Source organism: Ovis aries, chromosome 20, assembly GCF_016772045.2.
Source record: "Ovis aries strain OAR_USU_Benz2616 breed Rambouillet chromosome 20, ARS-UI_Ramb_v3.0, whole genome shotgun sequence".
Lineage (NCBI taxonomy): Eukaryota > Metazoa > Chordata > Mammalia > Artiodactyla > Bovidae > Ovis > Ovis aries.
This window is the reverse complement of record NC_056073.1, coordinates 49319068-49389603: the sequence shown is the minus strand read 5'-3', so window position 1 is coordinate 49389603 and position 70536 is coordinate 49319068. Positions and strand designations below refer to the sequence as shown.

General features: G+C 54.0%; 1 protein-coding gene and 1 long non-coding RNA gene across 2 annotated transcripts in view; both read right to left on the bottom strand.

Moving 5' to 3' along the window:
- Positions 1-29717: 29717 nt before the first annotated feature.
- Positions 29718-54930, bottom strand: PXDC1 (PX domain containing 1). Its single transcript, XM_027958671.3, has 5 exons — positions 54250-54930; positions 35090-35181; positions 34598-34715; positions 30711-30822; positions 29718-30547 (listed from the first exon to the last, which is right to left on the bottom strand). Exons 1-5 carry the CDS (start codon positions 54503-54505, stop codon positions 30430-30432), a joined length of 696 nt encoding a protein of 231 aa, XP_027814472.3. The 5' UTR covers positions 54506-54930; the 3' UTR covers positions 29718-30429.
- A 9406-nt stretch (positions 54931-64336) lies between these two features.
- LOC132658324 (uncharacterized) overlaps positions 64337-70536 on the bottom strand; it is a 10309-nt gene continuing 4109 nt past the window's right edge. Inside the window, exon 2 of the long non-coding RNA XR_009597782.1 lies at positions 64337-67454. This is a non-coding gene — a long non-coding RNA (uncharacterized LOC132658324). The remainder of the gene's footprint in view (positions 67455-70536) is intronic.

Sequence of the window (70536 nt, the reverse complement as noted above, 5' to 3'; positions counted from 1 at the left end):
GGTGGCGAGTGAGTGTGTGACGGGGCTGGGGTGGGGTGTCCGGCCAGCCTCCCTCCATGGAGAGTGCGGATCGCAGACCTGAAGGAGGGCCCCGGTGGGATCTTCTGAAATGGGTGGGAGGGTAGACGCCCCCGAGGGTTCCCCTCTGACTCACAGGGAACAGCTCCAGCAGCAGCGCTGGGCTGAGGCTTCTTGCTCAGCAAAGCATCTACAGGTTCTCCTTCATGGCGGCCCTGCTGACGTCAGCTGCTAACGCGTGATGGGTTTAGAAACACGGCCTTCCTGAGGTGACCCACGCCCTCCTGGGACTTACGACCACGCTGCCGGGGTGATGGGGACAACACTGGCCTCCCTGAAGTCGGAGTGGGGGGACAGGAGAGGCTGCTGCAGGCTTGGTGGCTGTTCCTGCCAGGGCAGTCTCCCCAGCCACACCTCACTGCCGGCGGGACTGGGGACCAGGCCCCGATCTGCAGAGACACAGGTGGAGGAAGACCAGCGAGAAGCAGGAGGAGCCGGCAGACACGCCTGGGGGAAGGCGCCCTGGCCGCCCAATCGCCTGGAACCTCAGTGCGGCAGAGCAGGCTCCTGGGATCTGATCTATCCTGAAGATGGAGTCTGTTTCCATGAGAGGGCTCACTCTAAGCTCAATGTTGACACACACACAGGTGCTGCGGGCCTGCGTCCTGCTCGGTCAGGGGGGCGGTGCTTCATCCGCAGGAAGTCAGCCTCGGGGACAGCTGCCAGCACCGCCGTGACCTGGGGTGGGGACACAGGGGTGGGACCTTGAGGCTGGGCGCCAAGGTTCATGGAGCTCTCTCTTTCCCGTGTGGCTGGAGACTGCACCCCTTTCCATGTCCTGCTTTAGTCACGCCTCTTGGCCGGGCCCACAGATGCCTGTGTGGTCACATAAAGGAGAAGGGTGGCTTCACACGCCTGTGGCCTGGGGGTGCGCCTACCCACGGGCATGGACACCAGGCGCTATTCTGTCAAGCTCCGATCACCATGGGCCTTAATGTCATCACAGGTGGGAAAACAGATGCTTGGAGCTTGGCTCTCCGCTGGGCCTGACTTGAAAGATGTGCTTTAAGAAATTCTTGCGGTTGATGGGAAAAGGCCAGAGGGAGCCTCATGTCCTGTTAGAATCTTGTCTTTGGCTGCGTGGCACGCAAAGTTCTTAGGAAACATCACGGTGATGAATGAGACAGGAAATGCACGCGGTTCACATCAAAGAGGTTCAGAACGCAGGTTTGACAGTAATGGAAGTGCCTTCTCTTTTGATTTTCAATTCCAAGTTTAATCACTGCCTGGAGACACAGTCCTGGAAAGTTGTGAGGATATTGCATTTTTATTCATGCATTTCTTTGACATCCTTGACTTATAAAGTCAGCTCCACCATTGAGCCAGGCGAGCTGGGTCCTGCCTGTGGCGGCTGGGGCTGGCAGGGTACCCTGAGCCTGCTCTGAGACCCTGTGGGTCCCAGGCTTCGTTTCTCCCTTTGGGACATTCTCCAGTCCACTGCCCTCTGTCCTCTGCAAAGCGTTGACCTGACGCCCAAAGCTCTGGGCCTCGCGCTGAAGGGTCATCCGGGAAGGTTCGGGTTGGCACTGCCTTGTTCTGCGTCTGTGTGTACACATGTCTGCACGGGTGTTAGAACTTGTGTGCAGGTGAGGCATAGCCCCCGGAGCAGCCGGTGTTCTGGTAACCTTTTTGACACAAGGCAGCAAGCTGATTACATGCCATTTCGTTCAATGAGATGAATAACTCAAAACAAGCAATCAGTTTCATTATGCTAATTAGAAATAACTGATAAAAATTGCTCAAGGTAAGTCATGGGAAATAAAATGAACTTACGACTAGCAATGTGTCACAGGCTGAAAAATGCAATTGATAGTAAACACGAATGATGAAAAACATTGTTCTTTCATTTTTCAATACCTTCCGTCAGTAAGTTTTCTTTCTGAGAAAATGAAGTGCCTTTTTGTTATGCTTAATATTAGCTGCACTTACTATAAATGATGAAAATGAAAAGCCTTATTTTTATTGTCAGGAAATCTAGTACAACACCACCACTGAGAGCTCAGACAGCAATTTGTGAGTTTCAAAACATTTCGGCAGCAGGAGCAGGCTGAGCCTTAAATAAAATAATTGCATGTCTCTCGGAGCTCTGAAATCTCTGAGATGAACAGGGGGAGTGAGGGGAGCCAGTGGTTGGGTTTTCAGAGCTGGGACGGGCGGTTTTATTGAAACGTGGGCTTCCCCAGCTCGGATGTGTTCTCACGTCATATAATTAGTGGGGTTTAAGGAGAGGGTGTAGCTCAGTGATTAAAGACTGGAATCAAGGAAAAGGAGGCATCCCGTCTCACATGGAGAACCTGTGTGGCTCCCATGGAAATACCCTCTCACTGTGCGCTCCATGAAAAGCTAAGTCAGGAGCCCCCAGGCAGCAGGAAACTTCTGATCCCTGGGGGCCAGGGGGGCCCGGGGAACACGCATTTAAACATCTCCTGAGGTACTTCTGGAGCGTGGAGCCCCATGGCAGAGGACACTCTTGCTCAGACACGGATGGGGAGGCGGAGGGGCAGCCGGACGAGAAGGGTGGTGGCTTTGAGCAGACTCGGCGGGATCCTTCGCAGTTTCCCAGAGTGATCTGGGGCTGGCTCCTGGCTGGGTACAGTCCCTCCCACGATACCCAGTCAGCGGTTTTAAACGGTTCCCCACGGCGCATTTCTCCACTTGGAAATTAGAGTCACACACACAGGCCACACAGTCCCAGTCCGAGCCCCTCACACACGGCACAGAGTGCGGTCAGCGAGGCCTGAGTCACCGTCACAGCCCGGGCCCTTGGAAGATTTCTCAGACCCGCTCGCCAGACACCTAGGCCAGTGATCTTGGACGCACGGGCCCTGCGGAGGCTCAGGAAACTGTATTAGTAAGAAATTCTTGTTCTTTTTTTCTCTTTCTTACCAGTTCAGTTCAGTTCCGTTGCTCAGTCGTGTCCGACTCTGCAGCGCCATGGACTGCAACACGCCAGGCTTCCCTGTCCTTCACTGTCTCCTGGAGTTTGCTCAAACTCATGTCCATTGAGTCAGTGATGCCATCCAACCGTCTCATCTGCTGCTGCCCCCTTCTCCTCCTGCCTTCAATCTTTCCCAGCATCAGGGTCTTTTCCAATGAGTCAGTTCTTCGCATCAGGTGGCCAAGGTATTGGAGCTTATCTCTGTGTTATACTAACTGAGAAATTACTTAATTCAATTCAACTTGGCACCCATTAAGAGCTTAGCACTTAATTAAAACCCTCATTTATTTTATTCAGGAAACCATAGCCCATAAGGGTAATGAGAGCTGACGCTGAGGGGACACTGGCCCTGGGCTTTTGACGGTGGTGCTGACGGTCTTCACAACCCCGTGGGGAAAGGCTTGTGGCTAATTTCCTTCGCATTTTATTAGATGCCATCCTAACCTCCATCCAAAGGGGCAAAGACCTGAGGAGCTAAGTTACAAGGTCTTAAGTCTTGTGCGTCTTGACCCCGGGTCTGCAGTGCCTCTAATACAGATAAGGGGGTGGTAGCCACCGGGTCTTCTCCCAGGCTCCATCTGTAGAAACGTCTTTCCATTCAACACTTTACTTGAGAACTGACCATGTGCAAACTGTGGGACAAAGACCAGGAAACGTGGGCTAAACTGAGGGGTCTGAGTTGCTGGTGGGGCAGGGGAGGCAGGGGGGTCCAGGTGCCCCTCCCCCTGGGTGCAACCCCCGTCCCTGCAGAGACAGGAGGGTGGACAGAGCTGCCCACAAGAGACTCTGGGGCCAAAACATGCCACAGAATGACAGCTGACTCTTCCCTGAGCGGCTGGCAAAATGAGCAATTAATTCTGGAAGAGACTTCAGCAAACCTGAGGACGCTGCCCTGAAACAGTGCAGAGAGCTACCTGAATGTCTAGCTCTGGGAGCAATTAGATAGACCGCTAATCACGTGCACAGCCTGGTATTAAACTAGACAGCGATTGTGGATGATGCCGCAGCAGACGGGGACCTATCGGCCTGGAAAGACGTGCAACCCTCCAGAAGTGAGAAGCAAAGAGCTGAAAACGCCAGGTCACAGGAGGCCGGCCTTGCATCATCTGGTTTGAAAAATAACATATGCACACACAAAGGTTCACACGAGAGGTGTTCATATGCGCTTGTGTACATACTTAAAAACACATTACGTGCCTTGCTTGTGTCTGTAAAAGTCACATGTGATGCACGTGTGTGTTTGTGTACATGGGAAAGACACGCACAATGTACGTGTGTACCTGCAAGCCTGTGAAAGAACCGTCAGAGGTACGTACATGTTTGCACACGTGTGGAAGACACATGGCGCGGGTGTTTACATGCTCATGCACAAGACACAGAGCATGCACACGTCTGCAGGCACGGGCAGCACACGCAAAGCATTCGAATGTCTGTATGCATACGAGACCCCTGTGTATATGCGTAGGTGCCTGTGGACAGACGTAGGACGAACTCTCCAAGAGTTCCGCAACCTTCTCTAGATAATTTAAACTGCAGCTGTTGGACAAGGCTCATTTGCTCACCTATATTTTCTGATGTTTCTATAACGGACGTGTAACTTCTTTTGTAGAGAGAGGCAACAATCTGCAAAACTCCATTTCAGAAGCACTTGACATTCATGGGTTCAATATCTTCCTTGATTAGGGACATGTATCTGGTTTTAAGAAAGAACCAGGGACCGCATCACAGCCTGGTCATTAGCAGACGCTGTCGTCCCTGGAAGGGTGAGCCTGGAGCCAGGGGTCTTCAGAGTCCGTGGACAACTGGCACTGGCCGCTGGCCCGAGCGAGGGGAGTGCCATGCTGGTCCCCGTCCTTGGGGAGCCTCGGGGAGGCTGAGGGCCAACACCTGACTTCCACACCAGCCAGGAGCGCGGCCCACGGTGGTGGAAGGAAGCCGGTCCTCGAGCCAGCAGGAGCAACAGAGGGAGCCGACAGGGGCAGCGGGCGGGGGGAGCCCGCAGGAGGGTCACTGAGCCCTGGGGGCGGGGGCTTGGCTCAGGGCGGGGCTGGAGTCGGCACCCTGGAAGGGGGCCAGGTCAGAGCCCAGACCCCGGCGGGCTGTGGCCGCAGGAGAGGCCGAGGCCGGGGGAAGGGGAGGGGCTGCAGGGCCGCCCTGGGCCCTGAGCCGGGAGGCCGGCTCTTCTGTTCATCGGCAGGTCCCATCGCGGTGGCGTCTACACAGTCACTCACCCTGGGGCCTGGCCTCCAGGAGAGGACGGGCCAGCGCTGAGTCAGTAAGCTGTCAGTGAATCATTTCAGGATGAAAGCAGAGACACTGCCGTCAAGCACATCAGGGCGCTTATTCAGCCACTTCCAGCCGGAGACTCGCTCCGTCAGGCAGCTTCTCGCAAGCCAGGTGCTCACTCACCATGCGAGCACGTGCGCGGTCAGCAGGCTCCCAGCCCAGACGTCTTCCCTCCTGGCTGCGGCCCGCGCCTCCTTTCCGCTTTCATCTGTCCCCCCACCCCCCTGACCAGTTCCCTCACCACCCCGCATCCTCTGGAGTTAAGTCATGACAGACACACTTTTAAAAAGTACTGCGGCCTCTCCTGCTTGGAGCTTTCTGGTCCTCACTTACGGTCACCCCTGGAGCTCCTGAAATGCAGGAAACCCATCCTTAGTCTCCACGTGGGGATCCTCACACCAGGACGAGCTGCGGGGGGTGGTGGAGCAGGCACGGGCCCGGAGTAAGGAAAGAACCTCGAAGAGACCGCAGTCGGCCCCACCCTGAGCCGGCCCTGGCACCCTCTTCCTGCTAAGCAGGGAGAGGGCAGCCTCTCCCACCGCAGCTTTCGGCTTTTCTTCTTCAGTGATGCCTGTAGTGCCCTGTTTAGCCCGGTCAAAGCGTGGGGGACGAGGAGGGCGGGGCTGGCACCGCAGGCCGCATCTGCTGCTCATCCTCCAAGAGCCTGCGGGCCGAAGACCCATCAGCCTGAGAGGCCATCGCCTCACCCAAGGCGCTCTAGGCTCTGCTCCATCCCTGGGGCCGGAGAGGAAGCAGACACCAAGTAGGGGCTAGCCTCTGCGGAGGAGGAGGGCAGGGAGCGCTGGGGGCCCGCCGTTTCCTGGGTGAGGAAATTTCGGGGGGAAGAGTCCCAGGTTTTAGGGGAAGAGGGTTGAGGCCCTGTCTTGTTCTTGAAGAACCGGAGGGGAGGAGAAAGAACTTGCTGGAAGCTGCAAAGGGGAAAGGAAAGGAGATTTACACTCAGGAAACATATCTTGGAAAAAATTAAGCATAAAATATTTCCTATCCACAAAAAAGTGGATTTTTTTTGAGGGAGGGAATTAGTTTGATATAAAATTAAAATGAGGGTGAAGAGATGTTACAGGGAAATAAGAGAGAGGAGAAAGAAGGCAAAGCCGGAAGCTCCCTGAACGTTCTTGACACCTTCAGTCAGCCTGTTCACCCAGCCTGGCCCTGGACCCCAGGTCCCTCCTCGGAGCGCTGCCGGGCAGCTCCCTAGGTTCACTGGCCCCCAGTCCGGCAGCAGTGTGGCTGCGGGGCCTTGGGGGTCAGACGCAGAAGGGGCGCATTCCCAGGCCTCCTCCGGCCTTTCCTCGGGGACACCCTGAATCCCTGGTGCCCAGGCTCCAGGCTGCTCTCCTGGGATGAGCGGGTTAATCTCTCAGCTTGCAGCCAGCAGCGTCCCTCCCGGTGCAGCTGCCCGCTACTGGGCCACCGGTTAACAAAGCACAGGGATGCCCTCCCCTGCAAGGCCCCGCCCGCGGGGACCACCGTCCGTGGCGTTCCCGGTACCCAGGGGTCCTCTGCGGCCAGAACCGTGTCTTGTCTGTGATTCTCTAGCACCTAATGTGCTACCTGCAACAGCAGGAGCTCAGCGATGAGGACAAGAGGGAGAGAAAGCGAAGGACGGGATAGGCCTGTAGGCCCATTCCAAGGTGTGTAGAGGGGAAAGCCGCAGCACTGCCCGGCTTCAGGAACTAGCTCCCCAAATACCCGGACTAACCAAACGTGGGCGAAACTGTCCTACAGCAAAAGATGGGGCTATGAGGAGCCGGAGCAGAGAAACCAGCTCGACCAGCCTCAGAGCACCCGGAGGGAGGTTCTGGCCCTGGGCCCAGGGAAGGGGCTGCGTCCGGGGTACCAGCCGGAGGGGGTCACTGCTGTTGCCCCTCCCCCTGCTGTGACGTGGCCGCTGGAAGACAAGGATGTTCAGATGGCACGGTTTACAGGGAAGCTGTGGACAGGAGCTGGGCGGTGCCGTCCACAGCACTGCTGCACAGCCAGGCGTTTCCCTCACACTTGCTCCTTCTCCATTAATTTCTTGGGTTTTGCCATCCCACCGGTCAGGGTCGGAGGCGACGCCGCAGAGCACGGGGGCCTCTGTACGTCAGGACCTGCATGGGAACGGAGTCTAGAGGAGAGCGGATGTTCGTGTGTGTACGGCTGACCCGACCCGCGTTGCCATGCAGCAGAAACACACAACGCTGTAAATCAACTCTACCCCAAGTAAAAAGTTTAAAAACGAGCAAGCAGAGCCTCTGCAGAGCGGGGCCCGTGAGCACGCCGAGTGTGTGATCCCCACGCAGGCGGCGATGAGCAGAAACGCACCGATGCACGCTGCTCTCCACACGAGCAGGTCTCGAGGGAGGCGAGTTCGCAACACGAGTTTCCCCTTAGTCCCTGCTTGTTCAGGAAGAAGAAAGAGAAGAAAGGCTGCTGCTTCTCGTCTGCTTTAACAAAAGACGGAGTTTAAGCTTCTTGCCTTTAAACAACCCAAATGGAAGAGCAGATGGGAGCTCTCCTTCATTGTCAGAACGGCTTCTAGCCTGACAGCTCTCTCATCGTCACGCACAGAGGGTTGCTCTTGCCAAACCTGTCATCATGGAGGCAGGGTCTCAGCCTCGGGTCGCTGTTTGGAAGCTGTGAGTGAGCTGTGGAGAGAGACACCTGCCTGGGTGTCCCCTGACACCGGGACCCCGAGGTCTCCCTGGTCCCCATCATGTCTGAAGGAGGAAAGAACAAGACTGGCATGGGAGGGCCCTGGGAGGGACATCTTCAAGGGGCCACTCTGGGGAGACCCTAAGGCCGTGCTGTGATGGCTTCAGACTCAGAACCAAGGTCCATCCGTCCGGGAGCTTCCAGGCACCGGGACGGCCAAGGCCTCACTGGGAGACACAGGGGTCCTGCGTCAACCACCACTTTCCATGAGGACTCCTGTGCTACGGATGCTGGGCCCACTGCTGCTGAGGCAGCCACAATCCCCTGAGATTCACCCACAGTCCAGGCAAATACACACCTCCTCACCCTCTGACAGCTTCCAGGACGGGAGAACAGGCTGGCTCGGCCAGAGTTCAGGGCTTCTGGGCCTTTGGCGTCCACAGAGGCGCCCACGTTGCTTTGGAGTTGAGGGTGTGGGAGAGTTGCCCGCACATCAAGACACTCCTTGCTGCTTCCCTGGGGGCTCCCGGCTCCTCTCGAGGCCGGGCAGGGATCCTGGGCGTTCCCCAGGCTGACTCCCAGGCCCCTCTCCCCTCCCAAGGTGTGGTCCCCCCGAGTCTCTCTCCACTGACTAATTAGGGTGAGACCAGGGTGCAGGGCCAGCCCTTGACTCTGAGATCAGGCAGTCGACAGGGGCGTGAGCCAACAGTCCGAGTCAGTGAGGACTACGAAAATGACGAGATGAGAGGGCAGCACAGCCTCTCGCTTTTCACTGAAACGCGTGATTTATTTTATCATCCACACTTTAGGCAGTTTAGCTAACTCGCGAGAGCCAACGAATCGTGTGGCTTGGAAGAGGACATCTAATGAGTGCACGCAACAAATCCTTTATTTTGGACAAAAAATTATTCACATGATATTTATTTGTAAAAATTGCCTCCCCTTCTAATTAAATGTTGGATTGTCATTAAAAAAAACAGTGTCCAGGAATTTAAACGGCTCACAACCTATGAACCGGGTTTCGTGAGTCACTGGTGGGTCACAACCCACAGTCTGAAGCGACTCCAGCCTCCCGGGACCACGAGATAAAACTGAGCCTGGCCATCCCCTACAACCAGGTCTGACCACGTCTTATCTCCATTTCTAAGCGGCTGGTGGGTGTCCCCTGGGAGCCTGTCAGAGACGCAGATCCGCAGGCCCCACCAGAGACCTCTGACTCAGTATCTGGGTGCCCAGGTTCCCAGGTGACTCACACACAATTCACATTCAAGAAGCACTGGTTTAAACGGCTTCCCAGTGGAGCCCGCAGGACGTTCACAACCCCATACCAGTGAAACAGCGCTGAAATCACCCCCCAGGGAAAACCAGCCAGCCTGGGCTGCTCTCAGATCTGTTTAAGGTGCAGACGGAGCTGAGCCAGGCTGACTGCAGGCCCCCAGACTCTGGGGAGGGGCAGGGTCACTGCTGGAAGCTGTGCAAGGGGAGTGGTCCCCTTGATGAGAGGTGCAGGAAGCTTAGGGTGCTCACATAGGGTTGCCAGGCTTAGCAAACAAGAATGCAGGTGGTTCTGGGGCTGCACTCACGCTAAAATGCTTTTGCTATTTATCTAAAATTCAGAACAACCTGGGCATCCTGTGTTGTACCTGCAGCCCCACAACAGAGGCCAGCCTCCGTGCTCCCTCCCGCCCCTACCCTGCAGTCTTCCATAAAAACAGACAGAAAAGGAGGACTGGGAACCATGGTGGCCCTGGGGACACCGGAGGTCAACCCTTTCTGCCTGTCCTTCTAGTCTGGTACAAAGTCCCCCCGTACCTGGCCCTGGAGAGGGAGTGGCCCCCCGCCTCCCCGGAAAGGTAGCTGCCAGCCCAGCGGGGGAGAAAGCGGTTTCTCATGAAGAATGCCCGTCTTTCGGCCAGCCCATCACTGTGTTGGCCTAAGTGAAGGAGGGACCCTCGGGGGCTGGAGACAAGTCCTGGGAGCTGAGGGGTCCCTGGGGCCAGTCGTCAGGGAGAAACACCAGAACGCACCCGGTACACCAGATCCAGCCCATCTGAGGCTGGCTGTCAGGGAGCTGGGGTACTTCCCACCATCCGACGTGAGAGGCCACCTCTACCCCAGGGCTGCCTGGCGAGATCCTGGGCGCCCTGCTACCCGAGAAACCCCGCAAAGTGCCCGAAGGGGGTGGCTGGTGAAGATCTAGGGGATATTTTCCAAAAGAGAGGACTGGGTGGTCAGACAAGTCACTGAAAATATACAACACGATTCTGGCTACCGCAGAGTTTATAGAAATATGTTACAAAACAAAACAAAAACCCAGGCCCTTCCCTGAAGGAAGGGAGACCAAACACTTTCGTAGCTAAACCCGAAAGAGAACGTGGGCCATGGCACGACGACCCTTTGCTGGAGGTGCGGGAAGCTCTCTGCGACCTCAGACGTGGGCCTCTGATGGTCACGTCCTCCGCTGGCCATGCCGCCCATGCCTGGCCAAAGACTCCTCTCCCCTGACGTCACATCCACTTAGGCCTTTTGCTGCAAAAGCCGCTGTCCTTTTTCTTGGAACGTGGGCGTTTCCAGCGTGTACTAATGCTGGAACCCTGTGCATGTGATGTCCGGAGCCTGGAGCGTGGGTTAGATTCTATTCTGCCTGGAAATTCTGCAAAACACAAGGATGCCCTTGTTTACACGTTTGGCAAATTTAGAAACATTAAGGGGGAGCAAGCCCACCTTTCCGCCGTGCGCTCTTGGAGTGCAGTCGTTCACCCAGTAAAACGTGCAAACTGAGCTGAAGGCCAAGGGCAAGCCCCCGAGGAGCTTGGAGCAGCCCCCCAGGCCAGAAAGGAACCAGAGGAAAGCACCAGAGAAGGTGGGGTCACAGACGCCAAACCTAGAGACGGTGTTGCTGTTGTTTTTCCCAAACAGTGGAGATGCTGTCACAAGGTAAGCGTAGACGAGGGGTCTGATCCCTACCCAAGCAATCTTGCACGGTGACTTAGCTCCCATCAGTCCAGTGTCCTCGGAGGAAACAGGACCTGCCAGCCCCTATCACCCCAGAGGCTTGTTGAGAGACCTCACAAGCTGGTGGGCGTGAACCACCTGTCACCAGCGGGCCTCCCTGAGGTCTGCTCCTCCTGAAGAGGATGTTCTCACAGCCCCACATAAGCAGAGGTGACCGGACACAGTCAGCAAACCAGCACCCCACTCTACGCGTTCCCAGCCATCTCCGCGATTAGAACTCACGTTTCAGGGGGACGCAGACAAGAGCGTCAGGAATGCAGAGACCACGCCCTGTTCACAGGTAACAGCACGTGATAAAAATGTTCGCTGAAAGGGTGGCTGAGTAGAGGAATGGATAAATAGTTAATAGAAAGGGCTACTGCTGCCTAGGGGCAGAGTTTTGGGCACAAGTTGGACCCGCGCTCATGGAAATCAGAGATCCTTATTTGCTTGGCCATTTTCTAAATATTTGTCTTTTCCCAGAAGGGTTCCAGGAAGCGGGTTGCGAAGGGTAAATAGGAACACCTGTGTTCCAAGGACGGGTTTGGTCAGGGGTTAGGAAAAAAGCCACAGGAAGACGTCAGGCATTCAGAAGAAGGAAAAGAACAAGGAAAAGAACGAGGTTTGGTTTGGCGACGCCGCTGTTCTTTCAGCCCAGAAATATTTGGAGAAGGATTTTCAGCTTTGGTGCCTTTAAAGTCAATAGTGAACACAGAGCTCGGTTTATGCTGAGCGACGGTACCCACCCTCCCCTCCCCTCCAGGTTAGAATCGCAGGGAAGCATACAAGGTTCTCCTCTTTGCAAAGAGGCCAGGGCGCTGGGCCTGGGCGCTCCTGCCTTTTATTTGGAGCTTAAGTTCCTTTGTGAAAGAGGCCCATGGGCCAATAGTGCCTACAATGGGCATATTTTTTAAAAATCTTGAACGTGTCAAGTTGCGAAGGAGGCATCAAAAGTTAAGCAAGCGAGATTAGAAGCAAGATAAACGTAAGCGGGTGAGAACGTGGGGCCTGGCTGCGTGGGGAGGGCCAGCCTGTAGCCTTGGACTTTGAGCTGGAAGACTGGACAGCCAGCCTGTCCTGTTCAAGCGCTGTCAGAGTCCTCATGTTCCACCCCCAGGCCCCCCACGTCTCAATCACCAGCCTCCTCAGCAGACAGCACACACCGTCTCCCGTGGCCCCGTCTCCCGTGACCCCGTCTCCCTCCGAGGGCTCCCCGACGGTGGCATTTGCCGGAAGACGATCTGCCTAATTGCTGGCAATGTCACTTTCTTGAAACTACTTTGATGGCCGAGGACCTCAGCAAACGTGCCCTGTTGCACCAATGTCTTGTCAAGTGTGTGTTCGTGCCTGAGGAGCCCCCACCGCTATGCTAAAAAGCTCTTAAAATAGGGATGACTGCGTCCAACAAAACCTGCCCTTCTTATCCTTTGCCTTGAACATTTACTCTTCATTTCTGTCTGGGTGCCTCAGAAAAAAACATGACCTATTAGTTGTTAGATCACCGAAATGCCCCCTTATACGAGGGGAACTGCTTGGGGGGTATAAGCATCACTAGAAAGGAAGCAAGACACGTTCCAAGAATAAATTAAAACACACATAGTTTCTCTTTTAAAAATGCAAAATTCAAACGAAGAAAATACAATCAGACTATCTTAGGTGAAAGAGCAAGTGACTGACTCTTGTGACGGAGGACAGAGACGGGGTCAGCCTCAGGGACGGCTGGTTCAGGGCTCGCAGGCCCCAGGCTCTCTCTTCCCTCCTCTCTGCTTCTCTGCACATCTCCTATCTCTCCACCTGTAGACCCATGCTGTCCTGCTGCCCCCTAAGAGCAGGTCCCCAGCTCTGTGAGAAGATCCTGGAAACCGACCTTGCCCACCTAAGGTCAGGCCCCTCAGCCAGTGACTGAAACCATGGGGACAATCATCTGAGAAGACAGAGAGACGGAGAAGGGAAGACCCTCCTCAAGGGAAGAAAGCCCTGGGCAGGCAAAGCAGCAGCTGCCTCGTGTTAACTGTGTCTTTTAACCTCTATGTGACGCTTTGCTTTCTGAGACCTTGATAACCCTGGAGGGACCACCCCTCCCAGGGTCAGCGGTGCCTAGAGACAGTAAACAACCCACCTGCCAGTGAGCCTGTCACGTGCAAACCAACCAAAACGCACTCGCTGGCTGCCAAACACCTCCAGGAAGGAGCACGACCCCTCTGCCCCAATCACCCAGGCCCAGGGCCCAAACAGCCAAGGTGGGCTGGGTGGGCCTGGGCTCTGTCCGGCTCTGACACAGCCACGGCCGTGACGGGCTGCCCTGGGCAAGGAACCCTCCCTGCTCCCACCATGTGTCTCCAGGGCAGCGGGACGAGGCACCCTGGGCCTCAGAGGGCCGCTCTGTCCAGCATGGCCAGGCAGCATGCCAGGTACTGAGACGGCCCCAGAACATAGACCCTCCTTTCCACTGAGTTAGAACCTCCGATACCCGAGAGGGACGCTTGGCAGCCACACGCTGGTTCCGTGGTGCAGAGCGGGGCTCCTGGGGAAGGCAGAAAGATGCTCAATTATTCACCTTCCCTTGGGGGAAAGGAGATACGGTGGCTTGTTTTCAACCACCTGGAATTTTCCAGCTCCCAGTGAGGCTTCCATGAGGTGTTAATTATTGGTTGGTGTCTTAGGGGAGGTCAGCAGATTTGAGGTTGGAATAAAGGAAACGCATGACTGAGGGGAGGGCTGGGGAGAGGGCCGCACTCCAGCTGGGGTGCCCTGGGTTCGCCCTCAGAGACCCTGGCCCACCCAGCCCACCCACGCTCGCCCCAACTCAGCCTGTAAACGCGGGTCCGAGAGCCTCCTAAGCTCCATCTTCCCACCAGGGAAACCTCCCCACCTCACAGTCCAGCTGAAAGGTCAAACGAGTCGTGGGCTGTGAGTGTGTTTTGGCAAATACGAAAGTGAAAGTGTTAGTTGCTCAGTGTATCTGACTCTTTGCAAGCCCATGGATTGTAGCCCGCCAGGCTCCTCGGTCCGTGGGATTGTCCAGGCAAGAATACTGGAGTGGGCTGCCATTCCCTTCTCCAGGGGGATCTTCCCGTTCCAGGGATAGAGCCCAGGTCTCCTGCGTTGGCGGGCAGACTCTTCATTGTCTGAGCCACACGGAAGCCCGTGGTCGTTCATTGTCATCATTCCTATTACTGGTTCTCAGTTTTGCCCCAGGTTATTTTCCCCGCGTCCCAGGAGTCAGCTTTATCAACGCTCTTTGAGGGTTAAGATGGGGAGCATCGTAAGCATGAGGCTGAGGGCAGGGACTGAACGTGCCTCGGGCCTCCACAAGCCATGGAGGGAGCAAGTGGCCTCCCGGGCAGATTTCACAGGAGCGCACCCCCGGGCCTGTCTTGAGTCCGTGCGCCCCTTTACTACGCATTTGCTCCACCAGAGCTCCATCGATCCTTCTTAGAGGGGCATTTGAGCCTCTTCTGAGTTACCACCACACTGAGTGGTGACCGAGGCCTAAGGGGGACCACGTGCCTTGCGGTCCTCACCTGGCCTACCTTCTCCGTTGACGGCTCTGGGCCGGGTCCTTCTGAAACATAACGTTAAGAGGGCGGCAAAGTAGATCCTCGCCCCCTGTGCTCGGCGGACCCCTGGCCGGCCTCTTGGGGAGTAAAGTCTGAAATGCTCGCAGCTCCAAGTGAAGCCCAGGGTCGCAGGGCACCTCCCCACAGGGGTGGCTGGGTCCTCGCAGGCCCTTGAGGGCGGGGATCGGCAGGCGGGCGCTGGAGAAGACACCCAGGGTCTCCGGGGGCATCCTTGCCACAGGCAGGGTTTCATCTCCTCCTTCCTCACGCCCCAGGCCACCCCGGGGCCTGCACTTTTCTTTTCTGCTGAGCAGTTAATTAAATGGGTTGGCCAAGCACGCATTCCACACCTCAAAGCCATCACCTGCTGCATTCTCTGGTGGGTGTGCATTGATTTCCCATTAGTAAGATATGCACTCTTGGGAGCCTGAAGCTAGGAGAAGACGGGGGTTTAAAACCGCATACAGGGGCTTTCCTGGCAGTCCAGTGGTTAAGACGCCACGCTTCCAAGGCAGGGGTACAGGTTCAAATCCTGGTCATAAAGCTAAGATCCCACATGTCTCTAGGCCAAAAAACCAAAACATAACACAGAAGCAATATTGTGACAAATTCAATGAAGCTTTTGAAAATGGTCCAAAAACAAAAATTCTTAAAACAACAACAAAAACACCCCTGTACATTTGGTCACATCAGTGACATGTGAAAGGAACCTTGACCCTGGATCATGTTCCAAAAATAGAGGTGGATGCTTTCAAGTCAGACAATCATTGGATGCAGGGTCCTTGATACTCCATCTCTGAGCTGCGGCTCAGATGCTCAGTCGTGTCTGACTCTTTGCGACCCCATGGACTACAGCCCGCCAGGCTCCATGGGTTCCTGCATGGGTTTCCCCAGGCAAGAGTTCTGTGGAGGGTTGCCATTCCCTTCTCCAGGGGATCTTCCCTTCCCAGGGACAGAACCCACATCTCCTGTGTGTCCTGCATCTGCAAGTGGAGTCTTTACCGCTAGGACCACCTGGGAACTCCACCGCATCTCAGAGGAAGCTCACAGATTCAAAGGAGTAAGTGCGACTACAACCTAAATATCCTGAGATCTACTTCAGTTTTTAGAGTTCTATTGAACATGTTTAGCAGTTTCTTAAAGGCAACCAGATATGAGATTCAATATTTTTTGTCATTCCTTCTAGTAACTCTGTATCTCTGTATTTCCATCTTATGGGAAATGGCTCTCTGGGCCAAGAAACCACTGAAGTTGCAAAGCTCATGACTGGGCGCCTAGCTCAAGACCTTCAGGCAGTAGCCCCCGGCAGGGAAACCAACCATTTCTCTGGGCCCCGTTTTCCCCCTGGTGACACGGGGTAAGCACAGAACCCAAGTGAGAATGAAGGAAGGTGCTGGTAAGACGCTTTGCTCGTCTTGGTTGTTAGGAACGGGCGGCTGGGCTGGGGGCAGGGCACGAGGGGGGACCACGTGGCGGGCACAGGGCCCCTCACTCCTTCCCTGGGGTGCCTCTCCTCTGCCTTGTCTGAATTCACAGCAAATTGTCAGTCTGGCAGGGGCGGGGAAGTGACATTAGCTTTTCAGCATGGGCACACTGAGGTTAGCTTTAACGCCTCACACACCAGCTGTGGAGTCTCCACACAGGCAGGTCACTCCATGGACTGCCCCCCACACACACAAGCACCCTGGCATCCTGGCACCCCCTGGCCGGAGCCCAGGGGGTGCACACAGAAGCCCTTCCTCGGGTTTCTTCCCAACACAGCGCACCATCTGCGACTGCGGTCAGCCCCTTAAGACTCGCCAAGAAACAGTTGCAAAGCGTGAGGCATGTTGATCTTATCCCTTGGCAGAGAAAATCAGTTCAGTGCTTGTTGGGGAGGCCTCATCTCGTGCGAGGCCATGTGGGTGAGGGTTTCCATCCCTGCATTTTCGGGTCCTGACTCTTCTCCATCAGCACACGCACAGGGAGGCTTCCCGGGGCGCTTCCAGCTGACGTGCTGGGCCTTAAGTCCAAGGCTGCAGGGAAGGAGGGAGGGCCCGGAGAACTCCTCCTTGGAGGAAGGAAGAGCCCCGCCGTCCTCCGGGGGCATCTCTCCCTCCTTCCATGCAGGCCACCCTGTCTGCGCCTGACTAGTTTGTAGGGCAGGTGACCTGGAGGGCGCCCACTCCCGTGAGAGATCTAAGAACGCTCGCCTGTCTCCAGTAACAGAACACGTGCGGATCTTGCAGAGGTCTAAAATGCATGTGATCTTTGGGGTCAAAAACAGTTCTGTGTATTATTTAGCCCACAGCCAGAGTGACGATAGAATGACGCAGAATTCAGAAGGGTGAGACTGGGCTCCCCTGGCAGCTCAGTAGTAAAGCGTCTGCTCGCCCATGCGGGAGATGCAGACTCTGTCCCTGGATCAGGAAGATACTCTGGAGAAGGAAACGGCAACCCACTGCAGGATTCCTGCCTAGAGAATCCCACAGACAGAGGAGCCTGGCGGGCTGCAGTCCAAGGGGTTGCAGAGTCGGACACGACTTGGTGACTAAACAACAATAACATGCCTTCTGTCAGAAACCTGAATGCTGAAGATGGATCCGCCTCCAGCTCCTCCTGGAGAAGCAGCCCAGAGGGTGGACCCGAGGTTGGACCCATGACCACAGTCCAGCTGGGCAGATGCCAACTTGTAAAATGCATACAGAGGTGCTACACTCCCATCTTAACCAAGGGACGCAGGCCATTAAGCGTTTAAGCAGCTCTCATACTCCTGTCTGTTCTTGAGGCGGTTATGGCATGATCGGTGTCTCATTCAGCATTTACCAAGGCGTTGAGCACACTGAGCTAAAGATGAGACTTCCAAGCCTGTGCTCGTGAAGGGCTGGCAGCAATTCACAGAGACAGACACAGAAACGTGTGGGCCCAGGGGGGCTTCCCGGCTGTCCAGTGGTTAAGAATCTGCCTTCCAATGCAGGGGACAAGGGTTTGATCCCTGGTCAGGGAACTAGATCCCACAGTCCACGGGGCAGTTGAGTCCAAGCACAGCAACTGCTGAGCGCACGCGCCGGAACTAGAGAGACGCCTTCAGGCAGCCGGGGAGGGCCCACGCACTGCAGCTGAGGCCCAGTGCAGGCAAAGAAGCAGACGACGTTAAAAACGAGAGCAAAGCACGAGTCTGCGGGCGAGCAGGGGACACAGCAAGTGTGACCTGCGGACTCTAGTGCGAGGGTCTCTGCTTGTCCCCGGGGGCTTTCTCCCGGGCCAAAGGGAGACCTCACAACAATAAATCCCCAAACCAAGTTCAAATCAGAGTGCCGCAGCCCAGCGGGTACTCTCAGCCTTCACACACACACACACACACACACACACACACACACAAAACGCACATCTGATACAGAGTCTCATTTACACACTGTTCCTTGCGTGGAGACGGCACGATTTTTGTGAGTTTTCGCGGCCAACTTCGGTTTCCGGCCATGAGTTTAATCCATTTTAATTCATTATTTTGTGCCTCCAGATTTCATGCATTTCCTAGTGACGATCACCCTGATCCCGACTTCTCCCCTCTGCCCCTGCCCTCCTCCTGCCCCTGGGAAGGGGCCGTTCCCAGCCACACAGATGTCTAAGCTTCACAGGTGAGGCCTCAGGGGCTTTGGACATCCCGCTTTGAGTCCTCTTCTGTCCTTCATGGTGAGTGTCAAGCTTCCTACCAAGTTACACTCTTCTTAAGGCCCCCTGGACCGCCACAGAGTTACACAGTCTACCCACCTCTCAGATCTTTTTCACCAAACCTGTGCCCCTCCAACGAGTCTGAGGCAAACCCCTTTCATCTGGACTCCGTGTGTTGATACAGACCTGAGATCACAAATAACCTCAATTATTCTTCGAGTCCCCTACCTGGACCTGGGCCCCTGAAGGGACTTTAGCCACCAATTCAGCGAGGAAGCACCCAATGGCCACCAATAGTCATCTGTCAGGGGCTGAAAACATGATGTGTTTTGCTTATTAGCAACTTGCCAATGGTTTTCCCTCTCGAACTTAAATCTACCTGGGTTTTAAGGAGTTCTTCAGTACTACGTACTGGGCTTTACAGATAAATGGAGTATGAAATGGCAGCCCACAGCAGTAATCTTGCCTGGAGCACTGCATGGACAGAGGAGTCTGGTGGGACATAGTCCACGAGGTTGTAGAGTCGGACACGACCGAGAGACAAACACGTACAGATGAACACACAGCGCTCAGGGAGGCTGACTGCCCAAGGGATGCACCTCACTAGGCCAGAGCTGGGCCTTGCATCCATGCCTCGTGGCCAGAGCCCCGGGCTGCCTGCACTGGGGGGCTGAGTGGCATCCAGGACCCCACCCTTCCGCCCGTGAGACAGCCCATCGCACAGGAGCAGTATCGGGGCCCAGAGAACAGCAAGCAGAGCTTTAAGCCCGAAGCCACAGAACAGGCCACAGGCTGGATGCCCTCCTGGCGGGATGCCTGGCTCAGAGCAAACACTCAGCAGATTTCTGTGTAACGAGGGCATGACTTAACGAGTGACTGGGGAACTTTGTCCAGAGAGCAGCGAGGAGGAGGTTGTTTGGGGACAAGAGGCATTCTTGGCGTGTGATCCCCGCCTCCCCCACTTAGACTTCTTGGTGGGGATAAAGAGACTGGACGTGACCCCTTCTCTGGGTGACAGTCACCATGGGTGTGAAACCAGAGACTTGGCCCAGATCACAGGCATTTCCCGGAAGGGTTCTCTCTGGGCCTGGACCCTGCCTGGGGACGGTGGGTTTGCTGTGGTGCTAAAGCCTCACGACTCTGACTTACTGCCTGCTTCCAAGGTCCTGGAAGGGCTCCGGCAGGGTGTTCACAAACTCACATCCTCCTGTGAAATTTGCCAAGCTCGGTATTTTCTGTTTATTTTTTTCAAACGTATAATATCCTTCTTAGATATTTAGGAGGATAAAAATACAGAGTCAACCTAAGAATCAAACATGCAGTGAAAATAAAGTGCTTAATGAAAGGGAAGTGCATCAATACAAGAGAGAAATGTGGAAAGAAAGGGAAGAAAATCGGTACACTTACCTTCTCCAAGGACGTCCCTGCAACTGCAGGCAGGAAGCCCGCCTCTTCCCACTCAGCCACCCCCCACGGCCCTCTTTCTGTGGATGGCACGCCAGGGCTTTGCTAGGATTCTCTGAGGGAAGCTAAGGTGGGGATACATTTAGTCTGGACTTGGTATCATATCTGAACAAGACTGGCAGCTCCTTCCAGGTATAGTTAAGATTCTGCCAGCCACCCAACTGCAGGTTAATGGCTTCCAGAAGGAAACATAGAGTATTCCACTTAGAGCGAGATTCTAAAAGATTGGAAATCATCTTTTAAAATACAAACCGTTACCTTGAAAAGCCTAGATGACCAAGTCAATGTTAGTAACGACCAATGTTCAGCGTTTGCTCAAGGCCTTGGTTCTCCAGCCCCGCCCCGCCCCGGGGAGCTCCCCCAAGTCACTGGCTCCAGCTCCCTGGAAGAAATGTGATTTTCTCTTCTGTTTCCTCCTTTTCTGCTCTCCTAACCCCCCACCTGGCCTTTTTCAAGGTGGCAGGACTTTCTTTTTATAGCTTATTTTCTTTAAAATGTGCCTCTAAGTTTATGGGCTTAAAAAACTTGAACACTATATTTTTATTTGACAACATAGAAATGTTTGAGTTTGATCATTGTGCTAAACCTTTCTTGTGCCTCAGCTGGTAAAGAATTTGCCAGCAATGCAGGAGACCTGGGTTTGATCCCTGGGTAGGGAAGATCCTCTGGAGAAGGGATAAGGCTACCCACTCCAGTATTCTGGCCTGGAGAATTCCATGGACTGTACAGGTGCAATCCATGGGGTTGCAAAGAGTCAGACACGACCAAGTGAATTTCACTTTCATTTGTGCTCAACGCTTCTGTTCTTGTTTGCAATAAAAGCACAGTGGATCTGAAGAGCAGGCTCAGCTTAGCCGAGCAGAGAGAGTGAAGGCCGGAGACCTTTGTCTGCCTGTGTAAAGGCCCTCCAGTCTGCTCTGGAAAGAGGACTGCATGGACCAGTCTGCACTGACCAGCAGGCCATCTCACAGCACGATGTCATCTGGCTCTGCTGCTCTGCTATTTTCATCAGCAGACATCAACATGTTTCTTGTATATTTATATTTTTTGATGTATTTCCATACTTGCCCTGGCTGTCAGCAGGGGATGCTGACGCCTGTGACCTGAGCCTTCATCAGCTCCCCCTGGAGGAACTGGCTCCCTCCCCGCGGTTTCTCCCCGCAACTTCGGAGGAGAGATGCTCAGCAGGCACCAGGGCTGGTCCCCAACTCCCCACGTGGGCCCCACGTCCCCTCCGTCTCCTGCTCCTCCCCTTCTTGCCTTTGATTATCACTTCTCAGGCTGCTGAGCATGAGAGAGACGAATCTCACCCCCTTCTGTATTTTGGGCCCTTTTCCCTGACTTAGAGCTCAGTCACACCCCGCCCTGCAGTGAAGTCCTGGGTCACAGGAATCTTCCACCGCTGCCCCCAGGCTTCCAAGGACTGTGTTGCAAAGGGGCTTCATGACGCTGGACCCTGGGGACTTGACAACTTCTGGCCTGCAGTCTGGCCCCCAAGTGCCTCTCTGGCCTCGTTCCCTGCCGCTCAAGCTCTGTGTAACCATCACGTGAGCAGCTCTGGGGCCGGGGCGTCGGGCTTGGAGGACACATCTAAACAGGAGCAACCAGACCCCTGTCTGCATGGAGCTGACGGTGCAGTGGGACAGACGGACGGTAAACACGGAACTGCGTAAATCATCGCTCGCAGTCATGGGAAGCACAACACAAACAGAGAACAACGGTGAAGACTGTACAGTCTGCTCCAGAGAAGCGCAGCACGAACAGTGGCCGGCGAAGTCTGTACACAGTCTGCCCCAGGTCCTGGCAGAGTTTCCAGCTCTTTGGAATTTCCTTTATCGAGGAGAGGGTTTCTGGTATGCTAATAAGGTGGCCGGGGGGTGGGGGGGTCCCCAGGGAGCTTGGGTCGGAAGACCCACAGCGGGACCGAGGGCTGCTCTGAGCGGCCCGCGCTCCTGGCCACCGTCCTCACCGGGATGCCAGGATCTCCAGGGAGGGATGGAGCCCAGTGCCTGCTGTCAGCAGGGACTGTCCTGCCAGGAACCGCAGGGCGGCCTGCAGACCCCCGGGGGTTCGACGAGCCCCACCCAACCTGGTTCTCCTGCTGCAGGGAGAGCTCTCCTCCAGGGTCGGAATATTTTTCTGAACTAAAACAAAACAAAGCATGAGAAACCGCAAACACACACAGAAACCCTCTGATGTCCAGGTGCTGAGTGTCCACGGGAGTGTCCGTGTCTGTCCCTGCGTGTTGGGAGCATGACCGGGGGCAGAAGTCCCGTATTTGGACATGCCTCCCCCCAGCTCTCCCAGGAGACCCTGGGCGTAAACACGCCCCTGTGGGGTGCAGATGGGGGGTGACTCGATGACCCCAGGCGGGCTAACCCATCCTTTAGAGGAGGTCTCTACTTTCACCCGCATAGTTCTGAAAACACACCCCCGAGTAGCTTCCCCTTTGTGGCTCCCCTGGACCCCCGAAGGGCCAAAGCCTCAGGTAGCCAGCCACTCAGATCAACAGAGAAGCCAGTTTGGAAGCACTCAGACAAGCTTAGGTAAAAAACTCAATTTGAATCACATACAATAATCCACAGATCCCCAGCAAAGGAAAATCTGTTCCTTTAAGGAGCTTTTGAGGTCAGGATGGACCTGGCACCCACTCCCACCTGCTGTCCTTGGCCTTGTGATAGATTCTTGCCAAGATTGGAGGGACGTGGTTGATACGCCTGCTACAAGCCAGTTTGTGGGCACAGCTACCTGACTGGGGCTGAGCTCAGACACTGGGATCTGGTGGCCTGGCACAGACTGGCAGGCAGTGGGTGGCAGGGGGCAGTGAGGACGGAGGTGAGAGGTAATCTGGAGACAGGGTTTCACGATGGCCTGATGGTGGAGGGGACAGAGGGCCAAGAACAGTCCCCACATTCCTGGCTGGAGATCGCTGGGAACGGGCAGGTTTGCAGGAGGAGAGGGGCGGCTATTCTGGACGCATTAAGCTGGAGAAGACACAGAATCAGAGGAGAATTTGTGGGTGACTGGGGGCCTGAACAGGCACACGGGCGGGGCGGGAGGCTCCAGACATCCCCGATGTGGTTCAGAAAAACCCCGCCACCTCATCAGCTGAAGGGTTCACATTCGTCTGGGGCCTGGGCCCCACGTATTTTCAATCTCACGCCCTCCAGGCTAGGACGAGGACTTGCACCAAAGATCTGTTTCACAACTACTACGAAGACATTTCACAACAAACGATGGAGAAAGCAAACTCACAAGACGTCCTGGCAGACCTACGGCCAATCTGAGGTCAAATACAATCTGGCCTTGGGAGCCAGGCCTGGGGGACAAGTCCAGCCGCTCCCGCCACTCCCAGATCTGTCAGGGGAGCGTCCGTGGGGTCACTGCTCTCCCCAGAAAGAGCCCTGAAGTCAGGGCAAGACACAGATGCCATCAGCGAGAGGGGTGGGGCGTGTCTCCTGCCCATTGCAGCTCAGTCCTCTTGTTTACTAGCAAACCCACACCGCACACGCCAATTCATCGTCCTGAATAATTGATCTAACGCGTTTGAATAATTCAGGCTCAGCTGGGACCCACGGTGGAGAAATCCTATAGTCCTTTGGCTTTCTCTCCCTGTGTGACAAAGCAGGGGAGACCAGGAACCACCCCCCAGGGAGCCAGCCGGTAGGTGAGCCCCCTCCACCCCTGCGTGAACCCCCTCCACCCCTGCGTGAAATCCCATTCCTGCGTGAACCCCCTCCACCCCTGTGTGAACCCCCTCCACCCCTGCGTGAACCCCTTCACCCCTGCGTGAGCCCTCTCCACCCCTGCGTGAACCCCTTAACCCCTGCGTGAACCCCTTCACCCCTGCTTGAAGCCCCCCACCCCTGTGTGAACCCCCCAGCCCTGCGTGAACCCCCTCCACCCCTGCGTGAACCCCCCCACCGCTGCGTGAACCCCCTCCACCCCTGTGTGAGCCCCGTCCACTCCTGCGTGAATCCCCCACCCCTGCGTGAGCTCCCCCACCCCTGCGTGAGCCCTGACCCCTGCATGACCCCCCACCCCTGCGTGAGCCCCCGCCCCCGGCTGAGTGACAGCATTTCCCCCTTTCGTCGCAGGCCGGGCCTGGGACGGGCAGCTTCTCCCGGTGGGCGTGGCTCTGGCTCCCTGGATCTGCGTTGCTGCAACGTCTTCCAAATTCCAGAACATGCTCTCTTTGTGAGGGGAGCGAGATTTTTCTAGGGCTTTCGTAGGGAAATCCCATGGACAGAGGAGCTTGGTAAGTTACAGTCCATGGGTCGCAAAGAGTCAGACACGACTGAGCGACTTCACTTTCACTTTCACTTTCGTAGGGAGATGGGTGTCGGCCGTGGAAAGGAGCAAGCCCACCCTGCGCCAGCCGGTGAGGCCTCACTGCTCGCTCCGCCTCACTGCTCTGGGACAGGCTGGGGAAGAAGCTGGTCAGCAGAAGCGCGGCTGCTCGAGGCCACGCTCCTGCTCACGGGCTTTGCGGGTGCCGCCCCCTCTCCCGGGCTCTTTCCTGCCCGCTCCTTCCCACTCGTCCTCCTTTCCCATTTCAGCTCAACTGTCTCTGGCTCAGGAAAGCCCTGCAGACCCTGGGGCTGCCCGAATGTGGGCAGCAATGAAGATTTCAGCCCACACACGTCGGCCTCCAAAGCCCAGAAGCTTTCCTTCAGCTAGTGGCAGAAGGAAAGGAGGACTTAAGAGGTCGTGACCGCAGCTTCCAGCTTTATCTAAACACACATCTTAGTGTCCTAGAAACGACCCAGAGCTGCGAGCTGCGAGCTGCGGGTGAAGCAGAGTGAGAGCCCCCCTAGCCTGCTTGCCCTCGTCTCGCGGGCCCCAGGGCAGAGCCTGGCACCCCATCTCGGCTTTGCTAAGACCAGCCGGGGACCGTGCTCAACACTATTTCAGGGAGGATTCTGGTACTGTCCTGACACGGGACCCTGTCCTCACCCTGCCCACAGCCGAGCCCTGGAATCCGACCACCAGAGCCCCTTCCTTGGGGTCTGGAGTTTGGTCCCTGGTCACACTTCGGATCCCCAGTGAAGGGATGCTCCTTACACTGTGATGAGGGTTCTGCACCTCAGAGTAAGGAAGCAACCAGGTGGCAGGTTCCACCAGGGGAAGGGAAGCTGGGAGGGTTTGATGGAGAGCGACTCTGCCCATGAGAATGTGTGGGGGGTCAGGGGGTCACCCAGCAGCTGCACCTCCAGACAGCGATGGCGCAGCCCACAGCCACCTTCGAGCCTGCACTTCTGCCCGACACTGAAGACCGTGCTTCTCTGGGTTTGAATATGATGAACCAAGCGGATTAAATCAGAGCAAAGTGCCCGTCACCCTTTTCTTCCGTATTTATCTCCGTGCTGTTCCTCGGGCGCATTTCTCACACATGCTGTGTGCTTTTGTCGGAATCATCCACGAAAGCGTAAGAAATGCCCGTGGTCAGGTCCGTGATCCGCCCAGCTCACGGCCACCAGCGCAAAGCCTGGCAATACCCTGCGCCTGTTGGACGCTTCCCCCTGAAACCAGCTGGGAACACCCCCTCAGCAAAGCCTACTACGAATTGCTCCTAACACGGGTGTCCAGTAACAGACTCCATCACCTACTGGCCACAGATGGTTTTCCAGACACTGCTAAGCATTCCCATGCTTTCTTTCACTGGATTCTTGTAACAGACTGTGAAGAACCTATGAGCACCCCTCTTTCCAAGTGGGCAAACTGAGGCACAGAGGGCTCCTGGGACTGGCTCTGAGTTACCCTTTGGGGGTATAGCTGAGATGTGAACTCTGTCCACCTGGCTCCAAAGTACAACTGCTGCCTAGGGACTCACTGCAGTGACTTCGACCCTTATCACGAGCACACGACTGTTAAGAGGAGAATTCCAGCCAGAGCCACTTCACTCCTAAACGGTAATAACCGTCACGAGCAGTGATTAACATCAGTCATAGCACTTGAACCTGTTCCAGGTGGAAAATCAGGGCAGCGAGTGACGGCGAGAAACGATGGGCTTGGCGACCTCGTGTGCGAGGAACAGCCGGGCTCCCAAGAGGGCGGGCGCGTCCCCGGCATCCGGCTGCTCGAAAATCTTCCAGACCCCACACCCCCCGGGCCTGCTCAGAGCTCATTTTGGAAGCTGATTACCAGGGCGATAATCAAGTAAATAGTGGAGCATATTCAGGCTCCTGAGGTTTTCGGAAAAGATTTGTGAAGAGAGAATTCTCTGGAATATTCCGTTCAATTTATCACCAGTTTCTATTCAATGCATTACCCAAACTGGTATTCACGTCCCTACGCAGAGCTGGCCGTGCAGAATGGATTATGTGGCCTCTGAACCGAGGGCTTGGGGCCCAGTGAGACACAGGTCTGTAAACAGAACATAGAAGTAACGAGCCCACTGGTGACCAGAAGCCCCTCATGGTGATGGTGGAGGATCGGCCAGCCGTGCCGCTGGGCCCATGCGTGGACAGGGCTCTGGCCACGGGTGGGCTGTGGGAGCGGTGCCCTGCCGGACAAGGTCAGGAGGTCCGGGCTCAACACAGAGCAGTGGGGTCAGGCAAGGCCTGCAGGTCTGGGGCCTGGGGGCCACAGCACACCCAGTCCAGGCTCCCCTGGGGCTGGAGGGGAGGCCACCAGCCCACAGCAGTGACGGCACCCAGGTCAAGGCCCCCCTACTGCGGGGAGGAGCCCCCGAAACCTAGCGGTTTCCCTGGATGACCTGGGACCTTCCAAATCCACACTTGCCTCTGGCTTCTAGTGACCCAGGAAGCCGAGCAGCCCGGGGGCCAGCCAGCCTCAGGGGCGGGTCCCGCCTATCCTCCTCCGGCAGACGCGTGGACAGAGCCCGTGGGTTGCACGGCTGCACGTCCTCATTCCTTTCTCTTAGTTTCCTTCTGGGGAAGCGCCGGCGCGGCCATCCCCCACCACCACCCTGCGCCCAAGGGTCCAGTGGAGCCAGATTCCCGAGGGAGCAGACACTGCCCGGCGGGGGCGGGGGCGGCAGCAGGCTAACCCGCCCGGCCTGTGGGGAGAGGAGGCCCCACACCGTCTTCAAGGGGCTGGGATGACAACCGTGAGCCTCCCGCGCCAGGGCTCTGAGCTCGTCTAACCGGATCCCAGGGCCCCTGAGGGGCTCCTGGGCCGGGAGAACCGCTCAGCTCCTGTCTGCAGGCTGAGCCCAGGCCTGAAGAAAGCAGCTCTGCTCAAGTGTGCGCTGGGACCAGCCTGGACAGCAGAGACCACCCACCCATGTGTCCCCCTCCTGCACCTACATGGCCAGGAGGGGCCGCAGACTGGCCTGTGAGCTGCCCGCCCTGCCAAGCTCCCTGGAGACTGAGCTGTCAGGCCCCGTTTCCGCACGTTCAGGCCCAGAGGTGCGTCTCACGATCGGCCGCGGCCCTTACCTCCCTGTGACCACAGTCCCTCCTGCTCACCCTGCCGCCTCCTCGGCCTCCTTTACGCTCTGTTCAGAGTTTTCCACCCGCTGGATGATGCCTTCCCCTCCCCTGCTCCCCGCGGTGGCCTCCCGGCCGCCTGGAGGCTGGTGTCTTCAGTCCCCTCCCAGCATCGCAGCCTCAGGGCTGGGAGGCCAGGGCAGCTCTGCCTAAGTGCTCAGAGCACCGACTTCGTGGATTGTATTGAAGTCTTCTCTCTGCAAAACAGCAGGCTGACTCAGTCAAATCAACTCCACGCATCAAATTATAAAAAATAAAATAAAATAACCCAGTGGGAGGCGGATGAGGCTCGATCAGACCTCTCTCAGTGAGTCAGCGTTTCGAGTCACGGGAGGACTTCGCACTCCCGTCATCCAGCTGTTCCAGCTTCTCAAAGCCCTACTGTTGACGTTGTCTGTTTCCATCAAATGCTCGAGAAACTGAAATGGGCAAAAATCAAACTCTCCCTGTGGGTGGGGTAGGACGCCAGAGGGGTACCTGGTCATTAAGCTCCCTTTCAGGAAAGGACAGCAAACAGTTCCAAAAATAAAAACGTATTTTCAAAACCATGAAGAGGAGGTGCGGCCTGTGGTCAGCAGCAGCCATGTCCCCGGGCCCCACACACTGCCCAGACCTGCTTCTCCCGGAAGAAATGGACTTCAGCGGAAGACGCCCGTGTCCTCGACCGGAAACTGGGTGACCGGCGGCTCCAAACCCACCAAAGAGCCTGGAGACCGTAGCGAGGCCAAGAGGCACACGAAGGGATGCGCAGCATCGATGACGATGGGAGAAACGCAAATCAAAACTGCAGCGAGGCATCACCACTCGTCAGAATGGACGTCGTGAGACAGTCTACAAATAATAGACGCGGGAGAGGGTGTGGAGACCGGGGAGCCGTCCTGCACGGTCAGTGGGGGATGCAAGCTGGCGCAGGGTCTGGTGTACAGTAGCGACTCAGTAACACAGAAACACCTAGTCTTTTTCAGGGTCTTTTCCAACACAGGTTATTACAAGACACTGAGTATAGTCCCCTGTGCTACATAGCAGGACCTTGGTGTTTTCTCTTCTTTATGCAGTGGCTTAAATCTGCTGACCCCAGGGTCCTAATTCACTGGTTGACTTTTTGTGGTCTCAGGTGTTGTCCATCAACTCTGAAGTCTTGATCCCAGGGGTATTTACACTGGTATTTGATCTAATTTCTTCCCTCCCTCTCCTCCAATGTCCACACTCACCAAACAGGTTCAACTCACCGGTGGACTTCCCCACTCACAGGGGCGTGTGGACCAGCGAGTGGACTTCCCATGTCCACCTAAGCCCTCGGGCATCAATTCTCTGAGCTGATAGTCCAGAGGCCCGAAATTCCTGGTTCTTTTACTTGGTCGTTTCTCGTTACTTTTGCTTTTTGCAACATCTCTAAATTGGGGCACTTCACACAGAAAGTCAGATTCCCAGCTTCTGCTGAAGGGCTGGGTGGACTGGCTGCTCTGTGCCCACAACACCCGCATGACCGCCAGCTTCCACACAGGGCACGAGCCCGAGTCCCCACCGCCCACAGCGGCGTCCTCACCAGGAGTTTGCACGGGCCCCGTTTACTGCTGCGCTTGAAAATACTGATGTGTACGCCCGCTTCTTCCAAATGTGGGCACGCAACAAATGGGCCTGGAAGATCATGTTTTTCCAGGAAAAAAAAAAAAAAAAAAGGAAGTCAGAGAACGCTGTGATGTATTTTATAGGAAAACATGCAAAAATCTGACCCTTACCTTAGAGATCTGGGTGTATGCTGACTGGAAAACAGTGGAGCATTCTGTGTGAAAGCTGCGGTGGGCCTGGGGAGCTGAGCCGAGCCCCGAGAGGTGACACGGTCCCCATGAGCTGAGGAGCTAAGGGAGCTGCCCCCGCTGTGACCCCACAGCTGGGGAGAAGCGCCCTGTGGAACATGGATAACGAGGGAGATACCCAGGAACGAGCGATTGGAACTTGGATGCTGATCGACTGAGTGTGGTTGATTCTAACCCTGTCAGGAGGAGACTCCATCCATTTAGAACTGAATTTGACCCCCAAGAGAGGAAGGCAGCTGTTGACCCCGTCGGCCACCCAACTGCCTATTAGGAGGCGGGCTGCCTTGACCGAACGCGGCTGGAGGCCAGTGAGGTGCGGAGGCCACGGGAAGGCCATCTGCTGCCCACTGGGTCACAGGAGGGTCTTCCCGGGGCCGCCAGCGGGGAGCTCTCAGGAAGGGGAGACCCAAAGTCAAAAGCACACACACCGCCTGTTTCCTTTTCCAGTTTAGATCCGCTGGCGAAGGGATCGGCTACCCACTCCAGGATTCTTGGGCTTTCCTGGTAGCTCAGCTGGCAGAGAATCAGCCTGCAATGTGGGAGACCCGGGTTCGACCCCTGGGTTGGGAAGATCCCCTGGAGGAGGGAAAGGCCACCCACTCCAGCATTCTGGCCTGGAGACTTCCGTGGGCTGGGTAGTCCATGGGGTCACAAAGAGTTGGACACGACTGAGCGACTTTCACTTCTTCTTTGCACAGATCACTCCCCAGGGTGAGAACACACTTCCTAAAGGACAGCGAGTGCTGGGGCGGCTGGCCGGGCAGTGTGTGGGGTCCCCTGGCCCAGGGTCAGGGACAAGAGCCACGTGATAAACAGATTAGAGGAGAGCAATGTGTTTTATTTCATGAAAATAGATTTAAAAACAGACTGTGTAAAAGAATTAGGATTCTCAATAATTTACTATTATTTACACAAGCAAATTCTGGTCATTAGTAGACTCTGGGAGGAGATGAACACGCAGAACCCAGACCCTCCCCGAGGGCAGCCGGGGACCCGCCAGGGACACTTGGTGACCTTCCGGCTCCCGTCTTCTCAGGCTGACGTGGTGGCTGTATCACTGCAAGCTTGCTGACAGGCAGGGGAATGGCCCCCGGCCGCCCGGGGCCCCAGCGTCCTCACCCCTCGCAGGAGGCCGGGTGGGCTCCATCCTCTCTGTGTCCCCCACGTGGGCACCGGTCAGTGGGTCCCCCATGCCCGCAGCCGATACCCCACTCAACGACCAACGTTCCGCCAACACCCCTCGGCTGACAGGAAGCCCATAGCTCCTGGGAAGGAGGTAGGAGGCAGGACTGGAAGCTGCACATTCTGGTCCTGGGAAACCTGGGTGAGAGAACACCCCCCGTGTCGTCCAGAACCCGGGGACCCAGCAAGGTCTCACTTGAAACTTCCTGTGCGCTGGTCCAGGGAGGGCGCGTGGGGGTGGCTGGCCGGGTGTCCGGTCCTGGCCCGGGCCGTCTCGCAGGCACTTGTGGTCCGCCCAGGCTGGAGGCAGCAGGTCCTGGGCGGGCTGGGGGCGGCACCCGGGGGCCTCAGTCCAGAATGTCCGTCTCGAAGGGCGCCAGGTGGTAGTAGGACAGGTTGGTGACGTAGGCCGCCGGGTCGTCCCCGTCCCCCAGCTCGGCGGGGAGTTCGCCCCCGCCCTCAAACCTGCGCGAGGAGGCGGGCCGTGAGGCTGGGCGGGCGCCTGACCCCCGAGCACCCCAGGCGGGGAAGGGCTGCCCGCGGAGTGCAGGCTTCCAGCCCGTGAGCACAGACAGGGCAGAACCCGCGAACCCAGCTGGGCCCTGCCAGCGACAATCAGCCCACTTACAGGTGCTCCGTGGGGTCCACAGCCCCGAGCTGGTCTTTGCCGTTTGGAATACTGTGGTCAATAACGATCGTTTCCGTATTTGCTAAACAGAATCCATTGGACCTCATGATTTCTGAAAATGAGAGCAATGGGGGAGGTAATTCACAAGGGGGTCAGGGTTTGAAGTTCTGACATTTGGGGCTCACGCATCTCCTCTCGTCCTCCTCCTCCGGCTGACACTTCCTGGACTGCATGCCCAGCCCTTCCCTCAGCAGACCACAAACCCCAAGAACAGGCACCGGGGGCTGGGGTTGGGGGGCATTACCAGGGCAGCAGCTGCCTGAACGCTGGCTGGCCCCCAACTGCCAACCCTGGTCAGCAAGCCCCATGCTCAGGCCTTCCACCTACCTCACTTTAAAAACGTGCTTAAAAACACTCCAGATTCCTGCTTTCCCAAGGCACCACCGTCTTCCACGCAGGCCCTGACACACGTGGACAGCTCACAGCAGCATTCTCTGTCCCGGTCAGGCCACAGGACGCCCCGTGCTGCCATCTCGGCGGGCGTCTGATGCCCTGGTTGTCTGGGGCATCGTTTCCTTTTATTTCTTATACCATAACCATCATTTAGATTATTTTATCCCCATGGACAGATCTGCTCGTTTTAAACAAGTGAGACTGTAACTTCGTGTCTGCTTGTAATCGTTACAGGTATTTTAGGTACTCGCAGCTCAGTTTTCTCAGCTCCTCTCCGTAGGAAGACACTTAGGGAAACCACGCAAAAAGAAGGCAGGAAACTAGGCTTCCTTCTCCCGCTCCCAGGACCAAATGACTGTCCATCAGACAGATTTGCCAAGTAATGGCTGAAACTTCCTCCAACTTTCTGGAGAAGGGACAGCGCACATCTCAGTGGCCCTTCCAGGTGGGCCGTTGGACCTGCCCCCCGTGAGCGGCACCAACAAGCGCCTTGTCCTCGACCTCCTCTCCCGGTGGAGCCCCCCCAGACCCCACTGCCTGAGAAAGCTCGTGAGTCAGAAGAAGGAGCCGAAAACCAGAAAGAAGTCGGTGACTGTAACCGCCAAGGTCAAGGGCACCACCGGGTGCAAAGAGGAGGCTGACAAGTGCCTGAGTGGGCAGAGAGACCCACAGGGGACGGCTCCTGACAGCGGGGGCAAGACCCCCAACCTCACAGCTCGAAACGTGGGACAGCACAGAGCCACTCTTTCTTTTAAATTAAAAAACAATTGTTGGGGCCGCATCGTGCAGCTTCCCTGACTAGATTGACCCCAGCCCCCCTGCCTTGGGAGCATGGATCTTAACCACTGGACCACCGGGGAGCCCGCAGGACCACCTTCTTTTCTGCTTTTATTAACTGACTCAAATCTGCCCCAGGAAGCATGTAAAACCTCAGCGACCTCAGCACAGCCAGCTGACAACTCCAAATCCTCTCTCCCACCCCTCTCCAGGGGAACTGGGGGGGAAGATCCTACAAGCGAAAACAGCCAGCTGACAACTCCGAATCCTCTCTCCCACCCCTCTCCAGGGGAACTGGGCGGCGGGGGGGATCCTACAAGCGAAACAAACATAAGTGCTGCGAATAGCCACCTCACATAGGAACCTCCCGGTCTTTATTAGATGTGAGATTTGCAGTTCTGGAACACGGAATCTAGAAAGTGGAGCCAGACCCCGGAACACGTTGGTTGCAGACCATTCCTTAATGTCGGCGAAGAGAAGCCAGCTGGGCCTCCAGGGAACTCCAGGTCTACCACTTAAGCCTGTGAAGGAGGTTACTCTTTGCTGTTTTTTAGCCTGTCAAATAGGAGAAGGCAACGGCAACCCACTCCAGTACTCTTGCCTGGAAAATCCCATGGACGGAGGAGTCTGGTGGGCTGCCGTCTATGGGGTCGCACAGAGTCAGACACGACTGAAGCGACTTAGCAGCAGCAGCAGAAGCCTGTAAAATGGGAATAACAGTGTCTATCCTAAGGGGCACTTTTGGGGGGGGGCGTTAAATGAGATAGTTTTTATAAAGACTCTAACAAACGCTGGTGAAAATTAAGGCTGAGACTGTACAAATGCCTGGCTAATAAAAAGTTCGGAGAAGGCAATGGCACCCCACTCCAGTACTTTTGCCTGGAAAATCCCATGGACGGAGGAGCCTGGTAGGCTGCAGTCCATGGCGTCACTGAGGGTCGGACGCGACTAAGCGACTTCACTTTCACTTTTCACTTTCATGCATTGGAGAAGGAAATGGCAACCCACTCCAGTGTTCTTGCCTGGAGAATCCCAAGGACGGGGGAGCCTGGTGGGCTGCCGTCTATGGGGTCGCACAGAGTCGGACACGACTGAAGTGACTTAGTAGTAATAAAAAGTTAAATTATATTTCCAGCCTTCCCAAACCTGAATACTCTGGGTTTTGTGGCTGATATCAGTTCAAAGGTGTATGCTTCCTTTTAAGCTGCACAGCTTTCTTAGAGTTGGTAACAAGCTTTTAGATTAACATCGTGTGAAGAATGTTTCCGTTTCCATCGACTCAAAGCCTCGCCAAAGAGGCCAGAGCTCTTGCCACGACCAAGGCCCCGGGAGGCGGCTGGTCCTTAAGCCACGAGCGCCTGGCGCCACCTAGTGGAGGCCTGGCCCCCAGCCGGTCAGCCTGGAGGCCTGAGTGAGCCGAGGCAGGGCTGCCCCCCAGGCGGCGGCGCCTCCCGAGAGGCCACGTCAGAGAAGTCTGGGAGGAAAGGTGGTGAGCGCGGGCCAGGGCCCTTTCAGGAGCGAGGGGAATTTAGCAGGACCGGAGTGGACGTGCATGGGCGGGCTTGCGGGAGAGAGGAGACAGGCCCGGCGGGGAGGAGGCTGAAGGCCTGTTCCGAGCAGGGCTCCGCAGTGACGGGAGACCCTGCCGGGCCACATCCTGACCTGCCTAGGACCACAGGAAATCAACAAATCAATGAGACAGGAAGTCAGATCTGGGGTGGCCCACGTGGGTACTGACGACGTGTCCTGGGGGGAGGCCCGGCCTGGGGATCCCCGAGTCTGTGCACACCCCCAACACGGGCCGAGACTGGGAGCAGGGCGGCTCTCGGCGGCCAGGACCTCAGGGGCTGGCGGCGCTGCCGTAAGGAACCGTGTTATGGAAAGGACTCCTGAACTGACCCTCCTCTCGTCTGGATACGTCCAGTTCTCCATTCAGTGAATGACGAAGGTACATCTTACCTCCGGTGGGAGCACCCTCCCCGACCCTCAGGGCGTGGTCCCACAGGACCTCGCCCGGGCCCAGACAAGTTCCTGGGCTCCCGGGACACACCTCTCCCTACAAAACGCTCCTCAGAGCCTCGCCTGCAGCACCGAGGAGAGAGTCTGGTGCCACAGTGACGTGCGAAGCCTGGATTAGAGGAAGCTGCCAGTGGGCTGAGCCCCGGCTCCCCCTCGCTCCCCTGAGACCTGCAGGACAGCTGGCCATCTCCTCCCGCTGCTGACTTTTGCCAGAAGGCGCAGCCCAAGGCCCACACTGAGGAGCTACACACCGGGTGTCCCTTTCTGTCCCACCTGCCCTAAAGCCCAGAGCAAAGGCAATGCCGCGCAAGCTGAACTCGTATTTTTGCGCTTGGTGATGGATTCCAGCCATTCGCTTCAAGACGCCTCACTAATGCTTTCCTCATAGACCATTTCTTTTTTAAAAGTAAGTTCCGACTTATACACCTTTGGAAGCAGGCAGCGGGCAAGCAGCAGGCCAGCAGGGAGACGCGCACCGTTTCACAAGATCTGGAAGCAGCCCCTCCCCTCCGCTTCTGTCCTTCTTCGGGCCCCGAGGGGGGCAGGCGTGCCCAGCACGTGGACAGGGGCTGGGAAGGTCTCCGGGACCCTCGGCCGCGCTGCGCCCACACCACCCCGCGCCTCCCCCGCGCTCTCACCTGAGATCTTCACTGGACTCTGAAAGCTGGGCTGGATCTTATGCACGTTGTCATTCTTTAACACCTGATCCAGGGGCGATCTTTCGAAGAAGGTGAGCACGACTTCTGACCTGGAGTACTGGGGAGAAGCATGTTCCTTCCTACACATGTTCCTCCGGCTGGCGGGATGGCCTGGGCCACGTCCCCGCGCCCCGATCAGGGGCTCGGGGAGCTCGGGGGGCTCGGGGCCCAGGGAAGGCAGGATGGGGACCGTGGGAACAACGCAGGCCAGGTCTGCGCCGGCGTTTCACACATCCCCCTCACTTTCCAATAAACTGTGAGCCCCTGCTTCCGCTTCTTCCCAGGGGGAGAAAACACTGGAGCTCCCAGAGCCCAAGGAGGCGCCCTCTCCTTGGCTCCTGGCCCCGCCCCGCCCCCGACGCCTCCAGGAGGGCGCCTGCCACCCACCGGCCCACCCAGCGCCCTGCCCTGCCCTCCCGCCCACACCCCCACCTTGCGCGGCATGCTGATGATGGCCTTGAGAAGCTTCTCCACCTCGTTGAGCCTGGTCTCAATGTCATGGGCCTCCTTGATGGCGACCAGTCCTGGGGTCGAAGCAGAAAGGCCTCCATCAGAGGAGCAGACCAGGACATGGGCTCCCAAATTAAACACAGGCCAACAGGCCGCCTGCAGTGGGGACGCCACCCTGGGGTCGCCCTCCACAGAAGGGCACTCAGCCTCGCGTGGGCCCAGTCCTGCCCTGGGAGCCTGGTCCTCAGCCCCAGTCTGGGTCTCAACGACCCAAAGATGAAGGCACGTGCAGAAGAGGGGCCATCTGAAATCCACAGAGGCCCCAAAGGCCTCTCCGAGTGGGACAGGCAGGCCAGCTCCATCCACACCCTGCACAGTGGGCAGGGCCAGACCCTGGCCCCGCCAGTGTGTGTGGTGGCTGCCGCCAGGGAAGCTGCCCCTCCCCGCCCCCAGTGACACAGCTAAGGCGACCACAGGGCCTTTGGAAATGGAGCCTGTACTAGAGAAGTCATTTAGATGTGGGGTTAGAAGGGAAAAACCAGATCTTTACTCAGAGAAAACCAGCATGGGCATGACTCATGGCACCTTCCGGGAACCTGAGCTTTTACCCCTCATTCCAGCTACCAGACATCCTGACTGGCTACTAGAAAGCACAGTGTTTTGTCTTTAAAATACGAGAGCTAACAGGCGGGAGGAGAATGGGACGACAGAGGATGAGGTGGCTGGAGGGCATCACTGACTCGATGGACATGAGTTTGAGCAAGCTCCAGGAGTTGGTGATGGACAGGGAGGCCTGGCATGCTGCGGTCCATGGGGTCACAAAGAGCTGGACACGACTGAGCAGCTGAGCTGAACAGCACAGAGAGCTGGGGTGCGTTTCCGTCTCCCCGTGAGCCGTGCAGAGCGCCGACTTTCCCAGGACCGGCCCTTCACATCAGCTTCCCAGGAGCAACACGGATTCCCAGGACATTTCACGTGACCCGGGACTCAAACCACAGAGGCTGGCATCCCAGAACTACTTTCAGTCACTGAATCTCAGTTTTCAGAAGTCCCGGTTTTGTTAGATAGGAGAATGGTTGCTCATTTTGCAGGCAACTCACTAGATCCACATTGAGATAAAATTAACTTCCTAAACTGCCTGACTGAAATCCAGAGGCCCCTCGCATCAGCCGGAGTCGAGGATGTCCAGCCAAGGTCAGGAGCTGGTCCCTGAACTTCCTGGAGACAGACCGGTGCCCCTTCACCTGCTGACCCGGGGTCTTCCCCGCAGTGGCCTGTCTGGTCCTGACAAGCGCTCTCGGCCACGTGGGCCCAGGCAGCTGGCCGCAGACCCCAGACTCCGGTCCACACACCCTGCGCTGCCCGCCACGTGGTGCCCCAGCCGTTGGCAGAGAGACGGGGTTGAGCCACCCCTCTCTCCCAGGCTGCCCGCCCCACCGCCGCCTGGCAGGCTGGGGGCAGGAGGAAAGGAAGAAGCTACACCCGGGGCAGAGTCTCAGGGTCTCAGGACACATCCTCCCAGGCCTGCGTGCTTGTTTAGAAGTACACACACGGGGGGAGGGAAAGATGGCGGAGGAATAGGACGGGAAGACCACTTCCTCCCTCACAAATTCCTCAAAAGAACATTTCAACGCCGAGCAAACTCCACAAAACAACTTCTGTAGGCTGGCAGAGGACATCAGGCAACCAGAAAAGCAGACCGTTGTCTTCGAAAACAGGTAGGAAAAAATATAAAAGACGAGAAAGGAGACAAAGGAGGTGGGGAGGGAGCTCCGTCCCGGGAAGGGAAGCCCGTCCCGGGAAGGGAATTTGAAGAAGAGAGGTTTCCAAACACCAGGAAACACTCTCCCTGCCGAGTCTGTGGCGAGCCTTGGAAACACAGAGGGCAACATAACAGGAAGGAAAAATAGATAAATAATTAAAACCAAGAGATTACAAGCCCACCAGTAACTCCCCCAGCGGAAAAGCAGCACAGACGCCTGCATCCGCCATTGGGAAGTGGGGGCAGGGCAGGGACGCGCGGGAGGCGCGGGCTGCAGAGCTTTGCAAGAATCGGGCAGGAACGCCCCACGCACAACCAGAACGATCTAACTTGGGCTAGCAAACCAGACTGTGGGATAGCTACCACGCGAAAAGCTCGAACATTAGACACCGCCAGGACCGAGCACAGAACAAAGGACGGAATGGAAAAAGCCGGCTGCAGACCATCCCCCGCCGGGGGCAGGCAGCCAGAGCCGTAAGGACTGGAAAGGGGCAATTGCAGACCCGGAGAGACTTTACGTACCTAACTGCAAGCAGGCTCCTTTGCTAAGACTTCAGGGGGTGCTGGACAGTCACAATCTGCCCCACGGGGGGCGCCAGCGGTCCACCCAGAAAGCTGAGCACCAGCGGCAGAAAAGGTGACAAGCCTCGGCGATCGCGCTCGCCAAACTCCTGAGCTACTCGGACCTGGGAAGGGCACAAAGCGCAGTCCCAGCCGAATCTGTGCCTCTGAGGGCTGCCTGAGCACCGAACCTGAGCGGCTTGGACCGGGGAAGTGCACGCAGCCTAGGGCTGGCCCCAGACGGTTCCGGCTGAGCATCGTAGAGCCGGAGCAGTTTGTGCGCCGTGAGAAAGGACAGGTCAAGCGCGGCTGAGATACTGTGTGCACATGACAGTGCTATTTGTTTGCAGCATCCCCCCTCCCCACAGCGCGACTGAACTAGTGAGCCTAAAAACCAGCAAACAGAAGAAGTTAAACAGAGGGAACCACCTTGGAAGTGATCCCACACGGCCCATAACATCAGAGAAGGGCTAGATACATTTTTACTATTTTTAAAATCATTCCTTTTTTTTTTTTTTTGCTTTTTTGTTTTTTTTTCTTTTTTCTTTTTTTTCTAACTTTTTAAAAAATTGTTAAGTCTTCTATTTCTCCTCTAATTTTTATTTCTATAACCTATTATTATTATTTTTAAAAAAAAGACTTTTTTTTTTTTAAGGCAAACACCATTAGTCTTTGGATGGTTGTTGGTGTTTTTTTGTTTTTGTTTGTTTGTTTGTTTTTTAATAATTCTTTTTTTTCTTTCTTCCTTTTTCCTTCTGCTTTTCTTTAATATTGTATCTTTGAAAATCCAACCTCTACTCTAGATTTTTAATCTTTGCTCTTAGGTTTTTGTTGTCAATTTTGTACATTTAAAAACCCAAACTTCACTACCCAAGTTTACCTGAGAGGGAGATTACTGGCTTGACCACTCTCTCCTCCTCTGGACTCTCCTTTTTCTCCACCAGGTGGCCTCTGTCTCTTTTCTCCCCCATCTCTTCTCTATCCAACTCTGTGAATCTCTGTGTGTTCCAGACGGTGGAGAACACCTAAGGAACTGGTTACTGGCAGGATTTGTCTCTCTCCTACTCATTCCTCTCTCTTATCCTCCTGGTCACCTCTGTCTACTTCCTCCCTCTCCTCTTCCCTGTATAACTCTGTAAATACCTCTGAGCGGTCCAGACTATAGAGTGCACATAAGGAAGTGACTACTGGCTAGCTTGCTCTCTCCTCTTTTGATCTCACCGCATCTCATCCAGTTACCTCTAACTACCCCCTCCATCTTCTCTTCTCCTTGTAACTCAGTGAACCTCTCTGAGTGTCCCTCAATGTGGAGAAACTTTTCATCTTTAACCTAGATGTTTTATCATCAGTGCTGTATAGATGAAGAAGTCTAGAGGCTACTGCAAAAATAAAACTGAAAACCGGAAGCAGGAGGCTTAAATCCAAAGCCTGAAAACATTAGAGAACTCTTGAATTCAGGGAACATTAAGCAATAGGAGCTCATCAAATGCCTTCATACCTACACCGAAACCAAGATCCACCCAAGGGCCAACAAGTTCCAAAACAAGACATACCACGCAAATTCTCCAGCAACACAGGAACACTCCCCTGAGCTTCAATATACAGGCAGCTCAAAATTATCCCCAAACCTTTGATGTCTCATAACCCATTACGGGTCACTCCACTGCACTCCAGAGAGAAGAAACCCAGCTCCACCCACCAAAACTCCAACACAAGCCTCCCTAACCAGGAAACCTTGACAAGCCACTGATAGAACCCCACCCAAAGTGAGGAAGCTCCATAATAAAGAGAACTCCACAAATTACCAGAATATAAAAAGGCCACCCCAAACGCAGCAATATAACCAAGATGAAGAGACAGAGGAATACTCAGCAGGTAAAGGAACAGGAGAGTTGCCCACCAAACCAAACAAAAGAGGAAGAAGTAGGGAATCTACCGGAGAAGGAATTCCGAATATTGATAGTGAAAATGATCCAAAATCTTGAAATCAAAATGGAATCACAGATAAATAGCCTAGAGACAAGGATTGAGAAGATGCAAGAAAGGTTTAACAAGGACCTAGAAGAAATAAAAAGAGTCAAAATATAATGAATAACGCAATAAATGAGATCAGAAACACTCTGGAGGCAACAAATAGTAGAATAACGGAGGCAGAAGATAGGATTAGTGAAATAGAAGATAGAATGGTAGAAATAAATGAATCAGAGAGGAAACAAGAAAAACGAATTAAAAGAAACGAGGACAATCTCAGAGACCTCCAGGACAATATGAAACGCTCCAACATTCGAATTATAGGAGTCCCAGAAGAAGAAGACAGAAAGAAGGACCATGAGAAAATCCTTGAGGAGATAATAGTTGAAAACTTCCCTAAAATGGGGAAGGAAATAATCACCCAAGTCCAAGAAACACAGAGAGTTCCAAATAGGATAAACCCAAGGCGAAACACCCCAAGACACATATTAATCAAATTAACAAAGATCAAACACAAAGAACAAATATTAAAAGCAGCAAGGGAAAAACAACAAATAACACACAAGGGGATTCCCATAAGGATAACAGCTGATCTTTCAATAGAAACTCTTCAGGCCAGGAGGGAATGGCAAGACATACTTAAAGTGATGAAAGACAATAACCTACAGCCCAGATTACTGTACCCAGCAAGGATCTCATTCAAATACGAAGGAGAAATCAAAAGCTTTACAGACAAGCAAAAGCTGAGAGAATTCAGCACCACCAAACCAGCTCTCCAACAAATTCTAAAGGATATCCTCTAGACAGGAAACATGAAAAGGGTGTATAAACCCGAACCCAAAACAATAAAGTAAATGGTAACGGTATCATACTTATCAATAATTACCTTAAACGTAAATGGGTTGAATGCCCCAACCAAAAGACAAAGACTGGCCGAATGGATACAAAAACAAGACCCCTCTATATGCTGCTTACAAGAGATCCACCTCAAAACAAGGGATACATACAGACTGAAAGTGAAGGGCTGGAAAAAGATATACCATGCGAATAGAGACCAAAAGAAAGCAGGAGTGGCAATACTCATATCCAATAAAATAGACTTTAAAACAAAGGCTGTGAAAAGAGACAAAGAAGGCCACTACATAATGATCAAAGGAACAATCCAAGAAGAAGATATAACAATTATAAATATATATGCACCCATTATAGGAGCACCGCAATATGTAAGACAAATGCTAACAAGTATGAAAGGGGAAATCAACAATAACACAATAATAGTGGGAGACTTTAATACCCCACTCACACCTATGGACAGATCAGCTAAACAGAAAATTAACAAAGAAACGCAAACTTTAAATGATACATTAGATCAGTTAGACCTAATTGATATCTATAGGACATTTCACCCCAAAACAATGAATTTCACCTTTTTTCAAGTGCTCATGGAACCTTCTCCAGGATAGATCACATCCTGGGCCATAAATCTAAACTTGATAAATTCAAAAAAATCGAATTCATTCCAAGCATCTTTTCTGACCATAATGCATTAAGATTAGATCTCAATTACAGGAGAAAAACTATTAAAAATTCCAACATATGGAGGTTGAACAACACACTTCTGAATAACCAACAAATCACAGAAGAAATCAAAAAAGAAATCAAAATATGCATAGAAACTAATGAAAATGAAAACACAACAACCCAAAACCTGTGGGACACTATAAAAGCAGTGCTAAGAGGAAAGTTCATAGCAATACAGGCATACCTCAAGAAACAAGAAAAAAGTCAAATAAATAACCTAACTCTACAACTAAAGCAACTAGAAAAGGAAGAATTGGAGAATCCCAGAGTTAGGAGAAGGAAAGAAATCTTAAAAATTAGGGCAGAAATAAATGCAAAAGAAACAAAAGAGACCATAGCAAAAATCAACAAAGCCAAAAGCTGGTTCTTTGAAAGGATAAATAAAATTGACAAACCATTAGCCAGACTCATCAAGAAGCAAAGAGAGAAAAATCAAATCAATAAAATTAGAAATGAAAATGGAGAGATCACAACAGACAACACAGAAATACAAAGGATCATAAGAGACTACTATCAGCAGTTGTATGCCAATAAAATGGACAACTTGGAAGAAATGGACAAATTCTTAGAAAAGTACAATTTTCCAAAACTGAACCAGGAAGAAATAGAAAATCTTAACAGACCCATCACAAGCACGGAAACTGAAACTGTAATCAGAAATCTTCCAGCAAACAAAAGCCCAGGTCCAGACGGCTTCACAGCTGAATTCTACCAAAAATTTCGAGAAGAGCTAACACCTATCCTCCTCAAACTCTTCCAGAAATTGCAGAGGAAGGTAAACTTCCAAACTCATTCTATGAGGCCACCATCACCCTAATACCAAAACCTGACAAAGATGTCACAAAAAAGAAAACTACAGGCCAATATCACTGATGAACATAGATGCAAAAATCCTCAACAAAATTCTAGCAATCAGAATCCAACAACACATTAAAAAGATCATGCACCATGACCAAGTGGGCTTTATCCCAGGGATGCAAGGATTCTTCAATATCCGCAAATCAATCAATGTAATTCACCACATTAACAAATTGAAAAATAAAACCATATGATTATCTCAATAGATGCAGAGAAGGCCTTTGACAAAATTCAACATCCGTTTATGATAAAAACTCTCCAGAAAGCAGGAATAGAAGGAACATACCTCAACATAATAAAAGCTATATATGACAAACCCACAGCAAACATTATCCTCAATGGTGAAAAATTGAAAGCATTTCCCTAAAGTCAGGAACAAGACAAGGGTGTCCACTTTCACCGCTACTATTCAACATAGTTCTGGAAGTTTTGGCCACAGCAATCAGAGCAGAAAAAGAAATAAAAGGAATCCAAATTGGAAAAGAAGAAGTAAAACTCTCACTGTTTGCAGATGACATGATCCTCTACATGGAAAACCCTAAAGACTCCACCAGAAAATTACTAGAGCTAATCAATGAATATAGTAAAGTTGCAGGATATAAAATCAACACACAGAAATCCCTTGCATTCCTATACACGAATAATGAGAAAGTAGAAAAAGAAATTAAGGAAATAATTCCATTCACCATTGCAACGAAAAGAATAAAATACTTAGGAATATATCTACCGAAAGAAACTAAAGACCTATATATAGAAAACTATAAAACACTGATGAAAGAAATCAAAGAGGACACTAATAGATGGAGAAATATACCATGTTCATGGATCGGAAGAATCAATATAGTGAAAATGAGTATACTACCCAAAGCAATTTACAAATTCAATGCAATCCCTATCAAGCTACCAGCCACATTTTTCACAGAACTAGAACAAATAATTTCAAGATTTGTATGGAAATACAAAAACCTCGAATAGCCAAAGCAATCTTGAGAAAGAAGAATGGAACTGGAGGAATCAACTTGCCTGACTTCAGGCTCTACTACAAAGCCACAGTCATCAAGACAGTATGGTACTGGCACAAAGACAGACATATAGATCAATGGAACAAAATAGAAAGCCCAGAGATAAATCCACACACATATGGACACCTTATCTTTGACAAAGGAGGCAAGAATATACAATGGAGTAAAGACAATCTCTTTAACAAGTGGCGCTGGGAAAACTGGTCAACCACTTGTAAAAGAATGAAACTAGATCACTTTCTAACACCGCACACAAAAATAAACTCAAAATGGATTAAAGATCTAAATGTAAGATCAGAAACTATAAAACTCCTAGAGGAGAACATAGGCAAAACACTCTCAGACATAAATCACAGCAGGATCCTCTATGATCCACCTCCCAGAATTCTGGAAATAAAAGCAAAAATAAACAAATGGGATCTAATTAAAATTAAAAGCTTCTGCACAACAAAGGAAAATATAAGCAAGGTGAAAAGACAGCCTTCTGAATGGGAGAAAATAATAGCAAATGAAGCAACTGACAAACAACTAATCTCAAAAATATACAAGCAACTTATGCAGCTCAATTCCAGAAAAATAAACGACCCAATCAAAAACTGGGCCAAAGAACTAAATAGACATTTCTCCAAAGAAGACATACGGATGGCTAACAAACACATGAAAAGATGCTCAACATCACTCGTTATTAGAGAAATGCAAATCAAAACCACAATGAGGTACCACTTCACACCAGTCAGAATGGCTGCTATCCAAAAATCTGCAAGCAATAAATGCTGGAGAGGGTGTGGAGAAAAGGGAACCCTCCTACACTGTTGGTGGGAACGCAAACTAGTACAGCCACTATGGAGAACAGTGTGGAGATTCCTTAAAAAATTGCAAATAGAACTACCTTATGACCCAGCAATCCCACTGCTGGGCATACACACCGAGGAAACCAGAATTGAAAGAGACACATGTACCCCAATGTTCATCGCAGCACTGTTTATAATAGCCAGGACATGGAAACAACCTAGATGTCCATCAGCAGATGAATGGATAAGAAAGCTGTGGTACATATACACAATGGAGTATTACTCAGCCGTAAAAAAGAATTCATTTGAGTCAGTTCTGATGAGATGGATGAAACTGCAGCCGATTATACAGAGTGAAGTAAGCCAGAAAGAAAAACACCAATACAGTATACTAACACATATATATGGAATTTAGGAAGATGGCAATGACGACCCTGTATGCAAGACAGGAAAAAAGACACAGATGTGTATAACGGACTTTTGGACTCAGAGGGAGAGGGAGAGGGTGGGATGATTTGGGAGAATGGCATTCTAACATGTATACTATCATGTAAGAATTAAATCTCCAGTCTATGTCTGAAAAAAAAAAAAGAAGTACACACACACACACACACACACACCCCACACAGCTCCATCTTTCTCCTGCTGTGGACAAGTCTATGGAGGGAAAGAGGGATACTGCAAAAATCCTCTGAAAAGCTTTTAGAGAGGACAGTTGTAGAAATCATCCCCACGAGGTGCTTCCTTGTTCTTAGACAAGAAAACCATCACATTTCAGTTTTTATGACACCTAGAAAACTGCTGTTAAATCACTCAGGTTCACGACACGGTCGTCGCGTTTTTATATTCTGTAAGGACAAAGGGCCGTCTAGTCAAGGCTACGGTTTTTCCTGTGGTCATGTATGGATGTGAGAGTTGGACTGCAAAGAAGGCTGAGCCCCGAAGAATTGATGCTTTTGAACTGTGGTGTCGGAGAAGACTCTTGAGAGTCCCTTGGACTGCAAGGAGATCCAACCAGTCCATTCTGAAGGAGATCAGCCCTGGGATTTCTCTGGAAGGAATGATGCGAAAGCTGAAACTCCAGTACTTTGGCCACCTCATGTGAAGAGTTGACTCATTGGAAAAGACTCTGATGCTGGGAGGGATTGGGGGCAGGAGGAGAAGGGGATGACCGAGGATGAGATGGCTGGATGGCATCACCAACTCGATGGACGTGAGTCTGAGTGAACTCCGGGAGTTGGTGATGGACAGGGAGGCCTGGCGTGCTGCGATTCATGGGGTCGCAAAGAGTCGGACACGACTGAGCGACTGAACTGAACTGAAGGACAGTACAGGAAGATTAGCCTTGAGTATGGCCAACGCACACAGCACATTTATTCCCACTTTCCAGGACGTAAAGCCCACCGTTGGGTTTATAACCAAGGGTGCCACTGAGTCAATACACACACTCTGGTCTCCGCTGACCTTCCCTTAGGGCTCCAGCATCAGAACGCAGCGCGCAGGATGCCCAGGGCAATGGGCGCTTCCAACACAGCAAGTAACGCGGGAGCGTGGACAGACACACTAGAGACTATCCACTGTTTATCTGACATTCAGACTTACTGGGTACCCTGTAGCTTTATGTTGCTGGTGACCTGTTTCCAGAAGGAAGCAGAGAAAGGCAACAAGTGCCTCATCAGACTTCCAGTAACACATCAGCGTTCCAGCTCGGGGCGCAGACCCTGGGGACCCTCCCCCGCTCGCTTCATCAGCTCGGGCCCTGTGACCCCACGCCCTCATTCTCAGTAGGACCCTGTGGTTCTTGCCCCACCCCATGTCCTCAGCCTGAATTCTGTCTGTGGGAAAACTTTCGCCAATGGATAAGTTTAATCAGAGAAGTGAGAACAAGCAGGGAAAAGAAAGGAAAACAGCCAAAGGAACCTACGTAATAACGAGAGTCAGTAAGCGTGGTCGAGGAGCTTCCGCTTCTTCTCGAGAGCCACAGACAGCACTCGGAGGCACCGCCTGTGAGCTGCCTTAGAGACACGGAAACCCCCGCCGGGGGGGAGTGCACATAGTGGCCGGGCTGCAGCAGTGACGTGTGTGTGTGTGTGTGTGTGCGCGTGTGCTCAGCCTCAGCCGCGTCCGACTCCCTGTGACCCCACGGACTGTAGCCCACCAGGCTCCTCTGTCCATGGGATTCTCCAGGCAAGAACAGTGGGGTGGGTTGCCATGCCCTCCTCCAGGGGATCTTCCCAACCCAGGGACTGACCCCGCGTCTCTTACACCTCCTGCATCGGCAGACGGGTTCTTTACCACTAGCGCCACCTGGGAAGCCCCAGAGGGGAAGCCAAATGCTGCTCCTAGGAAACGAAAACACACTTCAAGACAAGAGGGGCTGAAGACATCTCAGCGGGAAAGAAACTGCCGGCATCCCTCCAGCAAGAATGCCCAGAGACCAGCCAGGCGACTGGGACCAGCGTTCCCAGGGCAAGCCCTCCTTCCTCCGAGGGAACCCGTCCACGTGAACGGCCAGGACTCTGGCCTCTTCCCAGGGCAGGGGGGCTGTGGCCAAAGGTGGAGATTCACAAGCCATAGATTCCGCTGGGTGCCTCTGAGAGGCTGCACACCCCCCCCGCCCCCGTCAGAGCCCCTGTCCCAACCTCACATCAGAGCAGGGAGGGGTCACCACCAGCCACGTGGCCTCCAAGGGCCAGGCCCTCTCCAAACTGGGGTGGGGTGGGGAGGTGGGGGTGGGGGGGTGAGGGGTGGGGGGGGAACACAACAGGTGCCTGGAGCCCGCATCACCCAGGACAGATGACGCATCGAGACCCCAGACCAAGCACACGCAGCTGGGAGCTTCCTGTTCTGCCTGCTCTGTTCTTCCTCTGCGACCGACAGCTTTGGCTTTTACTGACTGGTACCGCTCTTCCAAATGTCACTTGTTTACAGTAGGATTTTTAATTTTATTTAAAAAAAAATGTGCTGACGTACAATAATTTGGGATTATCTAGGAACGTTAGCTTTTGTATTCCAAATATTGTTGATGGAGCAAAAACTGTGGCAATCTTGTTTGACCCAGATTTACTGTCTGAGATCGCGGTTCTAAAAACTGCAGGAGGGTAAGGTGGTTTTGAATTTGCAAGGCTGGGCAGAGAAACTCCAAGGCCTCTTGATTATGGGCTGCTGTCATTCCAGGGCTAGCCAGCAGAGGGCTCCAGCAGCCCGCGAGGACCCGCCGCATCCATGTCGTCCTCGCAGGAAACTGGCTCAGAACACTTCACCTTCCCGGAAAATTGTCTCGTTTCTGATAAAGCACAGTCACTAATACAACCTCAATCTTAAAAGTTCACTCTACACAGCTTCTGATGTGAGAAATTTATCCAGACGTCACCCAAAATAGTTAACAATTTGAAACCCAAAGACTGATAACAGGACTGTATGTAAATTTCAGTATGTTGATTTCACATCCTTTTGGGAGGTTAAAATTCAGGCTAGAGCAGCCAGGGGGCCCTTTCTGTCCCAGCTGGCGCAGTCTTGAGAAGCGAGGCCAGGACATGAGCTTCTGTGAGTTCCAGGGTAGGTCTTTCTACGAACACCAACACTGACGCATTCTGGGAACCCAAACTGAACACCCTGGTACAAGCGCAAAGATCAGGCTCTGAGCCGCAGACACCTGGCCCCACGTCCCACATCCCTGGCGGAGGTTCCGTGCCAGCCTCCAGGGATGGGCTCGGGGCGGAATCCAGCTGAGCACCTGGGGCCCCTTCAGTTCTGGGTGTGAACACAGATCCTTCTCGGGTCAGTTGGGAAGGCGAGTCCGTTACCCAGAGAATGCAAGTCTCTCAACTGGAGACCCACGACAGAGCCCTGGGGAAATCTGTGACGTGAACTCTCCGACCGAATCAAGCAAGACGTTGCATTTCAAAAGTCCACCCTTCACTGTCCAGAGAAGCAGACGGGCTGGACGAGCTGGGGGTGCAGGGTCACCTTGTCCTCACAAGAGATGTGCGTGCCTTGAGCTGTCGTTGCTGTTTGGTCGCTGCGTCGTGTCCGACTCTTTCGCGACCCCATGGACTGCAGTCTGCCAGGCTCCTCTGTCTATGGGATTTTCCAGCCAAGAACACTGAAGTAGGTTGCCACTTCCTTCTCCAGGTGGTTTTTTCCAACCCAGGGATCGAGTCTGCGTCTCTTGCATTGGCAGGCAGATTCTTTACCACTGAGCCACCAGGGAGTGTAACACAAATTTTGGAAACAAAGCGTTTTAAATTTTCCGGGAAAACCCTCCATGATAACTTCCTAAATATGTGTTGTCTGTATGGACAGGCAGGGTAAAAGCAGCGGGGACTCACTCAGGGAGCGCGAGCTAACCCAGGTGATTCCTCTTCATTACACTCAGCGTCCAGCCCGCAGCCTGCTCGCCCCAGGCGGACTGCGGCCTCTCACTCCAGGGGCGGGCTCCGGTCTCTGCCCTGGGCTCCCCTGCCGCACACGGGGCTCGGGAGCCGGCTGAAGGAAGACTCCTTGGCTTCTTCCCACGCCTGTGAGGTGCTCCCCTCGCACCAAGCCCTCCTTCCCCAGGCCGCCCCCTTCTCCTCCAACCGCAAGCAGAATTCCTTACTCAGCTTCACACTCAGCATGCCTAAGGAGCCACTCGCGGAGCCTTAGTTTGCCTTAAAACTCGGAAGGAATTTCAGGAATAAACGGCACCCGCCCCAGGCCCTCAAACAGGAAGCCCTGGGCTGTGTCAGGGGACGGGCACCGGGTGCCAAGACCCTGCCCCAGGCTGGCTGGGATGATGCCCACAAGACCGAGGTGACCACAGGGAGGCGTCCCCAGCGGGGCACGGCAGGGGACTTCCTGGGAGCCTCTTTTCAGTCTGGCGACCAGGAGGGCTGGTGGAAGTCCCCGGTCACCCAGGGAAGTGAACATGAACAAAAGCGCCCACAAGAACGATTTTAGTGGTACGATGATACCAAGCCCTGGCAACGCCGAGTCCTTGCTCACGGTCCCCGACTCACCCTGCTGACAGCTGCTGGGCTGCACCGGGGCCCGGGGTCCCCATGGGGGCATCACTCCCGCAGCCCCTCCTGCAGCTCCAGGCGGAGCCCCACGGAGCGGGCACACCCAGCCCGCGTCTCAGGGTTCTGCCGTCACCGCACACCCACCTTCCCTGGCTTTGAAGGCCCCCAACCACAGGCACCTTCTGCCTCTTGGGAAAGCATGGATAAAACACACAGCGGAGCCACAGCAGGCTCACGCTATTTTACAAAGAGAAGAGGACCGCGTCCCGGGGGCCAGCCCCAGGGCAGCCGGACGCTACCAGCAGGGCCTGGTGCTGAGAGGCAGAGCCAGGCCTCCCCGTGGACGTCTGGTGGGAAGTGATCATGGCTGAGAAGCTCCAGAGCCAGCGACGGCCGTGAGCTTCTGACCACTCCTTCCCCAACTGGGAGCTGGCCCGGTTCACCTGGGCCCACAGCACAGTTAGGACCACGGGCCGCATGCCACCGACGCGGGCGGAGTGTCTGGGGCCCGGACAGGGGGCTCGGAGCGACAGCCGGGGCGGGTTTGGGAAGGAAACCGAGCATTAGGAAGGGAGCGACAGCGGCTCCCAGGAGGCGGGGGAAAGCAGAGCCCCGCAGCTGAAGCCAGGTGCCCTATATAAGGAAGAGGTTCAAAACGAGGCCTGTGAAGCAGAGAGAGCCCCCAAAACGCCCCAGAGAAGGGGAAGCGGCCCCCTCACTGGAAGAGGGGGACCCCCTGCAGGGAAGTCAGGCTGGGGGCCACACTGGGTGTGGGCAGGGCAGAACCCCAGCCCCAGTGCAGCGTCCGTTGGGTGGGAGAACGTGGCCTTCACACCACTGCTCCGTGGCCCGGAGCCCTGCAGCCGCTGCTGTTTTCAGCCACTGTCACCAAAAAAGTAAAATCGGGGTCCTGCAGTTGGCCCCAAAATCAGACAGCGATCTCCCCCCTCGTGTGGGGAAAGCACAGAGCTCCTGCCCTGTCCGCCTGAGAGCAGGGCCTGGGAGTGAGCGCTGTCCCTGGAGCTGTCAGTGGGCAGGGGTGTCCTGGCCAGTAGGCCCGCATCCGGGCCCAGCTGGCAGGTGCTGGACACCTTCCCTCCACCCCATGTCTGACAGATGGTCTGTGAGGACGCCAGCAGATCCAGGTCCCTGGGGGCAAGGGTGTACGGATGTCACCCCAGCACACACGCAGGCTCTCAAGGAGGGGCCTCACTTGGAGAAACGCTGGAAACACCGCGTTCAAAGCCAGGCCCTCTGTCAGCTCCTCCCGTCGGCATTCTGCCTCCCCTGATGCTCCCGACAGGCACGTCTGGCCTCTCAGTAAACCCCAGGCTCTCCCTCCAAGATCAGCTGTGTTTGACCACTTCCCTGGGCTTCCCCTCGTGGCTCAAAGGGTAAAGAAAGAATCTGCCTGCAATGCAGGAGTCCGGGGCTTGATCCCTGGGTCAGGAAGATCCCCTGGAGAAGGGAATGGCAACTTATTCCACTATTCCTGCCTAGAGAATCCCCATGGACAGAGGAGCCTGGTGGGCTACAGTCCACGGGGTTGCAAAGACCAGGACACGACTGAGCGACTAAATGCCACACAGATATCATCCCTGGCACCTCCCCTGGTCCTCCTCCAGCCTTTCCAGCACGGCAGCCAGACTGCCCATCCATGCAGTCCCTGCTCCCAGCTCTCCATCTCCAGCAAGAGCCTTGCACCGAGCGCAGTCTGCCCACTCCCCCCCGACACACCTGCCCTCTCACTGCTCAGGAACTGGGGTGCATGCCCGCCTCAGGGCCTTTGCACGTGTGCTGGCAGCCCCATCCCAGGCACTCACGTCCCTTTCTGCCCCTACCCCCACCGGCCCATCTGGAAGTGAACCCTTCCCTTGCCCCAACAAGTTACAGCTCCTCTCCTTCCCTCCTTGAATTCCTTTCTTCTGAACATGTACAACCATCTACCATATTTTTAACTTATCTTGATCATTACCAGATTCTTCAAACCCAGACACAGAATCACGAGGGCTAGGGTTTGTCTGTTTTGTTTTCTGCTGCGTCCTCAGCACCTAGAAGCTGCCTGGCACAGGGGAGGCGGACTGGGAGATACTTGCAGAGTGGATGCAAAGCCAAAGTGTTTGGTATTACAGCGATCAGGAACCGAAGATCACCTGACCACTTTGGAAATAGAATCTCTGGCTGCGGAGCTGACTGTATAGGGCCTGAAATGGGTGCTATTAAAAAAAAAAAAAAAAGATCAAAATAGTCCAAAAACTCCGAGGAGTCGTTGGGGAATTCTGCATGGTTGTCTTTTAAAGCATAAACCTTTCCAGACATGAGCAATGTAACAGGCAAGTGACCTTGCCACATCTGGTTAGGAAGCCCTGAGCCAGTATATTACACAGAGGAGATTTCAGCTGGAGACGTGGCCCACCTGTGTCAGAGGGTGGGAAAGCGCAGAAGGACGCCTCGGTCACCCAGAGATAATATGCACAGGAAGCAGCCGCCTCCCTCCCCTGGCAGGGGGACAAGGAAGCAAGGACGTGGGCATCAGATCCGGACGCAGAGGCGCGTAAGGTCAAGATGCCAAGGAAAAGGACAGAGGAAGCAGGACAAGTCCCGAGCGCCGCCTCGCCCAGACGGAAGGCCAGGGAGGCGAGCTGGCGAGCCCTGAGCTGCCACTGCACACAGGGGTTCAGTACCTCACTGGAAACACACACGTTGCACGGACAGACGGTCAAGGCAGCACCCACACGTGCAGAATGCAGGGACAGTACACGCGCAGCACAGAACACGCTCCCACCGCAGCTCCCCAGGGACCACGGCAGCCGCCTCCGCATCCCGAGTGCACGCCGGGTCTCAGAGGCAGGTCGGGGCCAGGGCTGCCCCGTGCCCTGGAGGTGCCCAGTCCTCCGCTGACAACAGCCACCAGCGGCCAGGACGAGCTCTGAGAGCCAGACTGGCTCACAGAACTTCTGAAAAAGACATAAGGGCCAATCTAACCCAGCCCAGAAATACGCAATAGGTTTAAACTGAGGGCCTCTGATGGGGACTTATACTGAGAAAACTTGCCATCTCAACACAACACACACTTCAGGATGCCTTTTGCGTGTATGGTTTGGACATCCAGTCCATCTTTTTATGCAAACAATAAATCTGCCCGGAAATAAAGTGAACTCTCCTTTGACCTTATGGCGATGTGTTTCACTCAGCAAACAACTTCCCTGGACCTATGAGGATTGAAGGAAGAACAAGGCCTTCCCGAGGGTGTGGCCCACTCGGATGGTGCTGGGGGCAGTGGCGTGCCTCCAAGCAGAGAACCGGGACCCAGACAGACGGTTGATGTTGCCCTTCCTCGGCCTCCGAGGCGCTGAGCTGGCCTCGCAGGAGGCCCGCCAGTCAGACGGAGGTCTCCCCACTTGCCTCGACTGTCAAGACTCTAGCCGGGAAGATGGTTCCCACAGCCCATCACGGGCCGTTAGAGAGCGTGCACACCCAACCCTGGTCCTCATCTAACTGCCCCGCACCCCATGGCATGTAATACCCCCATCTTTCTGATTTCACCCTTCAGACGCTTAAACGCAGCTATGAGATCCCTTCTGCGTCTTGGTTTCTCCCTGGTGACCGCCCTCTTCCTGCCTCCCTGTGGGTGCCCACTCTGCAGAGGCACTCTCTGTGCTGACACTTCAGAAACTCAGGACTGACCCAGTGCAGCCTGCACACACAGACAGAGCTGGGAGCGTGCGGGCGCACAGCCGGTGTGGGTGTGCATGGCAGGTGTGGGTGTGCACAATGGGAGCCTGCCTGTGCACGATGGGGGCCTGTGTGTGCAAGGCAGGTGTGTGTGCATGATGGGAGTGTGCATGTGCAAGGCAGGTGTGGGTGTGCACTATAGGGGCAGGTGTGTGTGTACTTGACGGGAGTGTGTGTGCACGGCAGGTGTGTGCACAATGGGGGCGTGCGTGTGCACGGCGGGTGTGGGTGTGCGTGATGGGGACGTATGTGCGCAAGGTAGGTGTGTGTGTGCATGATGGGTGTGTATATGTGTGCACGACGGGGGTGCATGTACGCATGGGGGTGTGGGTGTGCACAGCGGGCCACGTGCCTCACAGTCACCCACGTTCTGCACACTGTGGGCGTGTGTGCGCACAGCAGGGGTGTGTGTATGGCGAGTCACCCGCCTCACACTCACCTGCCTTCTGCTCCGTTTCCCAGGTCCCAAAACAACTGAAGCTGTGCCCTCCTCCCGCCTGTGACCCTCATCAGAAGCCACTGAGGGTGACGACAGAAGGCACGTCCCTGGAGGGCTTGCTGCTGCCAGACAGGGAGCACCAGCGCCAACCCTCGCGGGGAAAGTGGGCGCGGAGTCCCGCGCAGGGAAAGGGGAGGAGCCAGCCCGGAGCGCCGCCGAGCGGGGTCCACTGACACTGAGACCTGGAGGCCTGGGAGGGCATGAGGGGAGGAGGGGAAGGCAGACTCTGGGCTAGCTCTCGGGGGCACCTGTTTACTTACGGCCCTCCCCGTTCCAGAGAAGATGAAAGGCATTGAATAAACCGCTGGTCCTTCATCTAAGCTTTCCTGATTTGGGCATCCATTTCATACAGTGAAAATACACACACACCCCCAAACAGCGAGTCAAGGCAAACTGCTGCCATGCTTGGGATGTCACTGAACTCCCTCCAGAGCAGCCATCAGCCTGAGACTCCAGGGGCAGGGCCGGCAAACTTGCCAGTGTTGGGAGACTTGCCAAGTGACGCGTCTGCCAGAAGATGTGTCATGAGAATGAGCTAATTACCCAGATAATTCACACTCAGGGCAGGGCTGTCACCAGTGGGGGTGGAGAGTATCCCAAGACCTCAGGGAGACGCCCCCGAAGGTGCCCCTGGGCTGCGTTTACAGGACGGTGCCCGCCTGCTCAGCGGGGCAGGTAGTCCCGCTTGTGGGGTGGTGAGGGGGCCCAGCCTTCCAGCCTCAACTTCAGCCTGGGCTCCTTCTCCTCCAGCCTCCTCTCCGCGGCCCACGGGCTGGCCCTGGAGGCCGCGGAGAGGAAACGGGAAGCCACCCAGTCCCCGCGAGCCAGGAAAAGTCACAAGGCCTGGAGGAGGCGGCCCGGTTCATCAAACCCAAGGCGGACCCACCCCAGCGGCCCCTCCCGGGGAGAGACAGAGGCCGCGTGGCACCTCGCACTCGAGCTGTCGGCCACCCGGCCACCGGGGACAGGGGAAGCGGCCCCGCGGGGTAGGGGGTGCCGCCAGACAGGGCGCGCCCCCCGCGGGACGCTTTCCTTAACTCTCCCCAAGGCTCTCGCAGCCCCTCCGGCCGCGGTCGCAGGGGCTGGCCGGTGGCTCGCCCGTCCCGCCTGCCTCGGCCCGCACGCAGACTGCCGCCCGCCCGCCAGTGCTCTTCACCGTTCGGGGGCGGGCGGAGGTCTGAGGATCCCTGTTCCGTGCCGGGGCCGTAGGGCGGCCATCCCGGCTTAACAAGCGCCCCTGCAAGCCCGCCCTCGCACTTTACACGAGCCCACTCCTGCCTCCCAGACCTCGAGGCCCTCGGTCCCCGAGCCCCCCGACACCCCCAGTCCCCCAGCCCCCCAGGCCGGGCCCGCGCCCACCTTGGCGCAGCGGCGCGCGCGCCAGCTCCGGCCGGTCCTCCGGGAAGGCGTCGCGGAGGCGCTGCCACAGGCGGCCCAGGTCGGCCAGGCTGCGGTGCAGATAGAGCACGCTGCGGTCCGACCACTCGGTGCGGATCTCGAAGAACTCCTCCTCGTCGCCGCGCCGGCTGACGACAAGCCGGCGGATGCCGTTCACCCAGCAGCCGCGCACGAACATGTTCACGAGCGACGTGCCCTCAAACACCGCCGAGGCCATGCCGCGGGCCGCGCATCCCCGGCCGGCAGGGGCACGCCCGCCCGGGCCGGGGTCCACCCGCGGCCGGGGTCCGCGCGGGGTCCGTCCGGGGCCGGGAGCCGTCTGCAGCCGGGATCTATTCCGGGCCAAGGTCTGTCCGGGGTCCTCCTGCGGCTGGAGTCTATCCGGGGCCGGGGTCCGTCCGAGGTCTGTCCAGAGTCGGAGAGATCCGGGATCTGTCCGGGGTCCGCCCGCGGCCGGGAGCCGTCTGCAGCCGGGATCTATCCCGGGTCGGGGTCCGTCTGAGGTCTGTCCAGAGTTGGAGCGATCCGGGGTTTCTCCGGGGTCCGGGTTCGCCCGAGGCCGGGGACGGGCCGAGGTCCTCCCGTAACCTGTCCGGAGGCCGGCTCGGTAGGGGCCCGCCCGGGGCCGGGGGCCGCGCGCTCTCGGGGGTGGCGCGGCCACAGGCTTATAAGGCGCTTCCCATCGCGGGCGGCGCGGTCCCGACGTCGAGGCCGAGGGCGCCTCCGCCGTCCCCGCCTCCGGGCGGAGGGGTGGCCTGGCCGCCGCGCCCCGCGCCGCCTCCGGAGCCCGCGCCGCTGGGGCCGCGGGTCCCCAGGCCGCGGGGCGGAGCGGAAACCCGAGCGCCGGCCCCGCCTCCGCGCCCCGCCCGCCCGCCACCCCCCTCCCCGGCCCTAGCCGCCGGCCCGGCCCGGAAGAGCCTGGGCCGGGCCCCGGGTGGCGACTGCTCTCGGCTCGTTTCTCCATCTTGGGAAACCCTCGGGTCAGGGGGCTACGCGCCCCACCCGACCTGCGGGAGCGGAAGCTGAACTTACGCGCGGAGGGGCGCACCGCTCCGGGGACCCGGCGCCGGGACTGTCTCGCTGGTTCCCGCCGCCCGCACGTCCTCCCCGGGCCGGGCCCGAGGCCGGAGCCGCCCGCCCCGCGTCCCCCGCGCATTCCAGCCGCGCCACTGCCCGGGCGCGGCAGGGGACAGACGACGCGGCGGGCCCGCGCCGGCGCCCAGGGCCCCCACCCCCGGACGGAGAGGGAACCGCTGCTCAGAAGCGGGCCGGGCCGGCGGTGGGAGAGGGCCCCAGGGAAGAGCGGCCCCGCCTGCGCGGGGCGCGTGCTGAGCCGAGGGGTTTCGAGAGTGGCCCCGGGGCAGCTGCCGGGGCAGAACCGGGGGTCGCAGCCGCTCGCTCCGCAGGATGGTCCTCACTGGGAGGTAACTTCAAGCCAGAGTTCAAGACTCGGAAGTTAGTTCAGGCGTTGGAACTCGATTGCAGAGTGTCTTGGGCGACCTCACGTCGCCCGAGGCGGGGTGGACAGACCCAGGGCGAGGCCCTTCAGCGCTTGGCACTTATAGAAGGTCTGAAGAAGCTCGGCAGAAACTGTGGGCACCGAAGGCCGGTTGTCGGTCGCGTGACGCAACTTGTCCGAGGGGTGTGTACCCCCCACCCCCAACACACCCCCAACACACCCTTACACACAATCACCGACTCCAAGTTTTGCTCAGCCGGCCCCAGTGACTGGCCCATATCAGATCGTCAGCTTTCATCCAAGTTTTCATCCAAGTTTATCTTCACCTCCTGTTTGCCTTGTGAGCTGAGAAGAGAAGGTGTTTTCCACAGGCTGGCGACCCCCTAAAGTGGCAGCCGCCCATCCGTGCTGGTGACTGAGGGGCTGGCCGCTGAGTCCTGGTGACTGAGGGGCTGGCCGCTGAGTCCTGGTGACTGAGAGGCTGACCATGGGGTCTGCAAGAGGTCCCAGAGGGTGGAGGTGGGAGGCTGGGCCGAGTATCCCCCCCACCGCCACAAAGCCCCACTGAGGCCTCCCGCCGCTGTGCCCTTTCCCGCTCTGCTGCTGGGCCGGGCAGCCTCTCTGCCACCAGAGCGCAGGAGCTTTTAGGAAGTCAAGTCACCCAGTCACAGCCGACTCTTTGCAGCTTCTCTAGCCAAGAGTACTGGAGTGGGGTGCCATTTCTTTCTCCACGAGATCTTCCAGGCCCAGGCACTGAACCTGAGTCTCCCACATTGCGGGCAGACTCTTTACCCTCTGAGCCACCAAGGAAGCCCAGGAGCTTTTATGCATCCAGCCAAATCTTTCCTGGGAGCAATCAGGTCTTGGTTTCCCTGTTGCCTAGGAGATCTAACTTCGCGAGGCAGCCCTTCAGCTGTGCCAGACACTCTGGTCACTGAAGAGAAGGAAGCATTTTCCTGTCAGCGATGTTTGTTTAAAGAGACCTGGAACTAGAGAATAAAAATAGCAACTGCCCAGAACTTACTAATCATTACAGAAATTCTGAGTAAAGCACAGTGAGCTGCCACTTTTTAATCCATTGTTTTGATACAGATTTTTAAAAATCTATTAAGAAAAATTATCCAAAATCTGAAAATGAGACCAGAAAAACAGTGATCCTTCCAATGTCCTATCAAAGGATATTTTTCAAGCCCAAGGATTACTTCCTTTTCTAGTTGAATGTACTGTTGTCTGACGCTGCGGTTTACTATTAATGAAAGGCATACCAACCTGCAGATTCGTGCACAGAAGAGATGCAAATAATTTTTGTCCCAAAGTAGAGTTAACGTCAAAGGTTATAATGTACTGCCCTATAAGACACTGACCATTTTTATATCTAGCCTTGCAATCTTACTTTAATATAATCTGACTCTACAAATCCATTTCCACAAATGGTCTTTGAATCAGCTTTTTCATCTTATAAACGTCCTCAAAAATTAATGAGGTGAATAAGCTTTTGGCTCCTGTGCATGCCATATTTGTAGAAAGATATGAGAGTCGTGTTTAACTTGGAAACTTATACTTGGGAAAGTCTGACAAGAATGGGAGTTTTTGCCAGGTTATGGAGAGATATGTACCCTCTTTGAGTACTGATTTGGAGCAGCTCCTTTGGAAAGGGCTCTTTGGAAGGCAGTTTGGCAATTGTTAAAACTGAAGACAGTGCAGTGCTGATGATCCAACAGGTCCTCTTTTAGAGTCAATCCAGAGAAACATTCCCACATGAGCACTAAGGGAAATGTGCCGTGGTTGCCGCGGTGAGAACGTGGAATGACCTTCCACCACATACAGTGGTAGGTGCGTGTGGAGAACACTATGCAGCCGCAGAAAATGCGTCGGTCCTAAAGGTAGGGCCTGTGATTTGCTCTTTAGTCTCTCGGTTGTGTCTGACGCTTTGCAACCCCATGGACTGTAGCCCCCACCCCACCCCAGGCTCTTCTCCATGGGATTCTCCAGGAAAGAATACTGGAGTGGGTTGCCATAGCCTCCTCCAGGGGATCTTCCCGACTCAGGGATCGAACCTGCGTCTCCTGCACTGGGAAGCAGATTCTTTACTGCTAAGCCACCAGGGGAAGCCCCGGAAGCCACGTCAATGGAAAAACTATAGGTGGAAATGGCTGGTGGGTACAGCATGGTGCTATCAACAGTCACAACAAATTTTTTGGCCAACCTAATAAACAGCCGGAGTGCACCCAGTGCTTGACTCCAAAAAGTGGGATGAGGTCCTAGCGAGGTAACAGAAAAAGCCTGAGAAGAAAACCTCACTGGGACCTCATCCCTCTTTGCAGAGTCAAGCACTGGTCCAGCCCAGCCGCCAAGTCCGGTGTGCCGTCTCATTGCTCACCTGGGCCCTCGGTCTGGATTTGCCTTTCCAGGTATCAAGTGAAAGTCTTTCTGTCGTGTCCAGTGCTTTGCAGCCCCACGAACTATACAGTCCTTGGAATTCTCCAGGCCAGAATACTGGAGTGGGTAGCCGTTCCCTTCCTCAGGGAGTCTTCCCAACCCAGGGATCGAACCCAGGTCTCCCGCATTGCAGGCGGATTCTTTACCTTCTTAGCCACCAGGGAAGCCCAAGAATTGAACACGAAAATGTAAGAAGCCCACGTCTGTGAGGCCAGCTGGGTGGTAAAGGGCAGAAAGTGTGCTGTCAGACCTCCGAGGACCCATGTTATATAAACGTCAGGAGCAGCCACAGAGGAGGTGGGGTGGTTTCAGGTTGTGAATCAGGCTGATTGGGTAGCTGGGCGCCTGGGGCTAAATAATACACGTGAAGCAGAAACAAAGAGCAGCTCTCTGGGTCACCTGCTGGGCTGCCAAGGCAGCTAGAATTGCACAGGTGTGTCTGAGGAGCCCTGGTTGTAGGCAAGCGCTTGGGAAACCAGACACTTTAATCTGATTCTTAAGACGGAAAAACAAGAGTAAAAGACTGCATGAAATTCAAGTCCTTTACCCTCGAGGGGAGGATCGCTTCTCCGTTTATTTTTCTTCAGTGGTGGTTTTGTTTGGGTTTAGATTATTTTGTTAAGCTCTATCCTTTCCCAAACCCTGGCAGTTAAGAAAGAGCAAAGCCTGGTGGTCCCTCCCGGCCTGCATCAGACAGCACGGTGGGGAGCTGGGGGCTCCAGCCAGGAAGGGAGACGGGGTCGGGGAGGCCCTCCTGGCCCCAGAAGGACCCTAGCCCCACTGGTTCCACCGTTTGTCACCCCTCCCACCTCCGCCACATGCAAAATTGGAGCTAGAGCGGTTTTCATCACTGCCTGTGCTTGCGATGAGTTGCGTAAACTAGTTACGGGGACATCATTATTTTTGTCAGAGAAGGCAATGGCACCCCACTCCAGTACTCTTGCCTGGAAAATCCCATGGACGGGGGAGCCTGGAAAGCTGCAGTCCATGGGGTTTCTAAGAGTCGGACACGACTGAGTGACTTCACTTTCACTTTTCACTTTCATGCGTTAGAGAAGGAAATGGCAACCCGCCCCAGTGTTCTTGCCTGGAGAATCCCAGGGACGGGGGGAACCTGGTGGGCTGCCGTCTATGGGGTCGCCCAGAGTCAGACACGACTGAATCAACGCAGCAGCAGCAGCAGCAGCAGCATTATTTTTGTTGACTTAGTATTGGAGTCTAGTTTGTAATGCTGTGTTGGTTTCGGGTATACTATAAAGTGGCTCAGTTATAGTATACATATATCCACTCTGTTTTAGACTCTTTCCCATGTAGGCCATTACAGAGTAGAGTTCCTTGTGCTATACAGTAGGTCATTAATAGTTATCCGTTTCATATATAGTCATCTGTACATGTCAACCCCAATCTCCCGATTTATCAGTTCCCCCCACACACCCCGGGAATTCTGTTTTCTCTCTCTCTGACTCTGCTTCTGTTTCATAAATGAGTTTACTTGTACCATGTTTTTTAGATTCCCCGTGTAAGCAGCATCGTGTGATGTTCGTCTCTGTCTGACTTACTTCACTCTCCATGTTGCTGCAAATGGCACTGTTTCATACTTGCCCACGGCTGGGTCGTAATTCACTCTGAGTTCTGCCGTATGGGTGGTTCTGGACCTGGGAATGCGGTTCAGGACGCCTCCTACAAACACAGCTCTTCTCTGTTCTCTGCAGATGTGCGGTCCTGGCGGGGCCTCAGCACTGAGTCTTCCAGACACTTTAACTGATCTGACCCTCAGAATGGCCCTCGGGGGTGGGGAGGGTAATTGCCCCTGCAGGTGAGGAAACTGGGGCTCAGGGAGGAACCGAAGTGCCCCCAAGCCCAGGACTGCCCCCTACCCAGGCCTCCCGGCTGATCACACAGCTTCCTCTGGCCGAGGTCCAGCCACACCAGCTTCTTCCCCGGCTCCTGTCAGTCCCCGTGGGGGCCATGGGTATTGGGCTCACAGGCCTGTCGGGCTTTCACTCCACACTGCACCCCGCCCCTCCCCGGGACTGCCGATGCCCACATCCTTCAGACCAGCACTTCTCAAGCCCTGATGGGCCTGTGACTCCCCTGGGAACTTGTGAAAGAGCAGATCCCGGTTTGGTGGGCGGAGCCGGAGGGGCTGCATTTCTGACAAGTCCCCAGGAGGTCTCAGAGCCCCTTCTCTGCAGGCGGCTCTGGGTAGCAGGGCTGATCCTAGCCTCGGCCAGACCAAGAGAGTCTGGACAGTGTCAGGAGACCTGGATGCCCGCTCAGGGTGTCCTCCTCATCTCCTGACTGTAAATAAGTGTTAATTACATTTTCCTGGCTGGAATTTCATCTCCATGAGGATGGGGACTGTAACTATCTCCTGCATATCTATCTCCCCAACACCTGACCCAGGGCCTGGCACGTGATAAATGCTGAGCACCCGCTGAATGAATAAAGTGAGCAAGGGGAAGGAATGCCTGAGCCATCCCTGTCCTTCCCACCAAAGCGATCCATCGCCAACCCCCAAAAGAGACATTTGGAGAGTTCTCCATTGTTATCACTCTAATCTTATCACCAAACCCAGATCTTCCAGGAGATCCAAATCCCAGGCACCAACCCGTCTAGAAAGGATTCATAGAGATCGTCTCTCAGGAACAGGATGGCAGAGTTTATCTTCCTTTGTGCACTTTCCATATTTTCTGAAGTCAATGCAGAAAGCGAGGGCTGCTGCAGTGATTCAAAGGACATGGAAGCATCCGTCTAAGCAGATTCTCCCTCGGCCGCTTCTCCGCTGTCACTGCAGACGCCAGGCTGGCCGGGCTGTAGTCAACCAGCGTGTCCAGGGTCTCAGTTCCTGACTCTAAAGGAAGGCAGGGCTGCAAGTGACCGAGGCTCGCGCGGGCATGAATTCTCTCTAAATCTGTCATCTTCTCCATGAGTTCCTTCTCATCCCCATCACTCCTGAGGAATCCTGACCCTATTCCTGTCGACCTCATCTCTGTGGGTTCTTGCCATCCTGAATACCATTCCAGGAGGCCCCTTTTCAGAGGATGGAATTTGTTACCTAAGGCCTGAGTAACAGACCGCTGAAGCTGAAACTCCAATACTTTGGCCACCTGATGCGAAGAACTGACTCATTTGAAAAGACCCTGATGCTGGGAAAGATTGGAGGTGGGAAGAGAAGGGGCGGCAGCGGATGAAATGGTCCGATGCCATCACTGACTCAGTGGACACGAATCTGAGCAAACTCCGGGAGATGGTGCAGGACAGGGAACCGTGGCGTGCTGCAGTCCCTGGGGTCGCACAGAGCTGGACACCTCTCAGAGATGGAACGACAGCAGTGGCGGACTTCTCTGCTGCAGCTGAGGTGCGTGCTTAAGCTCAAGTCACCGTTTTTTTTAACATGACACCGAGAAAAATGAAAGGAAAACCTGACTGTTTAAGACTGTTAGCCTTCGTCACAGCACTGAATAACCCCAGTGGGAAGGGCTGCTGGAGTTTCATACTCTTCCGTTGCTCCCATTCAGTAAATAATGATCATTTGACAGTAAAATGCTTGTTGGTTGTAAAGTTATTCATGCTCCGGGGCAGAGGTGCTGTTCTGAATGTACCTGCATGAGCTGCATCCCACAACACGGACTCTGGGTTGGTACCCAGGCAACATTTCATCTGCACAACACGGACTCTGGGTTGGTACCCAGGCAACATTTCATCTGCACAACACGGACTCTGGGTTGGTACCCAGGCAACATTTCATCCCACAACACGGACTCTGGGTTGGTACCCAGGCAACATTTCATCCCACAACACAGACTCTGGGTTGGTACCCAGGCAGCATGTCATCCCATGAGCGAATGAAAAGGAGAAGGAGGTCCTCCAGGCTTGTGCAAGAAATCAGGGCCGGCGGTGGGGGGAGGTTTGGGCTGACATTCGCTTCCTTTGACGTCTGCTCACGTCTACACACCCAGCACACCCTCTGCTTGGTGCGGACTCCATCCACGCTCACCATCAGCCACTGGGCACGAGGGGAGCGAGAATTCCTAGTTAAGAAGACCATGGCTGAATTCCACTGCCCCTCACTTTACAGAGCCGACATCTCTGTAATATGTGGACTAAGTTTCTATAAATTTGATTAAAATGAGCAGTAATTTGCATTTGGGGGGTGAATTTGGCCAGTCAGCCTCACCCACCTAGGGAGCTTGATGTGTTCCAGCAGCTTTGCTGAGTAGGACGTCCTTTGCCTTTTGAGGGGGAGGGGAGGGAATTACATGATTTGGACTATTTAAGAAAGGAACCAAGAGGCAGTTCTGGGGCTCAGCGGGTGTTTGGAGAGGTGGGCACCCCGTCCACAGCAGAGGGCAGGCAGGGGTCCAGGAGCCCCGGTCCAGAGAGGACAGAAAGGGCAGCTCCCCAACCTGCCTACCCGTGTGGCTGAGCCTCCGCCGGGCAGTGTGTGTTGGCTGCCGTTCACCCCCTCGATGCCCGTTCCATCCCCACTCGCCTCCCAGCAGCCCTGCCCCACGCGCGCTGCCCGCCCCCCAGGTGGCAGCCTCTTCCTTTCCTCTGTGTCCGAAGGATAAGCTCTTCTTCTTGCCCCTTCTGTGTCCTTCCTTCTTAATCTCAAGAGCATCCTTCTGAGGTGGGAAGCCATTGTTTATTTCTCTTTGCCTTCTCGGCATGGTGAGTCTAGCTCTTCTTGAGGCTGAGTCTAAGCAAATGGGGGAAATGCGCACCAGGATCACAGCTGAAGGTGTCTGTCTTACAGAGGAGTCACAGGCGACCCTCCTCTCTAGAGCGGACAACCACTTCCCGATTTCCTTTCTGCCGTTTCATTCCCAGATGTGCTCACTGCAGGCAAGGCCATACTCATAAAGCCTCTCATTTTAGTCTTCTCTCTGTCTCTCCGGTTGGCCTGGGTATTAACTTCCAAGCAGCAGCCCCGGTGACTTCACTTGGCTGTCTGCACACCCCAAGTATTCCAGCTAATGGCACATTTCTGCTCTCCGTTCACCGTCTCAGGCCTGCGAGCACCCCACCGATGCGGCTTACACGGACACAAAGCGTTCAGTGAACTGAAACCAGAAAAAAAGCTCAGGGCAACGGCACAAATGCCCACGTCTCGGTTCAGGGAGTTGGCTTTTATAGAAATAAGTACATTTGTATTAGTTGTTATGATGAATTGTTCTGACACTCACCCAGACAGGAAGATAATGAAAGTTTCTCTTCCCAAGGGCTCCTTAATTCAAACATTCAAAATGACCTGGCCTCAGCTGGCCCAGGGCAGAAGTCATAAGATTGAAAAAAATGAGTAAATACATTTTTAAAGAGATGGGGGAACCACTGCTTTCCGACTCGGGCCAGTGGTTGACCACAAGCCGGCATACGAGGCATGTTTGCATCTTCCTTACTTAAAATTGTTTAAGTTGCTCATATAGACCCTCTGAGCTAGGAGAGAGCATGTGGGGAGAGTTCACACTCGAGGTCTTTCCACCGCCTTCCCAGACAGACAGATTCTAGAAAACAGTGCTAGTTTGATGACCAGCTCTGGGCTGAGCTGCACTTTAGAAGGTAAGCCACTGCAGACTGCTCTGTCAGGCTCTGCTTTTTGTTAATAATCTATTTAAAGTTCAGCAGACCGGCACCTCCTTTGATTCTGATTATACTCCTAAAGCTCCTCCAAGTTCACTGTCAGCAGATCCTGCTCTGACAGTCAGAGAGATTGCTGTCTTGGTTTGCTGGGGAACCGCATTTGAACATCAGACTCCATCCAAAGCAGCTGCCATGACGGACCCCACACAGCCCCTCACAGGATGGATTTGTTAAAGGCCACCTCCCTGGGAGAACTGGTCTACCCAGGCGGCTGTGTGGACGTGCTCCAGGCAAACAGAAGGTCTCCATGATCTCCACGCTGTTCACCCCTGTAACCGTGCCCTCCTGGAGTCAGGCACTGTCTAGTCTCCAATGATAATAGCTCTTGGTGATTAATTTTGCTGGTTTGGGTTGCTTTCAGGGAAACGGCTTTTGACATGTAGTCCATGTCTTTCAAACTGAGACAAAATGGAATTGAGGAAACCATTTTCCAATTAAACCCAACAATTTTAAGTCCTGTGTTAGGAGAAATGCAATTCTTCCTAGAATACAAACACAGAGGGACGGTTTGATTGTTTATGACAATTCTTTCATTCCAAAAAGGGCTTGAAGTGGCTTCCAAAACAATGAATAAAAGAATGAAATTGACAGCTAAGGGTATTGGGCAGAAACCAAGCTTCTCTAGGACGCCTCATCTTTCCATTGCTCTGGCTGTTCACTTCAGCTCAAGGGGCACCAGGAAACAGGAAGGATGACCATCCGTGGAAAATGAATCTGAGAATCCCTAGAAGGGGAGAAAGGGGAAGCAGTGGCAGGCTTTATTTTCTGGGGCTCCCAAATCACTGCAGACAGTGACTGCAGCCATAAAATTAAAGAGTGCTTGCTCCTTGGAATGAAAACTATGATAAACCTGGACAGCACATTAAAAAGCAGAGAGATCACTTTGACGACAAAGGTCCGTCTAGTCAAAACTATGGTTTTTCCAGTAGTCACGTATGGATGTGAGAGTTGGACCATAAAGAAAGCTGAGCGCCGAAGAATTGATGCTTTTGAACTGTGGTGCTGGAGAAGACTCTGAGAGTCCCTTGGACTGCAAGGGGATCCAACCAGTCCATCCTAAAGGAGATCAGTCCTCAATATTCACTGGAAGGACTGATGCTGAAGCTGAAGCTCCAATAGTTTGGCCACCTGATGTGAAGAGCTGACTCACTGGAAAAGGCCCTAATGTTGGGAAAGATTGAAGGCAGGAGGAGAATGGGGCAACAGAGGATGAGATGGTTAGATAGCATCACTGACTCAATGGACATGAATTTGAACAACTCCAGGAGATGGTGGAGGGCAGAGGAACCTGACATGCGGCAGTCCACGGGGTCACAAAGAGTCAAACACAACTTAGCGACTGAACGGCAGCACCAAAATGCCTGTTTAAGTCTCAGACTCACAGGAAAACGAACCGTCTAAGTGTTACCCACTCCAGTGTTCTTGCCTGGAGAATCCCAGGGACGAGGGAGCCTGGTGGGCTGCCGTCTATGGGGTCACACAGAGTCGGACACGACTGAAGCGACTCAGCAGCAGCAGCAGCAGCAGCAGCAGCAGCAGCAGTGTGTTGTTGAGACCTTTTTTTACATGATCTACCTGTTACACACAAACTTAAAATTAAAAGCATTTTAACAAGGTGGGTAAAAATATTTACACATATTCCAAACGTCCCACTTTAGATGTTCCCTCGTTCAGGAAGCAGGCACTGTCCACCTCCTCTAAGATTTGTTCTTAATAGCTCAACTTTCCCTCTGAATTGGCCCCCAGCTGGGAGGGACAATCAGAGTTTTCAAACAAAAAGCACTTCCGGGAACTCTTAAGTAAGAACGGGTCCAGGATTCTTTATGCTGGGGGAGTGGGCAGGAGGGGCCCTTTATGTTTCCTCTGGATCCAGTACTTGGTGGTTCCCCGGGTTCTCCAGTGAAACAATGAAATGGCCGGCAAACACTTTAAACAATGTTTCTATGACAACCTGGTGTGAATGAGCAGACTTCCTAAGGAAATGAAACCCCTAAACGCCTCTGTGACCTTACTGGTGATCTCAAGAGGAGAGTTTCTCTGTCTGTTTTGCTCATTTTTGCTTTTCCGTTCCCTGACTCTAAATCCAGCTTCAAAACTTATGACTATTTACCCCAGGAGCCAGCTGCGCTTAGCGTCATGTTTTCACCCCTTCAGTTTAATTTTTAAAGTATTTGTCTGACACGCCCGCCCTCTCCCTGGAAAGGTCCCTCTTGTCCCCGTCCACGAACTCCTTCAACGGGCGGCTCTCGCTGATGGGAAGTCTGGTACGGGCAGCACGAACGTGAGCAGACTTCATCTGACTGTCGGAGGCTCTTCACAAAAGACGAAAAGGCTCTGGATCCTGAGAAGTGACCAAGTGGCCAGGGTTTTCCTTTAGGTTTTTCACTTTTATTTATTTTTAACTTTTATTGAAGTATGACCGACTTACAATGTTTTGTTTGATTTCTGCTGTACAGCCAAGTGCTCAGTTATACATGTATATATATATTTTTTCATTTTTTATTATGCTTTTATCACAGGATAGTGGCTACAGCGCCCTGTACTACACAGTAGGGCCTGGTTGTCTGTCCGTCCTGTGTGTATTATAGTTTACACCAGCTCATCCCAGACTCCCAATGCGTCCCTCCTCCCCCCACCCCCGCCCACAAGTCTGTTCTCTCTGTGTGTAAATCTTCCTTCTTGTTTTTTAAATAAGAGTTCCTGACTCTTGAAGACTGGGATACAGGGAAGATGACATTCTAGAAGCTGATCAGGTACCTCTGACAACTCCATCTATTAATTTTAAAAAATAGTAATTTTATTTATTTATCTTGGCTTTGCTAGGTCTTCGCTGCTACACGCTGGCTCTCCCTAGTTCTGGGGGGCAGGGGCCACTTTCATTGTGGTGCCCAGGGTCCTCGCTGGGGTGGCTTCTCTTGGTGCCAAGCACGGGCTCCAGGGTGCACAGGCTTCGGTCGATGCAGCCCCCAGGCTCCACAGCACAAGCTCAGTAGTTGCTGAGCGTGGACTTAGTTGCTCCACGGCGTACGGGATCTTCTGGGACCAGGGATGGAACCTGTGTCTTCTGCACTGGGAGGCGGATTCTTTATCCCTGAGCCACCAGGGAAGCCCCATCTATCCATTTTTAACTCCAGCACGGTTTAGTTTCAAAGAAGAGGTTTGTAGTAGGCTGGAAGCCATAGCGGCCGTCTCCCTGACTGTACTGGTGTGAGCTCTTCAGAACCCAGTTCCGCTTTTAGTAGGCGGCCGAGCTGCCTACGCCTTCTATAGAATGCACCCTGGAGATGAGGCCTGGGGGCTTCGCTCCGTGCTCAGACGTTGGACCATGCACCTCTGCACCAGTGTCTTCCCCCGTTTTCAGGGGCCCTTCTCCCTGGTAATGAGCTCACTTACCAGACTGACGTCTTGAGGCCCCCGTTTTAGACCTCGCTAGTAAATTTAAAGCTGCACATCCAGTTTGTCGCAGCAGACACCTCCTGTTCTCTTTATAAAATTCACATACACAAGTCTTGTCCTGGATTTAGTTAGCCTGTTAAACTCGGGGAGCAACTCATCAAGGAGAGATGTTATGGATATGTCACTGTATGAACCAGAAACGTCCCAAACTTCCATTTCATCCTTTCAACTAAAAAAAAAAGAAAAAGAAATGAGCCCCACATGGTAAACATTTGCTGTTAGAATTTTGCTGAAACACACTAATAATTTTCAGCAGTTAAGAGCATTGTGTCTGAAAGGAAGGAAGAGATAGGAAGTCAGCTCGCACAATAGATGGAGAGTAAAGGCGTGAACCGTAAAGATAAAGATGAAAATAACTGTTCCATTCCTTCCCCTCCTTTTCACCCTAGTGTGTGGTTTGGCTGCATTTTCAGTGCCAAGATGGGGGGGCGGTGGGTATACTGGAGGTGAGGGGTTTTTCCCAGGTGCCTCCCAGACCAACCAGTGGTCCTAAGAGGAGATGCCCTCTCGGGGAGGGGCAGGGGCTCTTCTGAACCCTCCATGTCTTTTCTTTAAGGAACAGAAAGGCTTCGAAATTGCTTTCTTTGTATTTTTCATCACTTCCCTGACTAATACAGACACACTGTATTTGCATAACATATTTTTGGTCCGCATGGGACCCCATCTCAGGCTTCCTGAATATGCATTTTATTCTGTGCAGCTTCTGAAAGTTGAACCTCTAATCTCATTACCAGCCTGTGTGCTTCCACGGAGTTATTTTTCTGGGCTTCAGAACAGCACCTCCGATTTGTAAGCCGAGCTAACAATTACATTTTCATCTCTGAAAGATGTTCAGTGAAAGCGTGCTTTGTGGGGAGAATAAATCAAAGACCTCAGGAAGAGTGACGCCCCCCCCACCAAGCCAGCCTGGCTTCTTTGCTTGCTCAGTGGAGACTGGCAAGTAAATTCTCTTTCTCTAGAACATTCGTCATTGCCCAGAGAACCTGGAAGACTCAGTGTTCCAAAGACAGCACTGTTTAGCCCCCTTCACCGAGCTGCTCTCACTTGATCCCCCCAGCCTTGGAGACAGCTCAGTGAGCCAAATGCCAGCCCAGGGCAGCGGCAGGAGACCCCAGATTGCCGGGATCCGTGAAGACACCGTCCATCCTTAGAAGCAGAGGACAGCAGACAAGTTACAGCTACAGAAACAAGAATAAGCGTTTCACCGAGGCAGGTTGGAGCAGAGTCAGAATCACTCTCCCAAGTCATCTCCCTTTCTCTGGGTTCTCAGGCTCAGCTGCTTTGGGGCCCAACGCTTTGCCCAGATGATTTCTTTGAACCCTTAGCACCATCCTCAGAGGCTGATGAGGCGTCAGAGGTAGAGTCCCACGGAAAGAGACGGATCAGAGACAAGTCCCTGGGCCATGGGCTTGCAATAACGTGCAGCCTCAATCGTCTGCGCCCTGGGTCTCTCCCTTCAGTGTCTACTGCCCTCGTGCCAGCTTTCTACGACCTCCCATGGCACGGCCACGCTCCTGTCAAACCTCCTTTTGCCAGCCGTGTGCTTTGCCAGCAGACGTTTGACTTTATGGCCTTATTTTTTTCTGACAAGAAGGGTGTTTTCTACACCAGGCTCATCATCAGAATCATCTGGGGGTGTTTATTAAAACTAGAAATGCTCTCCCAAAAAACAGAGGTGCCTCCGTGTCTCTTGGAGACTCTGATTTGTGGCCCTGGGGACGGGCAAGGGACCAGAAGTTTCTTTGCGTAATTCTGATAATCAAGTTGGGAAAGGGATGCCATTTCCCCCAAAGTTTTAGACCCACAAACACTTCATGTAATGTATAATCTGAAAACTCCTTCAAAATCAAGAAAAAAATATTTTTACATGGTGCTAGCCAAAAGTTATTATTTTAATTTTAGTATCTTATTTCAGATCAGTATGATAGCAAGGATGTCATGAAGCATTTCTAATGTATTATTATTGATCATTATAATTTGTAAGATACAATTTTACTTTTTCTCACTTTATGGGTGGCGTGTGCTATGTAAACACCATAATTTTATACGAAAACCCACAATTTTTTGGCAATCCACTTTAACAATGATGTTTGTATTGTGTTTGGTTTGGGCAAACAACAAATATTACAATGCAGTTGGAAATTTAACCATGATAAGGGCATCAAAAATGGGCCATGGACTAATTTTAAAGAATTTTCATGATTTGTTTCAAAATGATAAGACAATGGGGAGAGTGTTTCATTTGTTAAATTTTAATTTCAGTAAATGGGGAAGTAATTGTATGTAATAGTTACTGTTTTTTCTCTTTTGGACAATGATTTGGAGATACTGGAATGGATTTCCTGTAAGAATTCCAATTTATTTTTTAAATTTTATTTTTAATTGAAGGATAATTGCTCTACAATATTGATACTTTCTACCATATATCAACATGAATCAGCCAAAAAAAATTTCAATTTATTGAAAGTAATGTTTTTGAAGCTGATATGAGGAATGATGGTGTTATTTTTCTTCATACACTTGGATTTAAATGTCATTATCCCAAATGCTTTGTTGGTTTAACCGATGGCCCAGCGTGAATTAAACAACGTAAACCCAGGTGAAGACCTGCACAAACCCCAGAGACTGTCAGGAGGGGCCACGTGACCAGCTGTTCTCAGCAAGCTGGGTAACAAACTCCCACCCCTCCTCCCGCCACCGGCCTGCCTCCTGAGTTCAGGCTGTCAGGCAGTAAAGGGGAAATCTCTGAGTGGTTATTTTGTTCATTTATGATTTTAAATGAAAGTAGAGGGGACTTCCCTGGTGACCCAGTGGTTAAGACTCTGCTCTTAATGCGCAGGGTGGGGCGTCCATCCCTGGCTGGGGAATTCAGATCCCACGTGCCTAAAGCTGAAGCAACACGGTAACAAATCCAATAAAGACTTTTTAAAAGTGGCCCACATCAAAAAATAAATAAAAATCTTCCAAAAAAAAAACAAAAAAGAAAGCAGATGCCATCAGCACCTCCCTGACATGAGCCTCTTGCATTCAGAGAAGCTCCTGGAAACAGGGAAGAGTCTGCTGCCTCAGCTGGGTTCTCAGTCCTGACCGCCCATCAGAGTCAGTGGGTCAGCTCTTCAGAATGGGACGCCCAGGACCAGCCCCTCAACCAGACTCCTAGGCGGAAGCTTCTAGTGCAAGGGCCTACTTCCCCAGGTGAGTCTGCGGTGTGGCTGGGCTGAAAACGGGCAGCCCAAGGGGATGAATCCGAC

Coding starts and splice junctions, on each gene's coding strand:
- PXDC1 (XM_027958671.3), bottom strand. CDS start 54,505: ATGGCCTCGGCGGTGTTTGAGGGCACGTCGCTCGTGAACATGTTCGTG. Junction 35,182..54,249: donor GCGCGCGCCGCTGCGCCAAG/GTGGGCGCGGGC, acceptor CTTCGACCCCAG/GACTGGTCGCCATCAAGGAG. Junction 30,823..34,597: donor GAGTCCAGTGAAGATCTCAG/GTGAGAGCGCGG, acceptor TCTCATTTTCAG/AAATCATGAGGTCCAATGGA.